The sequence below is a fragment of the Leopardus geoffroyi genome, chromosome B2, assembly GCF_018350155.1.
Source record: "Leopardus geoffroyi isolate Oge1 chromosome B2, O.geoffroyi_Oge1_pat1.0, whole genome shotgun sequence".
Lineage (NCBI taxonomy): Eukaryota > Metazoa > Chordata > Mammalia > Carnivora > Felidae > Leopardus > Leopardus geoffroyi.
This window is the reverse complement of record NC_059332.1, coordinates 100,610,824-100,681,566: the sequence shown is the minus strand read 5'-3', so window position 1 is coordinate 100,681,566 and position 70,743 is coordinate 100,610,824. Positions and strand designations below refer to the sequence as shown.

At 45.2% G+C, this 70,743-nt stretch overlaps 1 protein-coding gene across 4 annotated transcripts; it reads left to right on the top strand.

Moving 5' to 3' along the window:
• The first annotated feature begins 25,824 nt into the window (after window positions 1–25,824).
• Window positions 25,825–70,368, top strand: TRAF3IP2 (TRAF3 interacting protein 2). Of its 4 annotated transcripts, XM_045499303.1 has the most exons (10): window positions 25,825–26,538; window positions 30,085–30,213; window positions 38,502–39,332; window positions 49,270–49,447; window positions 55,597–55,775; window positions 57,834–57,922; window positions 62,130–62,198; window positions 63,313–63,429; window positions 66,831–66,905; window positions 69,799–70,368. In XM_045499303.1, exons 3-10 carry the CDS (start codon window positions 38,510–38,512, stop codon window positions 69,943–69,945), a joined length of 1,677 nt encoding a protein of 558 aa, XP_045355259.1. In that variant the 5' UTR covers window positions 25,825–26,538; window positions 30,085–30,213; window positions 38,502–38,509; the 3' UTR covers window positions 69,946–70,368. The 4 variants fall into 4 exon arrangements, with proteins under 4 accessions (XP_045355259.1, XP_045355258.1, XP_045355261.1 ...); XM_045499302.1 differs by lacking the exon at window positions 30,085–30,213; XM_045499305.1 differs by lacking the exons at window positions 25,825–26,538; window positions 30,085–30,213; window positions 38,502–39,332; ... (1 more) ...; window positions 55,597–55,775; window positions 57,834–57,922 and adding an exon at window positions 58,188–58,828.
• Window positions 70,369–70,743: the final 375 nt, after the last annotated feature.

Genomic DNA, 70,743 nt, shown 5'->3' with positions numbered 1-70,743 from the left:
CATCTGTAAAATAGGTAAAAAAATAGTAATTACCTCATATCAGAAGCTAATTCTGAGCGCCTGGGTGGCTCAGTCGGTTAAGCGGCCGACTTCGGCTCAGGTCATGATCTCACGGTCTGTGAGTTCGAGCCCCGCGTCAGGCTCTGTGCTGACAGCTCAGAGCCTGGAGCCCTTTATATTCTGTGTCTCCCTCTCTCTGACCCTCACCGGTTCATGCTCTCTCTCTGTCTCAAAAATAAACAAACGTTAAAAAATAAAAAAAAAAGAAGAAGAAGCTAATTCTGAACCGATTCACATAAAGCACTAAGACAGTGACACGGGGCACCCAGCTGGCTCAGTCTGTAAAGCACGTGACTCTTTTTTTTTTTTAATTTTTTAAATGTTTACTTATATTTGAGAGAGAGAGAGAGAGAGAGAGAGTGTGTGTGTGTGTGTGTGTGTGTGTGTGTGTACATGAGTGGGGGAGGGGCAGAGGGAGAGGGAGACACAGAATCCAAAGCAGACTCCAGGCTCTGAAGTTTCAGCACAGAGCCCGACGTGGGGCTTGAACTCATGAGCCATGAGCTGAAGTGGGTTGCTTAACCGACTGAGCCACCCAGTTTTTTTTTGTTTTTTTTTTTAACTATGAGGATAACATGACAAGGATTTTAAGTGTTTGTTTATTTTGAGAGAGAGAGAGAGAGCACATACGAGTTGGGGAGGGGCAGAGAGAGAGAGAGAATCCAAGCAGGCTCCATGCTGTCAGCAGAGAGCCCGACGAGGGGCTCGAACTCACGAACTGTGAGATCATGCCCTGAACAGAAGTCAAGGGTGGAAGAAACACTTAACGACTGAGCCACGCAGCACCCCCAGAGCACATGACTCTTTATCTTGGGGCTGTGAGTTCAAGCCCTACGTTGGGCGTAAAGATTACTTAAAAATAAAATCTTTGGAAAAAAAAAAAAAGAACAGTGACACAAAAAGCAGCCGACAGTACTGCTACTCTCAATATCATGAATCCGGATCAGATTAACTTCAAGGCCCCATTCGGCTGCTATAGGCATCTAAGAGTGAATGAAAGCCAAGAAGATTGGGTATATATGGCCCATGCCTCCCGTGACAGGGCTGAGATGGAAAACCGGGTCCCTTGACTCCCCACTGGGAATCTTCCCACCACCCCACACTGCCTGAAAAGAACAACCCGGGAAGTATTAATTCTGCGTTGGTTTTTACGTGCTCGGCCCTCTGCGTCCGCGAAAATGTTGCTGTGTTCACGAAGAACAATATGGCCTCAAGCATGGAGGTGGAGGAGGGGGGCACTTACATCTCCTTTTCTTCCCCTATAGATGCTTAGATTGATCCCTACCCCTCCGAATTGACTGCCATGGTCTCTTTTAACTGCATGTAGTAAGGCTGTTATTCCTATATCATGGTCGAGGACACTGGAAAACAGGGTGACTACGTGACTTGCCCAAGATCACGCAGCTAATAAGTGGGGGAAGCCAGGAACTGAGCGTACCCTGCCTGGTGCTGGAACCCACTGTCCTACTCTCTGCACTGCTGCCTCTTCTAGGGCTTAGAGGGCACCTGCCCTCAGTCTCATAGGTCTCCTACACCAAGCAAAACTCACAGCATGAAAAGCTGTGAGTTTGGATTCGGATGGATGCTGAGTGCCAGTGTTGCACCGGCTGGCCCTCCACAGCCCCGCGTTTTGTGTTCTGTTATGCTCCTAAGGCCTCCAGCTGATATAATTTGCAATCCAGTAACGGGGGTGAGCGGTGTTAAAGCACACAGCCTAGCTGCCTGTCACCGCAGGGAACTGTGCTCTTTCCAGACCCGAATTTATGTCCATCCTACATAAACTTTATACAGTGCCTTGCTGCTGTTAAGAGTGATTTACTCCACGAGGTATTGGATCGCAGGAGGCAGACCTTCAGGAGATTTGTGCTAACCCTGCTCGTGTCACATCAAGACCCCGCCCAAGAGTCAGAGCAATTCTCTGCAGGACCTTGAATCACAGAGGTCTGGGGTCAAGCTTCTCCCAGGCTGAGGTGGCGGAGGGGTCTCCTGTTTGGCTTTAAAGCCTGACAGCTGTAAATTGAAGGAGGCCACAGAAGTAGATCTCACTTGCTGTGGTGGATGGTAACACCTGTGCAATATCTTTTCGTCCTTGCCAGTACATACCCAAAAAGAGTCTGTGCATATTGAAAGGGAACAAAGGAAGAGGAAAAATGTATATGCGCATATTCACATATGTAATCATATATGTATATTTAACTATGGAAGACAATCCATGTTCTAAATATTTGTACAGAGCTACAAATCTGCCTCTGCTCTTCGGTGAATAATGGAGAGAAGAAAAGAGCCCAGACCCTGGGCCCCTTCTGGGAAAAGGCCCACATGGTGTGGACCAGGACTGGGGTTCCCTGGTGCAGCTGCCTTCTCACACCAGGACAAGGTCAACTGTGGGCCTCCTTGTCAAGCCTATTTGTAGCAACAAACCCCCAGAAGTGAGAAAAGAACGGGGCCCTGACGTCCGTTTTCAGGGAGTCTTTGATCTGTTCAGTAGGGAAATCTACTTGCCGTGCCTTGCCCTCCAGAGGGGATCATGGAAAAGTACTTGTGGACCTCGGGGCGCCTGTGTGACTCCGTTGCTTAAACGTCCAACTTCGGCTCAGGTCACGCTCTCACAGTTCGTGGGTCAAGCCCCACACTGGGTTCTCTGCTGTCAGTGGAGAGTCCCCTTCATTCTGTCTCCCTTGCTCTCTGCCCCTCTCCCACTCACATACACTCTCTCTCTCTCTCAAAAACAAATGGACATTAAAAACAATGTAAAAACAAAAAAAGAAAAGTATTTTGGGACCCTGATATCCTACACTTAAGAGACATAGAACTAAAAAGAACACAGAATCTAGGTTCTTTGTTTTGACAAGCTCAAAAAAAAGAAGAAGAAGAAGAAGAAGAAGAAAGGAATAATGGGTATCTCTCTGCTATTTCAGTTTAAGACAGGCTCCCCTGGATGTGGGGTCTTAATTTGCCTGGTATGTCAGTCAGGAAAATTAACGCTAGCTGCCGTAACAAAAGTCCCGAAAGTCTCAGAGACCTAACGCAGTATAGTCATGTTCTATGTTGATGTGAGTTGAGCCGCTCTCATGGGTACCTCTCCTGGGAGCCATGACTCAGGCTCTTTCTGTCTTATGACACCACCATCCCCTAAAGCTTCTCTGGAGCCTGCTGCTCAATCTGCCTTCACTCATCAGTGAAGGAAGAGTGAACAGGTATTCTAATGGGATATTTTAGGGGGCAGATCTGGAAGTAGCATTTATTACTTCTTCTCACATGCTACTTACCAGAACTTGTTGCAGGCCTCACCTACAAGCAAGGAGTCTGGGGAATGCTGTCTCACTCGCAAGGAGAAGTGAAGTCAGCGGGGATCTAGCCAGTTTTCGCCACAGGTAGGAATGGAGGTGAACTAAGAGTTTAAGGCCTGACAGCATCCCTGTCCACCTAGAAGCAACTCTTAAGAATCCCATTTAATGTGGATATACATTTATGTCAACTACATAGTGGAAGTTCTGGACGGGTAGAAAGATCTCCCGCTCCAACACACCTTCTCTAGCCTGCGTCTTCTGGAAATTTAACGCTAGAGAATCCCACCGGGGTCCACATTACCCTGATCGTTTCTTTCTCTTTTAAAATGTGTGCCAATTATCAATGTATGGCTTCTTACCTCCAAATCCATCCTTCATTGCCTGTTATTCAAACGTAGACATGCACCCTTTAACTTTAAATATTTTTCCTTTGCATCTGGCACGATGTTAAGCTTTGTCAATGAAGGATGCTGGAGAGGCACTGCAGAAGGAAGGGGTTTTCTGTGCTACTTCCCTTATGCTTGTTTGGCAGACTCCTGCAGTTTCCCAGGCCCCAGGAGCACCAGCAGCTTTTCCAGGCTTTTCCAGCCTGGCTCCTGTAATGCACAGCAGCCATCAGTACCCGGTGCTAGCAGCCCCCCTCCCACTTCCCCCACCTCAGGTAGTTTTGTAGCAGAGTACCTCCCGTAGATCTCTCCCTGTGATCATCTTCTCCTAATACCCTAGAAAGCAGATTTCCAGCAAGTTCGACCAGTACAGCCTCCCAGAGTCTTCTCTGTCATCCTGTGAGCCGCAGCTGTGACCTCTTCCATAAGGTCTGAATCTTGACTCTGGAGGCCTCTTGCTTGAGCCCTGACAGTGGTTGTTGCCCCTTATCTGCCATTCTTACCTTTTTTAGAGTTCTCTTTACTTCTGGCTAACTCTTTGTTACTTTAATACCCTGTTATAATTAATTATTCTTTGTATGAGACTTTCCCTATCTAAATTACTTTGTAGATTCTCTATTGGATCCAGAGTGATATAAAATGCAAGTGTCCTTAGGGTAGAATTCACAAAAAGTCAATGACACTTTAGTGTAAAATAGTTTTGTTTTCTTGGCACCTAGAGAGCAGTGGGTGCCTTGAAGCTAAGAGAGGGGACAGTAAGAAGAAAGACCCAGCAAGGGATGATAGAAAAATCCTAGTGACAAACTTTGCCTATTTGACAGTTTTGCCATGGGCTAGACAATAGCTGTTAAGTGTTAATCTTCATTTCAGTGCAAAACTTCTTTGGTTCCCCAAGGTCAGCCTAACAGCGCCAGAAATAGAATGAAAACGGTAGTTTTTCTGGTGAAGCGGCAAGAGGGCACTTTGATAAGCTTAGTACATTCTTCCCTTTGTTGTTTTGTTTCTTAATCACATACAAAAATGTGTTGCTATATAAAATATGAAGAGAAGAGCTCTGGACATTTTATTGCGTTGAACAGAGCTGGGCTACTCCCTGACTGTACATTAGTTCCTTCAGACAGGACATGATCACCTTCAGACTGCAAGGAAAATGTGAATCAAAACCATAAGGATTTTCAGACAATGAAATGACTCTGTTAAGGAGAGGCTAGTGTTGCCTTTCTCTAGGGATTGTTTAAAACAGGGAGGTACCTTGTATCTTTAGGATAGTGTAAGGTGGTCTTGAATAAAAACTGAAGTAGGGAACAGAGAACTACAAAACAAAGAGAAAACAATTAATGAAATGGCAATCAGTACCTATCAATAATTATTTTTATTTTTAGAAAGACATACTTTTTAATGTATTTATTTTTGAGACGGAGAAAGAGAGAGACAGTGAGAGACAGAGCACAAGTGGGGGAGGGACAGAGAGAGACGGAGACATGGAATCCGAAGCAGCTCTAGGCTCTGAGCTGTCAGCACAGAGCCCCATGCAGGGCTTGAACTTGTGAACTGTGAGATCAAGACCTGAGCTGAAGTCAGACACTTAACTGACAGAGCCACCCAGGCGCCCCTATCAATAATTACTTTAAATGTAAACGGATTAAATCCTCTATTCAAAAGATATAGGGTGGCTGAATGGATTAAAAAAACAAGACACATCTATATGCTGCCTATAAGAGACTCACTTCAGATCTGAAGACACACATAGATGGAAAGTGAGGGATGGAAAGAGCTATTGCATATAAATGGAAATGAAGAGAAAGCTGGAGTAGCAATACTCATATGGGACAAAACAGACTTTAAAACAAAGACTGAACAAAAGACAAAGGACATTAAATAATGATTAAGGGGCCAATCTAAGAAGATATAACGTTTGTAAATATTTATGCACCCAACATAGAAGCACCTACATATATAAAGCAAGTATTAACAGGCATAAAGGGAGAAATTGACAGGAATACAATTACAGTAGGGGATTTTAACACCCCACTTACATCAATGGATAGATCATCCAGGCAGAAAATCAATACGGAAATATTGGCCTTAAATGACACATTAGACCAGATGACTAAATAGAGAACATTTAATCAGAAAACTGCGGGATACATATTCTTTTCAAGTGTACATTCTCCAGTATAGCTGACATGTTCGACCACAAAACAAGTCTCAATAAATAATTGGAAAAATCCAAACACATGGAGACAACAACATCAACAACCAATGGGTCAATGAAGAAAGCAAAGAGGAAATATAAAAATGTCTGGACACAAATAAAGATGAAAATCCAACTTTCCAAAAATATGGGACACAGCAAAAGCAGTGTAAGAGGGAAGCTCATTGCAATACAAGTCTACCTCAAGAAACAAGAAGAATCCCAAATAAACAACTTACATCTAAAGAAACTAGAAAAATGAGAACAAAGTCCAAAGTTAGTAGAAGAAAGGAAACAATAAAGGTCAGAGTAGAAATAAATGAAATAGAGCTTTAAAGAGAGAGAGAGAGAGAGAGAGAAAAGATGACTACCACTAAAAGCTGGTTCTTTGAAAGGATAAGCAAAATTGATAAACCTCTAGCCAGATTCATCAATAACAAAAAAAGGCCCAAATAAAGAAAATCAGAAATGAAAGAGAAATTACACCACCACAGAAATACAAAGGATCATAGGAGACTACTGCAAACAATTATATACCAACAAATTGAAAAACCGAGAAGAAATGGATAAATTCCTAGAGAGACACAAAACTTTCCAAGACTGATGCAGAAAGCAACAGAAAATCAAGATAGACCAATTATAGGTAAAGGAATTAAATCAGCAATTTAAAAATCCCCCAAAAAACAAAATTCCCAAGCCAGACATCTTCACAGGTGAATGCTACCAAACATTTAAAGAAGAGTTATTTTCAAAAATTGAAGAGGAAAGAATACTTTGAAACTTCCAAACATTTTACAAGGCCAGCATTACAGTAATAACAATAAGGGCCATAATAAGGGCCATATATGACAAACCCATAGCTACCACACTGAAAAGCTGAAAGCTTTTAAGATCAAGAACAAGACAAAGATGCCTGTGCTGACTGCTTTTATTTGACATAACATTGCAAGTCCTAGCCACAGCAATTAGGCAAGAAGAAGAAATAAAAAACACCCAAATTGGAAAGGAGGAAGATAACTGTCACTATTTGTAGACAACATGATACTATATATAGAAAATCCTAAAGATTTCACCAAAAACTACTAGAACTAATAAATGAATTCAGTAAAGTCACAGGATGCAATATTAACAAACAGAAATCGGTTGCATTTCTATATTCTGATAACGATCTATCAGAAATTTTTTTTTAAATCACATTTACAACTGCATCAAAAAGAATAAAATACTTAGGAATTAATTTAACCAAGGAGATCAAAGACTTGTACACTGAAAACTATAAGACATTAATGAAAGAAATTGAAGACAACACAAATAATGGGAGGATACACCATGCTCATGGATTGGAAGAATTAATATTTTAAGATGCCCATACTACCCAAAGCAATCTACAGATTCAATGCACTCCCCATCAAAATACCAATGGTGGGCACCTGGCTGGCTCAGTCCATGGAGCAGGCAACTCTTGATCTCCAGGTCATGAGTTCAGGCCCCACACTGGACATAGAGCTTACTTAGAATTAATTAGTTAATTAATTAATTAAAATACATTCTTTAAAAAATACCAATGGCATTTTTTCATATAACTAGAACAAAAAAAGTCCCAAAATTTGTATGGAATCACAAAAGACCTCAAATAGCCAAAGCAAAGCAATCTTTTTTTTTTTTTTTTTAATTTTTTTTTTCAACGTTTATTCATTTTTGGGACAGAGAGAGACAGAGCATGAACGGGGGAGGGGCAGCGAGAGAGGGAGACACAGAATCGGAAACAGGGTCCAGGCTCTGAGCCATCAGCCCAGAGCCTGATGCGGGGCTCGAACCCACGGACCGCAAGATCGTGACCTGGCTGAAGTCGGACGCCTAACCGACTGCGCCACCCAGGCGCCCCAGCAATCTTTTTTTTAAAAATTTTTTTTTAACGTTTATTTATTTTTGAGACAGAGAGAGACAGAGCATGAACGGGGGAGGGTCAGAGAGAGAGGGAGACACAGAATCTGAAACAGGCTCCAGGCTCTGAGCAGTCAGCACAGAGCCCAACGCGGGGCTCGAACTCACGGACCGCGAGATCATGACCTGAGCCGAAGTCGGCCGCTTCACCGACTGAGCCACCCAGGCACCCCTAGCCAAAGCAATCTTGAGAAAGAAGGCTGGAGGTATTACACTCGCTGATTTCAAACTATACTACAAATCTATAGCAACAAAACAGTATAGTACTGGCATGAAAACAGACACATAGATGAATTAGAATAGAATGGAATAGAATAGAATAGAGAGCCCAGAAATAAATCCATGCATATATGGTTAAATAATCTATGACAGAGGAGGCAAGAATATACAATGGGGAAAAGGCAGTGTCTTTGATAGTGTTGGGAAAACTGGACAAGTACATGCAAAAGAATAAAACTGGACCACCATCTTATACCATATACAAAAATAAATTCAAAATGGATTAAAGACTTGAATGTAAGACTTGAAAACAGAAAACTAGAAGAAACCCTAGGCAATAAGCTCTTTAACACTTTTTTTCAGCAATATTTTTTTGGACCAGTCTCCTCAGGCAAGGGCAACAAAAGCTAAAGTAAATAAATGGGATTACCTCAAACTGAAAAGCTTTTGCACAGCAAAGGAAACCATCAACAAAATGAAAAGCCAACCTGCTGAATTGGAAAAGATATTTGCAAATCATACATACAATAAAGGGTTAATATCCAAAATATATAAAGAACTTACACAACTTAATATCAATAAAACAACCCAATTTTAAAATAGAGGATTCAAATAGACATTCAAAAAAAAAAAAAAAAAAAAAAAGACATACAGCTGGCCAGGCACATGAAAGATGCTCAACACCACTAATCATCAGGGAAATGCAAATCAAAACCACAATAATATATCACCTCACACCTGTCAGATAGGCTGTTATCAAAAAGACAAAAAGTAACAAGTACCAGTGAGTTTGTGGAAACATTGGAACCCTTGCCCACTGTTACAGGAACGTAAATCGGTGCAGCCACTGTGGAAAACAGCATGGAAGTTTCACAAAAAACTAAAAACAGAACTACCAAGTAATACACTAATTCCACTTCTGGGTATTTACCTAAAGAAAATGGAAACACAACTTGGAAAGATTATGCACCCCATGTTCATTGCAGCCTATTTACAGTAGCCAAGACATGGAAGCAACATAAGTGTCCACTGATAGATGAGTGGATAAAGAAGACGTGCTATGCACACACACACACACACACACACACACACACACGAATATCACTCAGCCATAAAAAAAAGAATAAAATCTTGCCATTTTTTTTATGTTTATTTATTTTTGACAGAGAGAGAGAGAGAGAGACAGAGCATGAGCGGGGGAGGGGCAGAGAGAGAGGGAAACACAGAATCCGAAACAGGCTCCAGGCTCTGAGCCATCAGCACAGAGCCCAACGCGGGGCTCGAACTCACAGACTGCTAGATCGTGACCTGAGCCGAAGTCGGACGCTCAACCGCATGAGCCACCCAGGCGCCCCAAAGTCTTGCCATTTGTAACAACATAAAGGAAACTAGAAGGTAGTATGTTCAGTGAAATAAGTCAGAAAGAGAAAGACAAATACCATATGATTTCATTTATATGTAAAATCTAAAACACAAAACAGAAACAGACTCATAGATACAAGAAACAAACTATTGGCTACCCGAGGGGGAAGGGTTGGGGTGAATAAAATAGGTAAAGAGGAGATTAAGAGGTATAACCTTCCAGTTATAAAATGAATAAGTCATGGAGATGTCATGTACGGCATAGGGAGTCTAGTCAATAATATTGTAATATAACTTTGTATGGTGACAGATGGTAACTAGACTTACCATGGGGATCATTTCAGAATGTATAAAATATGAAATCTCTAAGATCTACACCTGAAACTAACAAGATATTGTATGTAAATTATACTTCAAAAAAACTGGAGTAGGAATAAGACAACAAAGATCCCTTCTAACTTCAAAAAGTATTTTTTACCAAAGTAATATATCTACACAATTGAAAAAACAAATGGTAGAGAGGCCATCCTTAGCAAATCAACTGTCTTCTTTTCCTTCTCTCACTGTCCACAGATTCCTGCTTCTCAATTTTATTCATGTTGTGGGGTTATACCTTTTGCTTATTCCTTCATTATCATTTTAATGGATCCTTGGAAGGGAGCGTATAGAAACTCATGTGCCCGTCTTGAAAAATAAGCTTTCTTCTCAACATTGACTAATTTTTTTCCTTAGGCAAGAACATAAATAGCAGAATCCAGTGTTGTGAAAATTCTCTGCTTACTAAGTCAAAATGCATATACACGTGTGTCATTTAAACCTGTGATGGAAAACATACTTCTTCCATCTAGTCTAGTCCCTTGGACCTTCTAGATATTTCTGTCTCCTGGGTTCAGGATCTAGGCTTTTTGTCCTCATTCATCTGGTGCTCTTTGGACAAACATTACTTTGAACATCCACATCGTACTGAAAACTTCCAATATAGGTCAACCATTACAATCGCAGATTATAGTATTATTATCAGAATAAAAACAGCAATGTCACAAATATTGTATTAGCTACAGCCCCAAAGTGCTGTGCCCTAGGAAGGGAGACACAGGAGCAAAGCAGCTGGAACCAAAGTGACTGAAGTATGGGATCCTCACACCTTGTCCCTCCACGCCCCCAGGGATGGTTTTCCCTGTAGCTGGCTCCTCAGCTGGTCCCTCCTGCTGTATACCTACCATTTCTGCCCTTCCTGACAGAAAAATGGAGAGCTGGGCAGAGCACAGAAGAGAAAACTTAGGCTAAATTGATCTTTATCCCACACCACTGCTGGTGAACCCATCCATACCTCACTTCATCCCAATTTCTCTTCTCCGCAGCGGCCGCAACACCACAGACAGGACCAAGTAAACTAAAGCCCTGTTTTAATCAGACAGTAGCACTGCACTTAAGCTCCCACCATCTCATGGCCATTGGTCTATCTGCTTTGTTTATTAACAACTGCTTCACAGAGCACTCAGGAGACAATGCTCACAGAATGAAATGATAAGACATCTCCTCTGCAAGGAGGAAGAAGAAGAAGAAGACGGAGGAGGAGGAGGAGGAGAGGAAGAAGAAAAAAATGCCACCAGAGCTCCTTAGCACATAATACATTTTAGCAATCAGAGCCAGAACCCAAAAGCGTAATAAAGAAAAGCAAGTGAAAATGCCTATAATCGTCATTTTTTAAATGCCTTATTTCCTGCCAATCTTACATTCGTTTCTAGAAGAGCGCAAGTTGCCCACTCTGCCAGTGCCTTTGTCAGCTGCCAGCTGTTACCTCCCTGGAAAAAGGGTCAGAAGGCTGCTGGTAGCTAATAGCTAGCCAGAAGCTGCGAGTAAGAACCATCCCTCGTGGGTTTTAGCTGCTGGCTGATTGTCAGCTGAGAGCTACAAGTTCTGGTTTGATAAAAGCCAGCTATAGATTTCAAACCTTCTTTTTTTCTTTTTCCATTTGTGCTCTGAAATTGTCGTGCACTCCAAATGGAACTCTGGGAGCACGCGGGTCTTTGTTCTGCCTTGTTAGGCACCAGCAGTTAGAGTCCTCTCCAGACAGTCACTTGGCAGGGAGGGCCAGTGGGCTGGGGCGAAGGGAGGCAGGAGAGGGGTCTGGGGCTGGAGGAGCTGCGTGATGCCCGATGGCGCGTGTGCAGCCTGAGTGAGGATCGACCCAGCAGAGAGGGTTTCATGCTCTGAGAGACAAGCTCGGTACTCTAGTTGTTTATGTGATGGCTGGGGGGTGGGGTGGGATATGCTTGTAAGCTAGAGTCGGAATTTATTGAGTGAAGCCCCCTGAAATGAAAGGACTCGCCAGCTCAGTGCACCGGGCATGAAATCCAAATCTTAAACTGCCTCAAGGCTCCCAACTGTTCCCATAGGCCAGCAATGAGAATTACCTTCTCTGAGACATGGTGTGGAAATCAGAGCTCTGTAGATTTCAGGGGGTCGGGCAAGAAGAGGGGGGGTGGCAGAAATTCTGTACAATGGTGTGCTTTAAATTCAGATGCTTAGGGGCTGTCATGTGCCATGCATCAACGGTGAAAAATAAACACCCAGCAGAAGCTGGCTTTGAGTTAAGGCGAGCGCACAATAAATTTCAACTGGTTAAATGAATCGCTCGCTGCTTGTTGTGAATATTAATCCCAGGGAGGGAGCTGGCTTCAACCCAATCAAAAGACAGGTGAAAACTGAAAACAGCATAACATTTGGGATCTTTACAGGGAAGGCTTACCTGTGAGCCAAGCATGGATTCTGAGTCCCAGTGAGAAGGAGAATCTGCAAAACAGCCCCTCCTGCTTTATGGGCAGAGCTGAGCTGCACTAGTCAGCTTGCCCTGCCCTCGGCCCTCACCTGTCCCCTCTGGGGCTCTCCGGGGATGTGTATGGAGAAGAGTCTTGCCTGAGGGTGTGGAAGATGAAAGAGCCAAAACTCCTAATTTGGTTGGGTTTTTTTTTTTTTTTTTTTATTACTGTGGTAGAATATACATAACATAACATTTACCATTTTAATCATTTCCAGGAGTGCAATTCAGTGCCACTGAGTACATTCACACTGTCGTGCAACCATCTCCACTAACCATCCTCAGAATGTTTTCATGATCCCAAACAGGAAATCTGCACGTGTTAAACAACAGCCCCTCATTCTCCCCTTTTCCGGTAACCTTTCTTCTACCTTCTGCCTCTATGACTACGACCAGGCATCTCGTATAAGTGAAATCAAATAATATGTTTTCAATGTATATTATTTGTTTTTGAGAGAAACAGAGCACGAGTGGGGGAGGGGCAGAGACAGAGAGGGAGACACAGAATCTGAAACAGCCTCCAGGCTCTGAGCTGTCAGCACAGAGCCCGATGTGGGGCTCGAACTCGGGAAACCTGCGTGAGATCGTGACCTGAGCCGAAGTCAGACGCTCAACTGACTGAGCCACCCAGGCATCCCTGAAATCAAATAATATTTGTCCTCTTCTGTCTGCCTTATTTCACTTAGCATAATGTTCTCAAGGTCCGGCCATGTTGTGACATGTATCAGTACTTTGTTCCTTTTTGAGGCTGAATAATATCCCATTGTGTGCATATGCCACATTTGGTTTATCCATTCATCTGTTGATAGACATTTGGGTTGTCTCCACCCTTTGACTACCATGAACACATGCTGTGAACATGTGTGTACAGATCTTTGTTCAAGTCCTTGCTTTCAATTCTTTTGGGTATATGTTTCTTTGTGAGGAATCACCAAACTGTTTCCTAATTTGTTTTTAATATTCCTAGAACTTCTGATCTAACAGAGAGGGGGAAAAAAATCATTACAAAAAAATAAGATACTTTTCGCTCTGGGCATTTAGGGGATGGTATTGCTCTCAGGTGGCTGTTGAGGGAATGACCCTAATGGGACATGTTTGGCTGTAAAAAGTGAGATCCTTTTACGATGATCCAGAGGGAGAACGTCGCCACCAAGAAAAACAACTAGATGGTACAGCCTTGATAAAGTTACAAAAGTATTGTCTTCCCTGGGTGGTACTGAGACAGGGGTCTAGCGCCCTGAAAGGAGGGAGGGAAGAGGTCTCTAGAGAGGGGGAGTCACACCAAGGTCAGGGATCCTCAGGCAGAAGATGATCAGGGAGATATTTCAAGGCAAAGATGGCCAATGAAGCTAGAATACCTCACAGTCAATTTTAGATTGCTTGGTCTACCCTGAGCTGTCATTCCTCTCCATTGTCACTAAACCTTCAGCTAAAGTCTGTTCTGTGTAACAAAGTGGTGATAGTGGCCCTTTGATTAAATGGGGAGAATGGGAGGGACCAGGCAGGGGTGGGGGGGGGGGGTTCCTCAATGTGGGGGAGGTTGAACTGTAGCTGTATCCAATGGGAGCAGAAAATCAAGTTCCAGGTGGCCATGAGGCACTTCAGAAATCCTACAGGAGATGAGGTGGGGACAGCCACTTGGAGTAGGTATTGAAGAAAAAGGCAGTTGCAGACAAGGGGAAAACTTGGGACTTTCCAGGTAATCCTGAGAATCCCATGCCTCTGAGCAGGAAAACCAGAGCCACCCTAGGTAAAGCACCTGTGTCATACGTGGGCAAAAACGTCCTGCTTAGTGAACGTAGGGTCCAGGCCAGAAACCGAGACTCATCCTCTCTGTGACAAACTTTATCAAAATTCACAGCCTGTTAAACAGAACTCTGTAGATTTCAGAGAGCTGGGGACACTGGGGCAGCTTAGATTAGATCTCACTTCCCATCACTATGAGGAACATCTCCAAAGAGTCGCTCCAGGGACTGGCCTTGGAATATGACCTTGCTCAGACAGAACCCACTCTGCACTGTGACAGGACCTTGTAAAGTACCATCATCCTCAATAAGGACACCGTGGGTATCAGAACCTTGATTCTGAGACAGACAGGGTCACCCTGTCCAGAGATGCAACTCGGGTTTCTTGAATCAGACTTTAAGCTACAAAAGATTCGTTGACAGTGACTGAACCCACACTCTGCAGGAATGAGGTGTGGTTTTATTATTCTTGAGTTACACTTTTACATAACAAACTATGAGAGATTGGCTATTGTTTTAGTTCTGAGGCAAGTCCTGGCTCGCTCAGGGCCTGGGGATACCAGCCTGTGTGACTGAGGGATTAACCTCTGGCCTTCTGGGGCCTGGTCCCTCTTCTGCACATTCTGCCTGTCCTCATCCTGCATCATCTGGACAGTCACACCTGTCTCAGGACCCCCAGCACTAGGTCTCAGTCTTTGCCAATGTAACAGAAAAGGAAACCGAATGATACAAAACAAAACATAAATCACTGTACGTGTGTGTTTGAATTCTAGAGGTGTAGGATGGGCGGGGCGGGGCAGAAAGAAAATGGCCTCATTGTTTAGGAAAATGCGGGTTGGTTATAAAAGGTGAGGCTCCAAGCATAGTCTGGAAGGAGAACTGAAGTGACCCAGGTAACGAAATGGCAGGAATTGGGGGGTTTTCCCTAAACACCAAAGGAGACTGTTGCCCCATCACCCAGAATATGTTGAAAGGGGGCAGAACAGGCCCCCAAAATGGCTAAGTTTAAGGCTTATGGAGGAAGGTAACTCCAAGTGAGAAATTCTCCAGGGCAGGCAAAGCTAAGCGTCCTGGGAGTAGCAGCACCAGGCCTGGGCCCTCCGCTTTAGAGCCTTGCTTTACAAATTGTGACCCACAAATAGCAGCATTGGCAGCGCCCTAAGAGCTTGTTAGAAATGCAGAACCCCAGGCCTCGCCATAGACTTACTGAACCAGAAACTGCCACTTGAAAGATTCCCAGGCAATTTACCTGTACACTAAATGTTGATAAGAGGTGTTTTAGAGCATTGGTCTGCAACTTTGGCTGTACGTTGAAATTACCTAGAGAGCTTTTTTTTTTTTTTATGTTTATTCATTTTCGAGGGAGAGAGAGCAGGGGTGGGCAGAAAGAGAGAGGGACAGAGGATCCGAAGCGGGCTCTGTACTGACAGCAGCAGCGAGCCCGATGTGGGGCTCGAACTCACGAACCGCGAGATCATGACCTGAGCTGAAGTCTGAGGCTCAACCGACTGAACCACCCAGGCGCCCCTCCTGGAAGACTTTTTAAAGTTTTGACAGCCTACCATGAAAGCTTGCAGGTGATTCTGACATGTAGCAAAATCCGAGAACCACTGCTGTAGAGGGTTCTGCCCTGGCCTTTTTCTGGCTGTTGCCCTGTGCTTGCACGAGGTATCCATGGACCAGTGGTATACTGACAAACAGACTTTCCAGGAGAAAAGAAAAAACTGAGTTGTAGGGTTTGAAAGTTGACAGTTTGCCAGTTTTTATTGTCTACGTATTCCTACCACACCACAGCCGATTTTTGAGGCCACTGGTGTGATAGCACTGAGGACAGAGTTAAGAAGAGATGAGTCAACTCTCAAGCACCTACCCCAACCAGCACACCTGCTTGGGGCCGACGGGTGTGTCCACACCAAGCCTCAACCCTACTTTGGGACCGTGGAACTCCCTGATCTCATGAGTCCTGTTCTCCAAGGGGGTGGTACAGAGTTTCATTAGGCACCAGGGTGGCCACACATGAGGCCCCTCGGAGGAGCCGGCATTAGGAAGAACATGGGAGAGGGGTAAGAGCAGGGCTCTTGCCCCGTCCCTGGAGGTACAGGGGTGAGCCTGCAAACAGTCATGCCCCGTTATGAATTTACAGCTCTTCCCTCAGCTCTGCTGTGGTATGGCAACCCTCTGTTACCACCAAACACCCCCAGTCCTTAAGGGCGGGTTTAACACACCGGTTTTGGCTTGGGTGTGCTTTGGGGAATCAGGGAGAGAGACAGCACTCTTGCACTGAGTGAAGGACAGGGAGAGAAGCCAGCAGCTGCTGGCAAGGACTGGAAGGGATCAGCAATTTAAGTGGGAATGAGCAGGAGAATATAACTCAACCCTGACTGCCCAGGAAGCCTTGGAAATGTTGGGGAGGCGTGGGACTTCCCACGGGATGTGGGAGATGGACTTACTTTTATTTGTTAAAGGAAGGATGAGCTCTCAAGTCTGGAGGACTTATGGCAAAGAGCCCAGAGCCTGGAGTTGGACCGCATGGATTAAAATCCCAGCCCCACCACCCACTAGCCTTGTGGATTTGGGCAAGTGGCCTCAGCTTCCTTCCGTTTCCTACTCCATATTTGCCTCATGAACCGGGGGCGCCCTGGAGGGCAGGGACTTGGCCAGATTTGGGGCAGGAACGGCTCAAGGAGGGCAAAGGGTCTGGTGGCAATAATACTGGGAGGCTAGAAGGTGTGTGACACAATGGTCAGCAGCCCTCTCTGTGCAAGGAGTGTCTTGGGACGATGGCATTTTGAAAGGAGAGCACCCGGAACCCACGAAGGGAATCGATTAGTGAAAAGAGGTTGCAGACAAACATCACCTCTTTCCCAGGTGTTAGTAGCAACAGCCTTCTGCCTCTCACCCAAATTCTTCAGGTAATACTTCTTTTATTATTTATTTTTTAAAGACCGTGGTTGTTTTTTTTTTTTTAATTTTTTTTTCCAACGTTTATTTATTTTTGGGACAGAGAGAGACAGAGCATGAACGGGGGAGGGGCAGAGAGAGAGGGAGACACAGAATCGGAAACAGGCTCCAGGCTCTGAGCCATCAGCCCAGAGCCCGACGCGGGGCTCGAACTCACGGACCGCGAGATCGTGACCTGGCTGAAGTCGGACGCTTAACCGACTGCGCCACCCAGGCGCCCCAGAGATCGTGTTTTTAAGTAATTTCCACAGCCAATGTGGGGCTCAGACTTCCAAACCCGAGATCAAGAGTTGCATGCTTTACCAGCTGAGCCAGCCAGGTGCCTCAGGAATACTTCTCTTAAAAGATTCAAAGTGTGAAGGCTTGAGAGCCACCAGTTGCTGGAAATTAAGCTTTTTCAAAGGGCCTAAGATTTCTCCAGAATTGCTGACATTTCCACCACGTGTATGTGCACGTGTGTGTGTGTGTGTGTGACACACACACAGAGAGTAAGAGAGCGAGAGAGAGCGAAAGGTGATCTTATGGATTGTCAGGGTCTCGTGGTTCTAGCTACCTTGTCAGTCTCAGGTGCCAGTTAGAGGCAAGATCCCCTTTGCTTGTCTGTTTCCAACTTAGAACTAGCCCCTATTCAGGGAGTCTCAGTGTGCAACTTTCTCCCATAGATTAGCTTACCTCCCCACAGAAGACGTGCTCTCCATCCAGGGTCCTAGCCCTATTCAAGAGGCCCCAAGAGAGAAAGAGCTGATTCTGGTCCAAGGCCAATCTCAGTCCTCAAATCCTTTCCACGGCTGAACTCTTCTTGAGATTACTAATAATGGAAATGGCCACAATTCTCAAAGAAAATCTGTCCCCCCCCCACCTGAGGCTGTTGAGGGGGATGGGAGTTGAGATACAATTTTAGTGGGAAAATCCCAATAAGGCAAATCAAAGTCAAAGTCATATAATATTTCATACCTAGAATATAGGTTCTGGTGTTATCAGGGACCCAGACTACTTCCATCTTGTTGCTCTACCATTCTTGGAGTGGTACTGTCAACCACACACAGTCCCCAACAGCTTGCCCCGCCCCCCCCCCCCCCCCCCCCCCACTGAATCCATGGTCTAGCCAATGATAAGGGGAAAGAAGAGGAAAGAAGTGTCACTCAAAGGGCATGACACTTCTGGTACCTCATTGATCAGAACTTAGTCCACATGGCCATACCTACCTGCAGGGAAGGCTAGTAATGTAGGTTTTTTTCTGGGTAGCCATTTGCCCAACTAAAGATTCTAGTTACTGCGGCAGAAGAAGGGACTGGATATTGGGATTCACTCTCAGCCACTGCTACGAACATCAACAACCCAGTTGGGTTGGACCGAAATTGGGTCCATTTTCTTAAGAGAGTCTCCGAGAGAAGGGGGAGAACAAGTCAGCTTGCCCTTCCAGGAAAGCCAAGGTGAGCGTTAAAAGGGAACTTGCTTGTCAGGCATTGTCTTCATCTTCAGGTAAGAGCAAGGTGCTCAGTGAGGAAAGACTCTTTCCACAGGGAACAGGAAAGTCCAACATGGGCCTGAGGCCCCGCCCCACTACTATGAAGACACAGGGTTTCCTCTACCTCTAGACCCTATCTTGAAGAGAAAGAGGGAGAAATGCCAAAAGACTGAATACTTGCCAAAGAGAGACAGAACGGAGATTGAATTACTCTGACTGGAAGTATAAAGTTTTTCCCTGACTCTTTAGTGGAATGGGAGCTCATGAGAACAGACTAAATCACAGGACAAAAAGGTTGTAGGGTTTGGGTTTCTTTTGTGTTTTGGCTTAATCTAAAAATGAAATCAACCTCCCTCTCTCTCCCTCTCTGTCTCACACACACACACACACACACATAAAATTTCGTGACTTTATTGTCTTGAAGATGCAATTCTATTTTTTTAATTTTTTTTAAATATTTATTTATTTTTGAGACAGAGAGAGACAGAGCATGAACAGGGGAGGGGCAGAGGGAGAGGGAGACACAGAATCTGAAACAGGCTCCAGGCTCTGAGCTGTCAGCACAGAGCCCGACGCGGGGCTCGAAATCACGGACCTCGAGATCATGACCTGAGGTGAAGTCGGCCGCTTAACCGACTGAGCCACCCAGGCGCCCTTGAAGATGCAATTCTAAAAACATCTTTCTTATAGATAGTATCCCTACTCCTGTTTACGCTTACTTCCACATGCATCCTGCCAAGTAGGCAAAGCTGAAAGGGAAGACCTTTTAAATGAAAAGAATCCTTAGTTTTCTTCTCTGCCGGGAAGGCCTGAGCGTCAAGGCAGCAAGCTTGGAGAGCGAAGACAATTCTGCTTTCAGGCGGCCTGAGAGGTGATGTAGTCGGTCGGTCCCCAGAACAGAGCGGGGCAGACAAAACCCCTCACCAGGTATGTGGTTCGGCCTTTGGTTTTTCTTCAACTGGATCCTCACATGTGGTTGCATTCTCTGATCTGTAGTCAATTCTCTGACAGACAATACGCTCTTATTCAATTGTTAGCATAAAAGTACCTCTTACCACTACATATGACTATTTATATTATGTGCTATGTTGTTTTTCCCCTTACGGTATTGACTGATAACTGATCCTAATGGAGTTATGCATTTATTTAATAGCTAATATTTATTATCACAATAGCAGCTGATATTTATTGAGCACAGTGCCAGACCCTCTACACAGATCATTTAATCTAATCTTCATGATAACCTCCCCCCCCCCACACCCCCCGGGGCTGCAGGGCACAGTTGTGCCATTTGTGTCTGGCTGGGGAGGCAGTGGGGCAAAAACCTACCCTGGTCCTCACTCACCAAGGTCTGTGCTGAGGGAGAGGTTTCATCCCCTTGGATGAGAAATGTTTTCTCCACACAAAGACAGCCACCAGAACTGCTATATTTGAAGCCTCGATCACCTGTGAAAGAGTTGCCTTACTGTTCCCATTACACAGATTAAGAAACTAAGGTACACAGAAGTCAAGAAACTTCCCTAAGGTCACACAACTGGCAGGCCATGGAGTGGGGACCCAGACCAGAAGCCTGAATCAGAGGCCAGGCTCTTAACCTGGATGCTATTGGTGTGAGGACTTCTCCCTGGAAATTTCCAGTCAGGCCATGAGTACCCGGGAGACAGGCTTTTGCGTCCACATGATTTGTGTTAGGTTCGGTACAACACACTACGTTCACGTGTGCATTGAGTGCATTCTGGACACAAAAGGAATGATTGCTCAGATTCTTCGGACGGAGATCTCCAGCTGCTTTACCTGGCTGCATTAGACCAGAATTTCACAATCTAACAAGAAGAGAAGAGGCATCGAGAACTGTCAGGGAAATGATGCCCCGAGAAAAATCAACCCTCTGTCTTCTCTTTTCAAGGCTGTGCACAATTCTGGTACCAAATAAGACTAGAGTCTGGAAGTCAGGCAAGCAAGTTTGCCCAAAGGGGAGGGTTTAACATGAATCGTCTGCCTCCCTCCCTTGTATTCACCTCTCACATCTTTGTGGAGCCTTGAAAGATCAGTCTGTCCATAAAATATATCTCCCTTCTAACTTTGTGCCTAAAGTTTCCACTTAATGTGTTTCTTTGGGTTGTGGCTGCCCTGCCTGCCACCACCGCACTCCAGATCCTCCCTGCTTGCTCCCTGATGCTTGAAATTCCTTTAATACGGAACAAAGGCTTTCATTTCATAGAGGGTGATGAGGCTTAAAATGCAAGCACCCCTCAGAGAGGTAGCACACTGATTTAAATTCACGCCATGTAACTTAGGTATAAATGAGTGATCAGGTTTTTTTCCTGAGAGCACCTTTTGATGAGGGAAAGGCAGAAGAGAGAATAAGGACAGTTAGGGGGAGCCGAAAGGTAGTCCAGAGAAAGAAAAGGGCACAGAGGGGAGATGAGTCTGTTTGTGTGGCACCAGGAAGCTGCTTAATTTCTCTGCACCTTAATTTCCTCACCTGTAAAAGGAGGCTAAAAAAACCCATTGTGCAGGACTGCTTGAGGAATTTTTTACTTTATCTTATATTTTAGTGTGGTGAAATACACAGAAGATAAAATTTGCCATTGTAGCCATTTTTAAGTGTGCAATGCAGTGACAGTTAGTACATGCACATTTTTGTGCAGCCATCACCACCATCCGTCTTCTAGAACTCTTTTCAGCTTGCAACACTGGAAGTCTGTACCCACTGAACGATGACTTCCCCATTCCCCCTCTGCCCGGCCCCTAACTACCACCTTTCTAATTTCTGTCCCTATGAATCTGACCGTTCTAGGTGGCTTATAGTAAGTGGAGTTGTATAGTATTTGTCCTTTTATGACTGGCTTATGTCAGTTAGCATAATGTCTTCCGGGTACACCCATGTTGTAGCGCATGTCAGGATTTCTTTCCTTTTTAAGGTTGACTAGTAGTCCATTGTATGGATATACCACGCTTTGTTTATCCACTCGTCCACTGATGGACACTGTGTCGTTTCCACCTTTTGACTATCGTGACTAATGTTGTTAGGAACATGGATGCGCAAATATCTCTTCAGGACCCTGTTTTCAATTCTTTTGACACCCAGAAGAATTGCTAGATCACGTGGTAATGGTATTTTTTAATTTTTTGAGGAACCACCCTACTGTTTTCCACAGTGGCTGCACCATTTTACATTCCCCCCAACGGTGCATGAGGTTCCAATTTCTCCACATTCTCACCAACACTTAATTTCTTTCCTCTTCCTCCTGCCCCTCCCGCTCCTCCTCCTCCTCTTTCTTCTCCTTCTTCTTCTTGTAAACATCCTCATTATTAAATGTAAACTCACACAAAGCTGCCCACGGACATGACCAACAGCCAGACAATTGAGTACGTCAAGCTAGAGAATACTTGGAGAATAACATAGTTGTTTTTTTTTTTTTAATTTTTTTTTTCAACGTTTATCCATTTTTGGGACAGAGAGAGACAGAGCATGAACGGGGGAGGGGCAGAGAGAGAGGGAGACACAGAATCGGAAACAGGCTCCAGGCTCTGAGCCATCAGCCCAGAGCCCGACGCGGGGCTCGAACTCACGGACCGCGAGATCGTGACCTGGCTGAAGTCGGGCGCTTAACCGACTGCGCCACCCAGGCGCCCCGAGAATAACATAGTTTATCATAGATGTTCTTGAAGGGGCACAGGGATCCCTCCCGCTCTCTCCCTGCCACACTGCTCCACAGAAACCTCCTCACTGCCAAACTGCTGTGTCTTCACTTCCTCTGTTGGGCTCAAGCTACTTTCTCACCGTCCCTTTCCAAACATTCCTCTCTCATATGACTTGCTCTGCTGCGTTCAGCCTCCATAGAAAGCAGAATCTGGTCTCTATCTGCTTTTCTCTCTTTGAGAGCAGCTGTCTGGAATTCCGGTGAACACATTTCTCTACTTCATTATACAGATAATGAAAATCACTGGGCACAATGTAGCTACTCAACAAATGGCAGCTAATCGGGGCGCCTGGGTGTCTGCAGTTACTGTGGTGGTATTATTATCGCAGTGGTAGTAACGGGACCCCAGCGTGATAGGACTTACTCGTATTTTTAGCAAGAGAAGCTGCCAACAACCTTGGGTTCCAGTGGACCATGAGGAGAATCACCTCGGGGTAGATAATCTTTGGCTTTGGAGTGCCTCCTTTTAAGTATACAACTGGAAGGTGAACAGGCACCCATCTTTCTGGGACATGGTAGGACAGGACCTTTTGTAGCTTGACCGAAGCTGCTGTCCCCAGTAGCCCCTGGTAGTGGAACGAGATGCTTAAATCTGCCTCTTGGAAAGAAAGAAGCTTGAGAGCAAAACCCTTCCCTTGTGAGAGTCAGTGTGACCACGACCTCTTTGCCCGGTTCTGGATGGATCTGCTGACAGAACAGGAAACGGTTCCGGAGGGGAACTCAGCAAGAAGGAAGGAGCTCCGGACTGGTAGGGCAGTCTCAAGGAGCTCAGTGGAGGGGGCGGGGGGGCGTGGAAGAGCTAGTGATGGATGGATTCTGGCATCTGCCTGGGTCTGGCAGTCCCTCCGGGCTAGAAGCAGCCCGCCCAAGCAGTGGAGAAGCAGCAGCCAGATGACTCTGCAGCTTTGTTTTGCTGGCCGGTTGATTTGGAGCTGCCCTGTTTCTTCAGTTTTTGCTTCTGACAGACACACGAGAACATGCTGAGAATCCTTCGGTTTGCATGCCTAGCACCTCGTGCGTGTCTGAATGAGGCAAATGCTCACCAAAGGTTGGGGGACCGGAATACGCAGGGGAACAGGACTAGACCCTGGGAGCCTGGGCGTTTCTGGGCGTTTCTGCTCCTGCTGCCATCGGTCTTAACGGCCATGCCACAGACTTGTCAGCCAGCAGAGTGTGAGTGCCAGGGACCCTCCGAACGAGGGCCGTCCTCAGGGAAATTCGCTCTGCCCTTCCAGCACTCGAAATCATACCATTTAAAAATGGAAAATCAAGGCTTGTCCAAGGAATGAATCTTTTCCTTTTCCCCTTCTTCTCGTGGATTAATACCATAGAATGGAGGGGCGCCTGGGTGGCTCAGTCGGTTGCGCGTCTGACTTCAGCTCAGGTCACCATCTCACGGTCCGTGAGTTCAAGCCCTGGGTCGAGCTCTGGGCTGATGGCTCAGAGCCTGGAGCCTGCTTCCGATTCTGTGTCTCCCCCTCTCTCTGCCCCTCCCCCGTTCATCCTCTGTCTCTGTCTCAAAAATAAATAAACATTAAAAAAAAAATTTTTTTAAATACCGTAGAATGGAGAGTTTCTGAACATCAGATCCAAATGGCTTTGTTTTGTTTTGTTTACAGAGGAGGAGAGAGCCAGCCGACTTTCATCTAATTATGTGTTTTGCAAGAATACTGAGCAACGCTAGAAGCTGGCAAACACAAATCCTCCCCTCCTAGACATTTAACGGGAGGGTGAGAGCTGACCCGTATTTTGGCTCCTCTGCCTAGCACATACACAGCAGCCAGCGCTGTGGACACACGTGGCCTCACGTAACTGGCAATCGCAGCTCCACCCTTTTATTGTCTACACCCTTTTTCCTTCTTGAGTGCTGTCGAGAGTTGTGCGAAGGAAGCAAGTTACCCGTGTTCACCCAAGCATGTAGGAAGGACAGACCACAACACGGCAAGAAGGGGCAAGAAATAACATCCACCTGGAGTGGGAGAGTTCCAGAATTCTTTTCCACAGACTAGCTGTGTGAACATGGAGAAGTTACTCAGTGTCTCTGAGCCTCGGATTCCTCAAAGGTAAAGCGGGAATGACAGTCGATGCCTCTCTCAGGACTGTTGGAGGATTAAATGTGCTGATAGGCGGTGAATGGTGGGTTCTCAGTGAAGCGCCCCTCTCCTGTGATGGCAGCTAAAAGGGTGTCTGTGCTAGAGTGAGAACACCAGTGGGGACCCCTGGGGGCCAGAGGTGCTCATTTTCCAGACTCCCTGACACCTCCCCTGCATCCACATTTCACTGTAACCGCCTCCAGCACATTTAGACAGGAGTTTCTCCCGTTCTAAACAGTTTACGTTCCCATGCTGCTTTGCAGTAGGGGCCTCCGTGAAGGCTCCCGGGTAGGAACCGTTAACCTATTCCAGCAAGTGGCTGACTTTCTGTTCAGGATAAATGGAGACGGGAGGAAGGCCCGGCTGACAGCAATTCAAAGCAGCACTACAGCACTTGGTTATCTTCCTACAGGGCCCTTAGGCCTCATGGCTGGGGAAACAGTCGGTGCGAGCCATGGAAAAAAAGATTCTCCCTGTTCTTCCCGATGAGTTGTATTCCAAAGGTAGTACTTGACAGAAGCATCTTCCAGGCTTTTTCCCAATCCATGTAAGGGACCTAAGAGAAATGAAAACTATTTTTCACCCTGCCCCCTTCTTTGCTCTCCTTCTTATTTCCTCCCCTTGGCATTCTTTTCTTCTCTGTCCTCCTCTCCTAACACAGATAGCTTTTTCAAAGTATCCTGGTACCAGCTGCTGCACAGAGAATACTATTTTTCTCTAAACTAAAAAAAAAAAAAAAAAAAAAAAAAAAAATTATTATTATAGTAATTTTGAGGCAGAAAGTCCAAGGCTAAGGTAGCAAGTACAATTTTTTTTTTGAAAAATATGTTTGTGGAAAAAAAGAATCAAACAGCCCATATGTGTAAATAGTATATGAGTCCTCCGTTCTCACTCATTGCCCTCAATCTCATTCCTGGGGGGCTGAAAACCACTCAACAGTTTGGATGCGTTCTTCCAGACATTTATGATTTATTCATCTGACGCATATAGAATGGTTGCTCACTATGTTCCGGGCAGGTGTCAGGGCCAACCAGCAGTGAACAAGCATGAATCTATATATGAATGTACACGTGTTTATCTGCCATATATATTGACAAAGATGAGATCATGTTAATAAATAATATAGTCACTTTTGCATGTTAGAATGTAGAAATAGATACATACATATTTATTATTTTTCACAGCTGCATAGTATTCCATCACAAGGATATACCAAAATATATGCAACCTGTTGTACGTTATTTTAAAAACAAGTCGTGTTTCCTTTGCTTGCAGAGTATAGAGCAACCCACTTCATGTGACCTACTTGAGCAGAACCTGGCAGTGTGGATGGGGATGCTCTGGGACCTGTCCCCTGCACAAGGGTGGAAAGATGGCTGGCAGCGGGTGCTGACCCTTGGGCCTCTTCAATGGGCAGGCAAGGCCAGCACCAGGAGCACAGTGTGCCTGCCCAGGCACCTGGCTGTGGTGCCCAGTCGGCCAGTGGCGGAACTGAGTTCACACCCACATCCCTCCGACTCCAGAGCTCTAGTGGCCACAGCTCCCATCATGTGCTTCCTTTGACAATAAATTCTCCAGTCTATGGATTAAACAAGGAGAAGGAAGGAGAGGAAATAAACTTGAGGTCATGAAAAACGCAGCCAAAGGAGGACAGTGCATGCATACTTGTGCTCGTGTGCACGCACGTGTGTGCGCGCGCGCACGCACGCTCACATGGGGATAGGCAGTGAGTCCTGCCCCCACATGAGCAAGGGCAGCAAATGCTGACATTTAAACAGAGATAGTAAGAAGCTCTTGACTCACACTCCACCCCGCTATCTGCCCCTAATCTCCTCTTTTGGAGCAGCTAATGAATAACCAATCTTAACACCCAAATCCAATCCCCCCTCCAGACACCTTGTCTAGGGCTAGGGCGCTGCAGTAGCACCGAGGTCCAGGGCAGTGCGGACATTCCTCCGCAGTTACTTAGCTGGGTGGTGGAAACAAAAATGCACCCCAATTGGTCATTCAGTGGCCTTTTCTAGTGAATGAAGGAGGTTTCTGTTTTAAGAAATAAAGTGACTTCTCAGCTGTTGATTCACTGCCCACAGGGAGATTTTCTCGGCAGAGGCTTCCTAGCCTCCGTAGAAATTTGCATACAACTTCCACTTCCTGCTTCAGAGCTTGTTCGACCGCTTACCTGGGCCTGGAGAGGGAGGAGGGAGGCGGGAGCGACCCAAGGTGGAGTGTGAGAAGGAGAGAGCACGACCACCCCGTCGGCCGGTCCGTCTGTCCGTGGTGGTGCTAAGGTAAGTCGTTCAGAGCTGTCGCCTGCCTGGCCTTACTTTTTAGCTGCTGACCCATTTTCCAAAAGCAGTTTTCGCCTTCGCTGAAATGTTCTGCCTTACTTTCCCCCCACCCTCCACTCCCCACCTTTGTAACCTGTTCGTGTAGAGACCGGCTGGGGCTGAGAAAATGACACCTAAGTATCTGGCTGCCAGAAAGTGCTGGTGGTTTAGTATTTCAGACAGGCGAGAGGAGATTAACTCTCTGAGGGGTGGAAAGCGCACACACGGGTGTTTTCTCGGAGCTGTCTGGGAACCATTTGTTTGAGTACTTCGTGTCCCACAAGTTTCGGTTAAGAATCCAGCCTCACTTCTCCAAGGAGGGAGCCAGGGATGGCAAAAATTAAGTCATTGGCTTCCAGCCCCGGGACACGTCAGTGGCAAAGATGGAAGGAAAACTCCCAGTTTTCTCGATCCTTGTTTCATGCAGGGAAAAGATCAACCCCATATTCGTGGGCCAGGAAGTTCAGCTCAGCTCTGCGCTGGCTCCCGGCTGCCTTCCCAGCGCTCTCCCACAGCCCCCCCACCCCTCCGGAGCAACCCAGACGTTTGCTGGCACAGAAAACAAGGAGAGAAATGCTATTATTCGATCTTAGAAGCTCATCAAGTTTCATGTGACTTTCAAGTTCAAGATGGTCTCTTAGAATAGGGCAATTTTAATGGGGGGCGGGGGGAGAGACCGAATAAATAATAAAAAAGAAGGACAAGAAAGTCCGTTTCAAGTCCTCACTCCATTCCTTGCTGGCTTTGTGGCTTAAGCAATCACTTTGGTTTCCCTAGGACTGGATTTCTTCATCAATAAAATGTGTGTGGGGGGTGAACTAACATGATTTTGTCTAAATTCCCTTCTCACAAAATAAAGCTAGGAAAATGGGAGTCCCCAGAGGGCTAGCCGTAATGGGTGATCTTGGAAGACTTACTTTGTTTACTGACTATTCAAACATATGAATTTTACCTCCTGCTACTAGATGGTTAGTTCCTTGAGGAAAAGGACTTTGTTTCTTAATCCTTTTCTACCCCTTAGCACAAGTAGACTGTCAAACACCTCATAGGTGCTCAAGCTTTTATCACATAAGCTGCTTTGACTTCTGTTTCACTCACCTGTTCTCAAAGCACAAGGTAAAAGCCTCAGTCAGGGCCAAAGGCTGGGGGAAGCTGGGCAGCCACGTGGCTCTGCGGGAGGCTGCCGGGAATTTAGGCGTTTTTATTGGCTCTAGTTACATAAAACGGGGTTTCTTAAATTAGTTCATGTCCCATTTGGGTTACTCAGGAAGAACTGTCCTATGCACTTGCCCACAGATTCATGGCAGGCCAGAGAACTGGCAGACCAGCCTGGCTCCAGAAGGTTGCATTACTGACTTAGCTGGAGCTGAAAACCACTCCTGGGCTAGACCAATAATCGCTGCATGTGGGGCCTTTAATGGGAGGTGAAAGGAAGCTATGAAGTACATCCTAATAGCATGTAAGGGTGATGGCTATGATTGGACACATTAGATGGCAGACACAGGATCCTTAACCTTTTCCAAACCACTACTTTATTATTATTGTTGTTGTTGTTGTTATTATTATTATTTCTCTGGGCAATTATTTTTTGTCACTACCGTTCCAACAGGCCCTGGCTGATGGGGATGGGCTGACTCAGTGCTTTCAGTATTGCTAAACTGATTCTGTGGAAAGGCCCTGGTGTAGTCATTGTCACGTTCTTAGATGGCCCTCTCTATGCCCCCCGGGATGAGAGGGCAGGAATTTCAAGATGTTTCACCTGTGATGAATTACTGATTCTAATTTCGAAGGGTGAAGCACCATTATCTGAAATGAGGCTAACTGTTCTCAGCCGCCAGCCCTGCTTTTACCCAGAAAGACCACCCGTAGCCATTCTTAATCTGGAGTTACAGCTCCAAGTCATTTTTTTTTTAATTTTTTTTTTTAACGTTTATTTTTGAGACAGAGCATGAACAGGGGAGGGGCAGAGAGAGAGGGAGACACAGAATCGGAAGCAGGCTCCAGGCTCTGAGCCATCAGCCCAGAGCCCGACGCAGGGCTCGAACTCGCAGACCGCGAGATCGTGACCCGGGCTGAAGTCGGACGCTTAACCGACTGAGCCACCCAGGCGCCCCTCCAAGTCATTTTTTGATGGCAGTCATGAAACAGTGTGGTGCCTCTGCTCACTGTGTGTGGTGGGCTGACTAGGGAGTGCAGTCAGGGCAGTGAACCAGCATGGATGAACCATCATCCTAACTCAGGGATACTGACTCTTGGAGGGTGCAAAGACAGAAAGTGTTGAAGCTTGTTTCTCTCAGGGTTAAGGAGTTAGTGACTTTCAAACGCTCTGAAAATACAAGGTAGTTCAATTTGCAGGCATTCTTTAACAGGCATTCAGAAAGATAGATTATGTGGGTAGTTTGTCTAAATGAAATCTGTTCTACCCTGCACAGAATCGAAATCTCAGAAATACCCTGAATCCAACCATTTTTCTGCAGCAGGAAGTTTTAGATTAGCCCATAACAATATGTAACAATTGCAGGCAACTGTTTGGGGGAGGGGGCAAGGGCACAGATGAGGCACATTAAACTTTATATTCCTTTCAGATCCAATGAAATGACCCCTGATGTTTGACCACATTTCCTTATCAAAACAATCCTGCCGGCCTTTCGTGAGAAAGCATCTGAGGATTGGAATCAAGAAGCTCTCCCCTTGGGCCTCTCCCGTTTCTTCTAAGTGCGTTGTCACCAAGATATTTTTAGTTCATGAAACCCCAGCTGTCCTTTCTCCCCCCGACATTCTTTGCGTCTCTTCACCAGCAGGCCTCTACTAGCCCACATGTACTTCGATGCCTGGCCGCTCGTGTCGCTCTGTGCGTGCGTGCGTGCATGCATCTAGACCTTCCCGGAGGCCACAAGTTGTACCCTGGCCGAGGAGGTGGGGGGGCCTTTCATGTACCGGCTGAACCGGAGAGTTGTGCCACTTTGGGTTGGCTCCCTGACCAGGCAGCCGAGGTGGAGCGATTTGGGAGTGATGGAACTGACTGCCGCCCCCAGCCTGCGTGTCCCCATTCCTTCCACCCTGAACACCGAGGCTGGCTGGGATCTTGGCAGGTCCCTCAGCGATGAGGAAAACTTGGCTCTTTTCTGCCTCATTGTTTTCCCGCCCTGGGATCCCAGTGTTTTTCCTTCTTCCCCTCCCAGGGTCATTAGGTCTCCCTGCCATCTCCCATCTGCCTTCCTCCTCGGTGCTGTCGTCCAGGCTCTTCCTGGCTCACCAGCTTACCTACAACACTCTCGCCTTTCACTGTATTCATTCTTTTTCTTCCCTTCCAACTGCCCTTTCTCGTATTCAGTAATACATAAAAATCACAAATAAGTCTCTCTCCTACACTAACAAAAGGCAAATTGTTTTAAATGTCCTTCAAGTTATCCCCTCTTTCCTTGTGTCTCTCCTCTTCCATTCCCCTTTCTTATGTCCTATCCCTTCAGCTTCCTCTCCTGATTTTTCCCTTCGTCTTCACTCTAGGGCTTGGACTGAAATTAAGAATCACAGATATGTGCTGAGAGAAACCTTATCCGGAGCAAAACAAACAAAAACCTGGGCTGGTTTGAGGTTGCTCTCCAAATGTTTATCACCAACTAACAACATAGCCGGGTCAGTCCATTCCCACTAGTCCATGGTCTCCTTGCTCAGCGGCTCAGAACAGTTCCAGAGTGAACTTCAAATCAGGTCAGGTCATGCCGTGCTGCCTTGAGCCTGATGTGAGTTGTACCGTGCAGGGGATGAACAAGGGCCAGTAAATGTTCCCTTGTCTCCAGGGCTCACCACTGCTTCCAATCCTCTGGCAAACCAAATGGAAGAACTTCTCTGTCTGGGAAACTCTGCAAGTAAACTTGGAAGTATTTATTCACTGGAATTTGAACCGGAGCCAAACAGTTCACTCAAAACCAGCCTCCACTGAGCAAACTGACATTGTGAAAGTTTGCATGCATTTGGGCAGTAAACAAAGAGCATTAATGAGTTTAAAGATTTTTTTTTTTAATAACATGGCTTTTAGACTTTTAATTTATAAAAAAAAAAAATTACTCTCTGCAGAATGAAGTAAGACCTTGAGAATCTGTAATTGAAAGTATCGGATCCAAATTGGATCTGAGGATCTTTCTAGCTGTAAATGTATATATTTATTACGTCCACCTGAAATATTCATGGTGTGTGCCTCTAGGACTCTTCAAGACTATTGTTGACCCAAAGAATTCTTTAAAAAAAAAAAAAAAAAATCCACGTGGTTGGTGAACAGCAAGCCTTGATTATTTAGGAGCTGGTAATGTGGTTTATTAATTACTCAGGCTGCTCACTCCTGCCCTTCCTCTGTTTCTCGCTGTCTATTTGTCTTCTTCCAGGGACATAACACCTTCATTAAATCCCATCCGTCCTTGCCTCAGAGGCGTCCCCTGGAAGATATCCCCTCTCTAGATGCATCGCCATTTATCATCACCCTTTGTTTGTGCTCTGTCAACCAGTTTTCAATTTATTTTGAATTCAGTTTATGATTAAAATTTAATGAGATCCAATCAAGTGCTTTTCTCAAATCAAGATGCCTCTGCAGTCCTCATCCATGTCCTCTATTGTACTGGAATGAAGGAAAGCCACCACAGGTTTCCCGCCCGGTAATCCTTTATAAAACACAGGTGGCCCGTATCCACGCCTCCTTAGCTTCAAGGTGAAGAGTCTGAAACATATTCATTCCAGAAGCTTCCGGGGGTTACTCAGCTGCTCCAATCCCCTCCCCCGCCCTTCAAAGTCAGGGTTCTTAACCACGAAACGGATTGTTAAGTGCACGGGTTCTGGTGCTGAGCTGCTTGGATTTGAATCCTATTTGTGCTGGTTACTGGACATATGACCTTGGGAAAGTCACTTAACCTCCCTGTGTCTCAGTTTCCCCATCTGTAAAATGAGGTTGACAATCATCCCTACCGAATAAGGTAGCTGTGAGGATGAAATAAGTTAATACATGTAAAGCACTTGGAACAATATTTGACACATAGTAAACATTCAACAAATATTAGCAGTTACTCCTAATAAAGGGGAAGGTTTCTTTGTATTTTATCAGTGTAATCTGTATCAGCCATTGGTAAACTATAACCCTCGGGCCAAATGTGGCCCATAGTCTGTTTTTGCTACAGCATACTGCTAAAAATGGCTTTTGTATTTTTAAAGTGTTGCTTAAAAACAAATTTTTTAAATAAGCAAGAGTATGAGACAGAGACCATCTGTGGTCCATAAAGCGTGAACTCTTTACTCTCTGGACTTTTACGGAAAAAGTTTGCTCCTGATCTATGTGGTTTAATGGAAAGGTCTCCGAGATCTATAGGCTAGATTCAGCTGTGACTTTGGAAGAGCTACTTAATGTATCTCTAACCCTCTGTGAAATAGGAATGGGAAAGTTATAGGACATACCCTGTCTGGCCCAGCTCTTTTTAAGACAAGAGGCCATGCGTATCGAATGTGCCACAAATATATATATTGGTTAAGAAGATATGGTCTTCATTCATTAGGCTCATATAATAATACTAGCATTCAGGTATAAAACCAGTGAACATAGTCTAGAAGAAAGTTCTAAAGCCAAATCAGTTGTAACAATAATAAACCAGGTTTTGTTTTTTGAGAGCTTGATATAGGCCGGGTTCTGCAGTCAGCATTTTATTTACATCTTCTTTTATCTTCACAACATCCCTGTAAGACAAATGGTCTTCCCCCCATTTTACATATTAGAAAAATGAGGCCCGGGGAAGTAAAGTAATTTTCTCAAGGTCTCACATCTAATCATGCAGCTGGCAAAGAAAGAATTAAAACGCGGGGAGTTTGAATGTAGAGCCTGTGCATTTAAATACTACATCCTAGAAATATGGGTTGATTCAGAGTAAGTCCATCTGGAAAGCAGAAGCCACAGTTCACTGCGAACGTGGACATGAAGTCTCTTCACGTGTGCCCTGAGAGAACTTGTTTTGCACTCAGGCCAGGGCGGTATGTAATGGACATGCAGAAAGGAAGGTTGGGATGAGGGAAGGAAAAGAAGCTTTTTTATGAACTGTGAGATCAGAAAAATCGTGTTTTGAAGACTTAATAGGCTCTGTTTCAAGAAACTAAGAATTTAAGGCAGGATGTGCTGGAGAAGAAAAAAGTTGCCGGGAACAGATACCAGCAAAGAGTTGGAGGCAGCTCCAGGGGATTGACTAAGAGCTGTGTGCAGGAAAAGGGAGGAGGGGGTGGGAAATTCTGTGAATGGGACACCAGGGAGCATTGTCACATGGGATGTTGGAACCGCTGCCATCTGGATAAGAGCTTATCTGCAAAATCAGGCTACTCAAGGTAGAGTGGATATGCTAAGAGAAAGGTTTCAGGCCAGAGGAGGCAGAAAGGAAGCCAAAGACGAGACTTGGACAGAGAAAAACCGCCGGATTTGAAGAAAGTTGCGGTCAGAATCAAGGGCTAGAAGCACAGCTCACTGTCCAAAGGGCAATGAGATTCAAGAGAAGGGAAGTTAGCGTCTTTTGGGTCAACTCAGTGAATCAGAACCAGACTCCCGTGCATGACTGCTTCAGCCTAGCTGTGTGTACTCCAGACTAGCCCTCTGTTCCTGGCTGGTGCCCACCCATTCCTGCCCCCGGGCGGGGGGGGGGGGGTGGGCAAATGTTTTCACCCTCAGCGGAATGGTCTTTTGTCTTTTCAGAGACACGCCTCCCCTTCCTTCACGTTGGTTCTTAATCTTTGTGAACAGCAGGACCACTCGGAAGCTTTTCCTTTTCTCCTATCTTTTAAGTAGATATATAAGGTATAAAATGCTCCGGAAAGCAAGCGTCCCTCCTGTTCCCGTTCCCCAGCCATCCAGTTCCCTTTCCAGAGGCGACCGTTGTTCCAAATTTCTGACGAGATGGCATGTGCATACACAACCTCAGATCGTACAAAGGGTAGCATGCTCTCCGCACACTGTTCTCCTCTTTACTTTTCCTAACTTCACAAATAAATCTTGGACATCGTTCCACATCAGTCCCCAGAGCACTTCCTCTGTCTTTTTAAAAAAGACACAGAGCAGTCGTTGTTTGGCCAGACCACAGTTTTTAAAAATTAGAGCCTTTCCGGGGCGCCTGGGTGGCTCAGTCGGTTAGGCGGCCGACTTCGGCTCAGGTCATGATCTCGCGGTCCGTGAGTTTGAGCCCCGCGTCGGGCTCTGTGCTGACGGCTCAGAGCCTGGAGCCTGTTTCAGATTCTGTGTCTTCCTCTCTGTCTGACCCTCCCCCATTCATGCTCTGTCTCTCTCTGTCTCAAAAATAAATAAACGTTAAAAAAAATTAAAAAAAAAAATTAGAACCTTTCTGCACATGTGGGTTGTTTCTAGTCTTTGCTATTACAAACAAGGCTGCATCGCCTATCTTCAGAGCCTCTTCATTTCGCAGGGTACACCCTTATCCCTGTGGAGGAAATTCTTAGAAGTGAAATTACTAGGTCAAAGAGCATAAACGTTTAAAATTCTGATAGTTCCTGCCAAATGGCACAGATCACAGAGTACAAGAGAATCTGCGTACCTGTGGGACTTAAACAAAGATACACGGGAGCCCTGATCTCACCTCAGAATCTCTAGGTGTGGGGCTTGAGCACCTGCGTTCTGAGCCTCAAAAAGAGATTCTGAGCCAGAAGACTCCCTTGAGTTGAGTTCTCTCACCCTCTAGCCTGTCCCTTTCCCCAGGAATTTGCCCCGAGGCCAGGTAGACTTGACCATTATCCTCCCGGCTGACCGGTCCCAGCTTCCCCCAGGCTTGCTGAGTGGGACAGGATGTCCACGAGCATCTGTCCGCGGCACTGCCATTCAGGCTTGCAGGGTCCTGGCTGGCAGCTCTTCTGTCCCTCTGGGGAGTCAGAGCCTTCTCCTCTACAACAGTGGTAGGACACAGAAGTTTTTCCATTTCACTCCAAGTGCCACCCCCTGTTGGGGACTGGAGCACAGGCCACGTAACCATGTGGATATCATGTGAGAAGCCCTGGAATAAAACAGGGAAAGATGGAAATATTAGCCGTGGGAGATATCGAATGAGTATTTTTAATGTGTAGCATTTTTACAATATTGACATTAAAGACCAAAAACGAAACGGCCGTTTCCCACTAATCTGCCCATGACCCTCTGATGCGGCATTTGCGTGTAGTTGTTCTTAGTGACACCATTTGTGTATCAGGGTTTGTTTTGCCAGTTCTGGCAGGGATCTAGGGCTGGGAGGGACCCACGTGGTAGCTGGGAGGCATGCCCACCCTCCACTGTTCCGGGCAAAGCCTGATGATGCATGACCAGACCAGCTCCCTATCTGGAACAGAATACCAGATGTTCCCTTTAGATGGTAGAAACACCTGTATTCTGCAAGCAAGGTTCACGGTCAACCCTGCCCACGGATGGGACCTCGTAGGCATGGCCCAGACTCACCTTGGGGCCTGACACTTAGTGAGCCCTTAATAAATATTTGAGAAGAAGCAAGGATGTAAGGGGGAAGGGTCCCCAAGTGGGGTAACTTTAAGAACTGTGAGTACTTGGTCCACCCAATATTCCTTGCTACCCACCGTGGTGCCTGATATTCTCACTGTCAGTGATCCTTCCAGCCACACAGATCTGTACTCTTTCCAAAAACAGGCATTCATCACTTATTCAGTCCACAAATATTTGTGTGCCAGGTACAGCTCTAGATGGTGAGAAGATAGCCATGAGCCCAACAGTCAAAAATCACATCCTCATGAAGTTTAAATTCTGGGGGAGGAAAGAAACAATAAACAATTAAGGAATGTATTAGATATTTGCAGTTATAACACACATTTTGTAGTATGTAAGATGTGATAACTACTGGAAAGGATGGTGAAGCAGGGAAGAGACAGGGAGTGAGGAGGGCAAGTAAACACTTGAGAAGGAGACCTGAAGGAGAAAGGAAGCAAGCCCTGCAGACATGTAGAGAAAGAGTGTTCAGAGAAGACAGAACAGCAAGTGCAAAGGCCCTGAGATAGGGCTTTTGATTTCCTCTATTTTCTCTCTTGTTCTGGATCACAGGCAACATGAGGGCAGGAATAATGCTTTTTAAGGCTTTAGAAATACTTTTGATTACCATTCACTGTATACCCTTTTGTACTCTTGAACTTTGTATCACTTGCAAGTACTACTTGTTATTAAAAAAAGGGTTTCTTTCATTCAGCCCATGCCTCAGAAGGAGGTTATAGAGCACAGAGTTGGACACATAGTAGGTTCAGTAATTATTTGCTCTTTGAATATTTGATAGTGACACGTTTAAAACACCAAGGGTTGTTTTGCCTTTTATGGTTTACTAATCCCATAGCTTTCCCCAGAGGCCATTTATTGCCGGCTGATCCTTACTACCATCCAAGGGGTAGTTTTAGTTTAATTTCAGAGCAGTTTTAATTGTAGAATTCCCACCATAAGATAGACCTCAGATTTCCAGTTATGTGAGATGGCCACGCTTGTCACCTTTTTTTATTAGCTTCTTTCAAGCCCCTGGAAGGTTTGGAATTTGCAATTTTTAGGGAAATACTTGTAATACATTTTTTTTTTAATTTATTGTTTGGAGGAGTTGGGGAGGGACAGAGGGAAAGGTAAAGGCGGGAGAGAATCTCAAGCAGGCTCTATGCCCAGTGTGGAGCCAACACAGGGCTCGATCCCCCAACCCTGGAATCGTGACCTGAGCTGAAATCAAGAATAGGATGCTTAACTGACTGAGCCATCTAGCCACACACACCCCCCCCCCCCCATTAAGGTATTCATTCACATTTAAAAATCCAGGGAGAGGGGTGCCTGGGTGGCTCAGTCAGTTAAGTGTCTGACTTGGGCTCAGGTGGTGATCTCGCAGTTCATGAGTTTGAACCCCACATCGGGCTCTATGCTGACAGCTCAGAGTCTGGAGCCTGCTTCAGATTCTGTGTTTCTCTCTCTGCCCCTCCCCCACTCATGATCTGTCTCTCTCTGTTTCTCTGTCTCTCACTCAAAAAATAAATAAACGTTAAAACAATTTTTTTCTAAACCCAGGGAGAATGTAAACTGTGGCACCTGAATCACATAACAAGAAATCGTTGACAGAGTGCAGGCCTTTTGCTAGCTCCCTCACTCGGGGCACCTCCTTGCCCTTCCACTCAGCTGTGGGCCCACAGATGCTTGCAGGAGGTTACACAACACTCAGCCACCCCCTCAGAAAATACCTTTGTTTCCTGACCAGCCGAAGAGCATGTTGTGTGGCATATCCAATTTCACAGCTGTAGAAAAAATGTAAGAAAGAGAGGAAAACAATGGTGAGCACTCAAAAATAATAAATAGCTGAGATATTTGTGTTTGGGGTAGGTTCCTGTTCGTTTTTACAAGGTCTAATCGAGGTAGGTGATGAGGTCTCTTTTCTGCAGAGGCCAGAGGCCAGGGGCACGCACCGCCCAGCCGGCTGCCAAGAAGGGGGGGGGGGGGTCAGCCAGCCGGGAGAAGGGGAAATGAGGCAGGGAGGGAGAGAGGGCCAGCCAGGAATTAGACACTAAAAGAGTTTTCTTCCGGGCCAGAAAACAGCACAAAGGTTGTTTGCAGCAGATGGGTACGTTTGTTACCAAGCGAGGCTAAGGAGAAGTGTTGGAGTTCACCTGGCAGGGGGTGGGGAGGCAAAGAGAAGTTTCTGCCTACAGGCACTGAAGATAAATTTGGTAGGAAATTGCCGGCCCCACCTCTGCTCAGAGGGGAGTACCTTAAAACGGGTGCTGTCAGGTTCCCATTGGGACGGATACAGGGCTCAAGAGAAGGGGAGTTCATATTCTTCAAAACTTGGCTTAGAGGGACAATTGACGTACATCACGATCTGGGGCACAGCACGCCCTCAGTAAATGTATATGGCTGAAATTCTCCAGGAACCCCAAATAGGCATTTAAAAATCCACCAGCAGAGCACCACCTGTATCCTCTGTATGATATTTGAGGTATACTGTGTACAAGGCCTTCACGGAACAGACCTCTGGGATGTCTTTTTTTCGTGATCTCCCTACCACTACACCTGCTCTGGAACTTTCTGCAGGCCCTCAGTCACTCCCGTACTCTTTTTTTCCTGCCTGCCTCCTGCCTTCCGCTGGAGCTTGGGTGTCCTGGGACGTCATCTCAAGCAAACTAATGATAAGGGGAGGCTAATTTTCTCTTTTATTCCATCATGTTGATTACGGGTTCTATTTTTACAGGTAAAACCAATATTACTCGGACTGTAGGCTAAAGGCTAGTTTAGCCAGCCTTGCTAGTTCAGCCAGTTCATCACAAACCAGACGGCCACGGCTACCTTGACTGTAAGCATAGTGCCAGAGGGAATTAAGTCCAGAAAACAATCTATAGTTGTTAAGTGGGAAATGTCACTATGACCTTTTCTCCGTGCTTTTTAACTCACACTTTCTTTTTTTGTTGTTTTTTTTAATGCTTTTTTTTTTTTGATTAAAAATGAAGCAACATTTTTAAAGTTTATAAGGTGGACACTGTCTCCCCACTGCATCCTCAGAGGCATCCTCAAAGGCAGACCAATCAAGGTCTTGTATATCCTTCACACACACACACACACACACACACACACGCAGCAGCCCACATTATAATTTCCCTCCTCCATACTTAGCTGTTGATATTCATCTGTCTTCCCATTGTGCTGTCTACTGCATGATGGTCCCGTCACATTCTTTGAATTGCCTTCCATGTAAAAGTATCTTAATAAATACTAGAGCCTTTGCCTAGAGAATGAGTGAACAACTTTATGTGACTGGGGCTTTGAAACACGTTGGTGTCACACTGCTATTAACTGAAACCACATCTTGAACGAGGTCTCTTAAGGCCATAAAGTAGGGGCTCCAAGAGATGATCTGTCTTCTAAGGCTGTGGCATGTTTTCTCTTGTTCCAGAAACTAGGATGAACCGAAGCATTCCTGTGGAGGTTGATGAATCAGAACCATACCCAAGTCACTTACTGAAACCAATCCCAGGCTGTTCCCGGGAAGAGGCATCCGAACCACCTGCTCCAAATCTAAGGAACATGGCACCCAACGGCTTGTCTGCACCCCAAGCCCCTCACTGTTCCTCAGGAGACTTTTCTCAGGCTCATCCACCACTGAAACTTTCCAATCACCTGCGGCCCGTGTCCCAGCATGTCACCTGCCTGCGCACTAAAATCCTGGAGGAGAGCGAAGACAGTTTCTGGAGGAGACACCCGGACCCGGGCAAAGATTTTCCCTCGGGTTCCTCTGCAGCCTGCCAGCACGAGCCTGAGTCTGTGGTTGGAGCCCTCCCCCTGGAGCATCAGTTTTCATTTATGGAAAAACGGAATCAATGGCTAGAATCTCAGCTTTCAGCAGCTTCTCCTGACACTGGCCATGACTCAGAGAAATCAGACCAAAGTTTACCTAATGCCTCGGCAGACGCCTCGGGCAGTAACCAAGAGACGGTGCAACAGCCCCGGCCCCACAGGAACCGAGCAGCCCCAGATCTGCCTACAATAGACACGGGGTATGATTCCCAGCCCCAGGATGTCCTGGGCATCAGGCAGCTGGAAAGGCCCCTGCCCCTCACCTCTGTGTGTTACCCCCAGGACCTCCCCAGACCTCTCAGGTCCAGGGAGTTCCCTCAGTTTGAACCTCGGAGGTACCCAGCGTGTGTACAGATGCTGCCTCCCAGCCCTCATGCTCAGTGGAATTGTCATTACCATTGTCCTGGAGGTCCCCATCACCAGGTGCCATGTAAGTGAACTTCACCTCCTGTGGACATTCCGGGCTGGGTAACTAAGTCAACAAGGCCTTGTGTCCATGCCTCACGTCTCTAGACCAGCACAGATAGGTCAGAATGCAGGGAAGGCATTCTGCTTCCCAGAATAGGGGCTTTCCAGAAGAATGCTTCATCTTAGCCCAAAGCCTGTCCCACTTGGAACCTCCTTCTCTGTAAAACTTTAAGGAGAAAATGGATCCTTTTGTCTCAGTTTAATTGAAACCTGCCTACAGGCAGGGAGATGACCCAAATGACTTCTAGAGTATATTTTTGTTGTCTTCATTTTTGGGCATCCGGGTTCTTCCCAGCTGCTTCTCCATCTTAGTTTTGGCAAAGAAAGAGGCCTTCAGTCAAAAATGCCGGAATGTTATTGAAACTCTGGATTCATGCCATCACATGAAGACCGAGTTGCTCTTATGATGCTGTTACTTAAACCCCATTGGGGACTTGAGCCACCCACCTCTACTCTAACCCTGGCCACCCCCAAGGACCGCAGTCCCCCGAAACCTGTCTAACTTCTTTACACCTCCAAGCATTTGCCCTTGTTCTTCTCTATCCAGGATGTTCGTCCCCTTCATGCACATTTGACCCAGTTCTATACCTCTTTTTTCAAACAGCTTTACAGATCTAATCAACATGCTGTAAAGTTCACCCTTTACCCACTTAGGTGTACAATTCAATGAATTGTAGTATATTCACAGAGTTATACAACCATCACCTTGTAAGACTTAGCTCCAGGGTCCCTCTGGAAAACTCCCCAGATCAATCCTTTCTTCGGGCTCTCCGTTTCCTTGTGCTCTGCCTGTCAGAACACCTAATATCAGTATGCATCTACCCATGGACTCGTCTACCTCTCCCTCCAGCACAACAGCAAAGGTATATCTTTAATCCATAATTTTCCAGCATTTAGCATAGTGGCCAGCATACGCTAGACTCTGAGGAAATTATTTCTGAATGAGCGGATGAGTGAGTAATGTGTATCAGTGCAGTAAGTGTCTCTGGAAGTGATAAAGTCTTAGCCTGAGATAAAAGGTTCATTACAATTCTTGATGTTAAGTCTCCGTTTAAGGCTACTGGGAAGTCACAGGGCTGTGAGATATATTTTTCTTAGCAAATAAACGTGGTACAAAAAGCAGTTGAAATGGTCAGACTCTTTGGTCTGATGCCTAGCTTTGAAATAAATTATAGAAATAATCAAAAATGCTGGGGCACCTGGGTAGCTCAGTTGGTTAAGTATCTGACTTCGGCTCAGGTCATGATCTTGTGGTTCGTGGGTTTGAGCCCCGTGTCAGGCTCTGCGCTGTGTGGAGCCCGCTTGAGATTCTCTCTCTCTGTCCCTCCCCCCACTCGTGCTCTCTCTCTCTCTCAAAATAAATAAACTTAAAAAAAAAAAAGAATCAAAAATCCTATAACCAATCACAATTTATATATTTATACAAGCACACTTCGTATAAAGCCCCCTAAAGTGAATAGAGCAACACAGTAATTCATTAATTCATATTTTTTTTAAAAAAGGAGGGACAGAAACTCTTGCCCTGATGTACAAAAGCTTGCCTTCTGGAGGGGGAGGTAGGCAAGCCCATGAGTAGATGCCGTACTGACATTAGGTGTTCTGACAGAGCAGAAGCAAACAGCCTGACGAGGTGCTGATCTGGGGAGATTTCCAGAGGGACACTTGAGCTAAATCTTAAAGGAGCTTAGAAGACGGTTGGAAGAAAAAGTAGGAATAAATGTGAGGTTAAGAGTGATGCCAGGAGCTGTGGAGGCAGCAAGCTCAGGGAGAAAGAGGCTCTGAGGCCTAAAGCTGAGACCTTGAGTTTGGGAGGCTGGGAAGTCACTGACTGGGGTTGTAGACACCTTGGCCTGCTCTCTGGGCCCAGTAATAGGATGGGTGTGGTGGCCGAATTCCTTACATGTGAATCACTGAGGCCTGGACCTTGGCAGGGTCAGGGGTACATTTATTTCTCAATGATTTCCAGGATAAAAGGGAATAATTCTGGGAGGATAATACCATAAACTACTTTTTAACATCCTACTCTGTGCATTGAAAGATGATTTTTCTGATCAAAAAAAAAATCAGAATCAGAATTTTGCTCTCAAAATTGAAATATGCCTAAAAGTTCAATTCATACTTCTTTTTTTTTTTTTTTTTTTTTTTTTTTTTTTTTTTAAAGTTTTTTTTTTTATTTTTATTTTTGGGACAGAGAGAGACAGAGCATGAACGGGGGAGGGGCAGAGAGAGAGGGAGACACAGAATCGGAAACAGGCTCCAGGCTCTGAGCCATCAGCCCAGAGCCCGACGCGGGGCTCGAACTCACGGACCGCGAGATCGTGACCTGGCTGAAGTCGGACGCTTAACCGACTGCGCCACCCAGGTGCCCCTAAAAGTTCAATTCATACTTCTGTCACCTAAATATAATTCCTTATTGGGGTTTTGACATATAAAATATATGTCAAATATATATCTCCTCCTTTCCCCCCTCCTCCTTTCTGCCCCCCTCTCCTCCTCCCTCCCTCCGCCCCTCCCCCTGCATATGCACGTGTGTGTGCGCGCGCGCGCTCTCTCTCTCTCTCTCTCTCTCTCTCTCTCAAAAAAAAAAAAAAAAAGTGCTGCATGTATTTTATCAGATGGATCTGCCAAATGGTTTTTAAGCTATTCTCCATTGTTGGACATTGTTACTAGTTTCCAGTTTCTGATCCAATAAGCAATGCTAGGACAAACATCATGTATAGGAGTTTTTTCTGCATTTCTGATGAATTCCTAAGATTAATGTGTAGAAGTGTGAATACTTAGTAAGGGCTTTGTGATACTAAGTCCCAGGCAGTTGCCTTTCCCCACTAACAGGAGAAAGCCTGGTTATGACAGACAAAGAAAGCATTAACTCCTTATGATTCGAGGATCCCAGAAAGATCTTCCCACGTGGAAATATTTTTTGTGCTGAAGTCTGAAATGACCCCACCAGCCATCCAGTCTTTGGAGGTGAGTGCAAATTGCCCCCTCCGGGCAGACTCTTTTAAAATGCAAACATCTCTGACTGGGGAATCTTTTTGTCTCTAATACCTTCTGATGAGATTTCTCTCATCAACTGCCTTGCCCTGGCTCTGTATACCATTTCCTTCCACCGAAGCGGTGAGAAGGGGACCACTGGGGGTCCTGGGGGGAGGAGAGGTGATGAAAGGCAGAGGGGAGAACTTGGACAGGAGAAGGGAATAATTCAGAGAAGACATACAGTCAGTAAGCATATGTAACATTACTAAATTTAAGAAAAATGTATATATGCAAAATTTTTTAAGATACCATTTTCCTAATTAGATGTGCAAAAAGATAAAAACGTCAGACAACATCCAGTGTTAGTGGGGTTATGGGGCAATGAACACCCCCGTCTACTCTTGGCAGGAGTATAAATTGGTACAATCTTCTGGAAGGCAATCTCCCTATTTATCAAAATTTTAAATGTGCTTCCTTGGCCCCGCAGATGCAGTTACAGGATCTATCCCAGGGAAACGCTAAACAAGCATATGAAAACACATGAACAGGGATGCTTAGTAAAGCACTGTTGTATTACAGTGAAAAGGAAAACAACTCAAATGCCGCTCAGTAAGGGGACAGATAAGTAATTTGAGATTTATTTATACAACGGACTACTAGACCTCTGTTACACAGAATAAAATACACATTCTGACTTTATATAAAAAAGATCAAGCAGAAAAGCAAGATGCAGTGTTTATCCCATATGTGTTATTTTTAAAAGCTATATATGTTTAAACACCGTACATTGAAAAGTCTGGAACAATTGCCCCAATTGTTATCAGTGATCATGGCTTGGGGTAGTCAGGGTGGGGCGGGAGAGTGCAGACAGGGAATTAAGAAGAGACAGAGAGACTGTCCTTCTAACTTTATATACTTTTCTTAAATTTGTTATAGCAAGCAGGTATTATGTTTATAATTGAAAAATAAGTAAAAGTGAAAAAGAAGAAAGAAAACCCCCCAGGAAATGAAAGTATATAGCACACTAATTTACCATGCCTTTCTTTGCCCTGGCCCCGGCTCCCAAAAGCATCTAATCACAAGGAATAGGGTCAGGATTGGGCTGGCTTTGTCAGGGAAGACTTGTGCTTATGGTTTTCTTCAGAGCACTGCAAGCCCAGAATATTTATGAGGCCCCCAGCACCAATGGCTCCCATGAAGGCCGCTCTGAAGATTAAATGAGATAATATACTGAAGGCACTAGGAAAGTAAGCCCTCAACAACTAGCAGCTCTTAGTTATCATTGTTATTACTCACATGGATCCAGCAGCCCAGTCCTGGAGAGCGCCCCTCCCTTTCCACACTCCTCTCACCGGCACAGATTTTAAGTATTCAGAGCAGGTGTACAAATGCTTAGTTTCATGTCAGGACTATAACGGCACTTAATTGCCAACAAAACCACTTCAAAAGAGCTGTTCACCTAAGGGATGCTCGTGCAGTTGAAACGTGGTTCTACTTGGCTTTAGAAGAGCATTACTTCCTCATCCGTTAATGAAAACATAAATAAATAATGATCACCATGCAAATGGCATACCCTAGCCTTTGCAAGTTAAAGCAGAAATGGTTACCGGTCACCCCTTTCATGTAAAAAAAACCCAACCAAACAAAAAACAAGTTCAAAGCAGTAGAATAGGCTTAATGTTTTCTCCCCTACCCCCACCAGACCTCCCAGAGAAGTTGGCCTCTTATTGTCTCAGGATCCCTCCGCTGAAGGTCACCAGAATGGAGATCATGGCTGTGCAATCAAATAAAGCCCATGATGCAAATAACTTGGGGAAAAAAAAGAACGTATTAAATCTAAACAGCCTTTATTTTACTATAAAATTTTTTGCTTTCTCTACCAAGAATACCGAATAAAATAAAACTGTGGGCACAGGCCTACTATTGCTGACAGGAACCCGAAAAAGTGATTATTCGTATGCTAGAGTGCATACACAATTAAAAGTAAGGAAAAGAATAACCCAGATGGAAGAAATGATAAAGGACCTGCCTTTCAGGAACCGCAGCTGCTTACAGCTGTGGGTGTTCCCGTAACAGTTTATGTTGGCCATTTTGTTTCCTGGCCAAACTGATTGCATTATATCATCATGCTTTTTGACAACTTGAAAATCAGATTTTATTTCCTCTCTCAAACTCTTGCAATACCATTCTTAATAAGGAAGAAAAATGTTGAACGTCTTGACTGATCAGTGGAAAACCTCGTTTAGGATTTGGTTTACAAATTCCAAGTGGTAAAAGCCCTAGTGACATGAAAACTGTGTGCATCCAGGCCAAGAGGGTTTTCAGACTGACAAATAACATACTGTCCCGGGCACCCATTTATGAGTGTGCAAGGTTTGTATTTTTGTTCTGTGATGAACACTGCCTCGGAACTGAGGAGTTACCCTGCTCACAAATCATCTGTCTGTCACATCATCCCCCATCTCCTGCAGAATAAATTCTTGTGATGGGATTTTAGGCACTGAGGACACATCAGTGGGGGAGATATTTTGGGGCGGTAATTCTTAAGTCTACCAAGTAGGTGGCTGCCGACTCGCACGCCTCCCCTTCTCACATACTAACGAGTGTGGGTTTGTGTTTCAAAACAGACACCCACAGACACACAGATTTTCTCTCTTTCTCCATCTTTTTTGAGCTGCTCAAAGAAACTGTATCCTGTTTTTCTCTGTTCGCTGCATGGCTAGCAGTGGAGGTTCAACAGATATTTGTTGAATGAATAAAAAGAAGTCTGTTCCCTGCCTCCTGAGGAAAGGAGTAATCCCTAATCATGAGTGGGGCTTTTGTGATATCGAGCCATGGAAAGGCCATCTTTAACGGTCCTATGGAAGAGAGGAGGGGAGGAAAGGAGGGGCGTCAATGGGACTTGGAAACAGAACTTGTCCCTTCATTTATCAATTTATTCAACAAATATTTGCCCATCCTATGCCAGGCACTGGGTGTGCAGTGATATAACAGATGTGATCCTGTCTTCATGGACCTCATAGTCTACTAGAGAGCCAGATAAGTAGAAATCAGCAAACAAAACAAAGTATAAGTGCTATGAAGGAAATAACTGGGTGTTAGGCATTAATAGGATGACGAGAGGAGACCTGTTTGAGAGGACACCTATGAGCTGAAATCTGAAAGATGAGAAAGTGAAGGAAGCAAGGAACTGGGTGCAATGAAGGCACCAAAAGCAAGCCAACGGGGCTGCAGCAAGGTGAGCTCTGCCAGAAGGGGAAGGATCCAAGGACCATGGTAGGGGAATCAGATTTTATTCTCAAACTTCTTTAAGAAAACAGAAAATTGAACTCTGTATTCCCAGCTAAGGAGCTTAGTACGGTACTTGGCAGGTAGCGAGTGTTCAAAAAGTGTCGGCCGTGATCATATGGAGAATACCCAACTAAATGAGCAAGGCTCGGTCAGAATAGTGGAACAGAATGAATAAAACGTGAGCGATGAAGAGATATTCATTTACCTGATAAATGAATACTTTTCATTTAGCCACTTGTCCACACAACCAAATTTCACTTACAAAAGGGAAGGCTTGTTTTTGGCTGACCCTCTAGTGTTCAATATTTCTTTGTTTTAAACAATCAAAGGACAGCAGAGAGGACTCTCCTTGTCAATTTTAAAAACAGGTAACGTGGATCATTTTCATCTGGTCACATAAACCGGTGCAAGTTTTTATCTCAGGTGGCCATTTCAGAAATGAAAGTTACAGCTAATCAAACCCTAGCCCACATGCCTTAGTGATTTTAATGACACGATTTGTTGCTATGAGACAAAAACATGTTGTGCGGGAAATAATCTGTTAGAAATCATATGACCTTGATTCAAAGGCTTTTGATTAACAGCACTAACATCCGCTCTCTGGAAAAGAAACAAACCCTATGATTAGAGCCTGGTAGTCCTTCTAAAGCAAATAAAACATTATTAGCTGCTTATTAACAGATATGGGAAGCAAAAATGGCTGCAAATATTAAAAACTTTCAAGGCCACTGGCAAAGTCTTTCTCCTTCCTACTTCCAGGAGAGACACTAGAAAAACACAATGGACTGCACATAAGTAGACAGTCTAGTGGCTTCTCTTTTTCTGTGTGTGAACTGTTGAATCTTCATTCATCCATTTTTTTTTTGAGCATCCCCATGTGCCAGCACTGTGCTTGGAGACCTGGTGGCCAACAGACTCAGTCTGTGTTTTCACAGAGCTTAAATGCTAGTAGGGAAGGCAGACAAAAAGTTGACAAGAGTCATGACTACTCAAACATATGATAAACACCATGAAGAAAATAAAATGGGGTGGGGGGGGGTAGGATAAGGCAACTGGGGGAGGGGGTGGGCCTCTTTGAACAGGTGGTATCTGAGTGAGCCTGGAATGACAAGAAGTTGGTCTGTAAAGACATAGTGCAATAATATGCTAGGCAGAGAGGATGACTATCTCATGGTCCCGGAGATGGGGACAAGCTTGGGTGTTCAAGATAAAAGATGACCAGGGTAGCTGGGGCTTGGTGAGCTTGTGAGAGCATACTAGGGGCCAAGGTCAAGCCCAGGAATCCAATCACAAAGGAGGATTTTAAGTGCAAGGGGAGATCAGAGGGTTGCCGCTGCAGCTGCTTTTGTAAATGGTCCACTGATGCAAGACTCCTCTAGAAGCAGGGCTGGTCCCTGCCTGGTGTTCTGATGGCAGTGGCCCTTTCTCCCCTTTCTAGCTCCGGAAAAGGAGCAGCAGTAGCAACCTGGCCATCTGGACCCCATTGAAACATCTGCCTGCTCCGAGAAGGCTGTAAAAGCAAAATCTGTGTGGTATATCGTGTCCTGTGGTCCTGTGTCCCCACTCTTGAAGGTACTCTCCAAGTCCTGGTCTCCTTCATCAGCCAGGGGGCTGGGATAGATCCAGCAACCTACTCTTTCATCCCTCCTCCCCTTCCTTAAGCCCCTAAATAGCAAGACCAGGCCAGAGCAATTGCAGGGCAAGCATCAGGGTCAGGGCCAGGAGTCAACCTGGGTCGGAGAGGTGACAGGAAGGGCCTGGCTGGCATCCCGTGTCAAAGCAGACAGTAGGTTGAACCCAGGAAACCTGACCATGTTTGAGAGACTGGCTTGCATGCGTTTCCAGGGTCACCCAGCCAAGTTTCCTGAGTCAGACAGTGGAGACGTGGAGGCAGTGAACGTGCACATTACTTGTTTTCTGTCTCTATCTGAGGCTGTCGTTCCCTTGAATGCTCCCCTAAAAACGTCAATGGCTGCTGACCACCAAACTAAGAAGAAAATTCTCTGCTATATCCTCACCCCCCCATTTTCTGGTTCCAACCTACCTTATCGGTGACTTTCTCACTTGCTGGCTTTATTTTGCTTTACATTTCTTCATGTATCCTACCTCACAGCAAGCAAGCTTTTATTATCACTATTATTATTATTAATTATTACTATTATCAGAAAAAGAATAAGGATCAAAAAATGTTTTGAAAAACAAGGTTCCTTCCTATTCTAACTGGCTATGCCTGCTAGATCATCCAACCTCTTGGGCAGAGGTGGCAGTGCTTAGATCACTAGGCAGTTACTGGATAGTTTATTTTGCTGCGTTATCCACTTGGATCTCTCCGATCCCTCTGTAGGCTAGACCCACCCTTAAGATGCACCCCCACACTTACTGCTTAGATTCCCCACTCTTTTTTTAAAATTTCTTTTTATTTATTTTTGAGAGAGAGAGAGAGAGAGAGTGCGCATGCAAATAGGGGAGGAACAGAGAGAGAGGGAGACATAGAATCTAAAGCGAGCTCCAGGCTCCAAGCTATCAGCACAGAGGCTAATGCGGGGGGGCTCAAACTCACGAACCGCAAGATCATGACCTGAGCCGAAGTTGGACACGTAACCAACCGACCCACCCAGGCGCTCCATAGATTTCCCACTCTTGAGCCCCTCTGGGCTCAGAGTTCCCTCAGAGGCTTCCTCTCATCATTACTGCTTTCTCCCCATCCTTCCTCTGGCCTTGAATTCTCTTCCTTCACCGGGTCAGGCAGGATGCCCTCCTTCCCTTGGAACCCTGCTGCTCCTGGGGCTGGCTGGGACCAACTTTCTCTTGGGTTACACATGCACATAAGTCACCACCAGCCCTGGCTGTGTCCTGAGGTCTGCCCTTTTCTATAAATTTTTTTCCTAATGTTTATTTATTTTTGAGAGAGAGACAGAGACAGAGAAAGGATCTGAAGCGGGCTCCAGGCTCTGCACTGACAGCAGTGAGCCCGATGTGGGGTTCAAACCCATGAATCATGAGATCATGACCTCAGCCAAAGTCAGACACTCAACCGACTGAGCCACCAGGCCTGCCCTTATCTAACTGCCATGGTCCCAAGCACATGTAGGCTTCAAAAAGAGAAGAATAAAGGTCAGGAGTTATTGCCAACTGGTTAGCTACTTCCCAGAGGTATGAGCCAAGTTTTCATTCATTTACTTCTTCCTTAAGAGGGAATGGTATATGTGTGTGTGTGAGTGTGTGTGTGTTGTGTCCACTTGGGGGAATTCTCTATCTTTCATGGAGGTCATTTCTCCTAGTCTTGTGTTCTGGAAATCTGGGAAATTATGGTAGGAATGGTGGTGTGAGCCGATCCTCATGGTTAGATTATCCTAAATATCTTATTAAAATAGGGGCCTGGGGGGAGCTTCGTGCTTTCCAATTAGAACACCACACTGATGATTTCACAGATGTTTTTATTAAGGGGAAAAAAATGACTGACCGAAAACTATCAAATAAAAAATAGTACGGAAACATGGCGGACATTACAGAGGTGGTAGCTGACATCTGGAACCCTCAGTATTGAGACAAAAATTGGCTGTGAGCTTATACTTTCACACGAAGGAGTTAGAATCGTTCTGCCCTGTTCACTTTGCTGTCTTCACCTGCAGGCGGCCTCGACCACCCTCAAGCAGCCTACCATCAAGTGTTCCAGCCACGCGGGCAGCCCCTCCCGGGAGCCAGCGGGCGAGGCCCACACCCTGTGCAGAAGGTCATCCTGAACTACCCCAGCCCCTGGGACCAAGACGAGAGGCCGGCACAAAGAGACCACTCCCCAGGGCTCCCAAGGTATCAGTATGACAGGGCCAACTTTCAGACATTTTTTTTTTTAATGTTTATGTATTTATTTTGAGAGAGAGGGCGAGAAAGGGGCAGAGAGAGAGAGGGAGAGAGAGAATCCCAGGCAGGCTCTGGGTTGTCAGCACAGACCCCGAAGCGGGACTCGATCTCACAACCCTGGAATCATGACCTGAACCGAAATCAAGAGTCAGGGCCTCAACCAACTGAGCCACCCAGGCACCCCCAGACATTGTTTAACGTGAAAAAGAAAAAGAATGACACCAGTGCAATCAAGATGTATCAAAAGTCTCTGTTGGTTTGTTGCCCAGGTTAGTGACCAAGCCACACAGGGGAATAGACTCTTTGAGTCAGGAGGAGATGGAAGCTGGTTGACAAGAATCTCTTTCCAACACATAAAGCCGCTGGTGACAACGAAAGTCAACATTCTTTCGAAGGAATGGCCCTTAAAATGCCAAGTGACATCCCCTCCTTCTATGGTCAAATCACCTGGCCTTTTAGCCCAGAAATAGATTTTTCTTTTTACTACGACTGACTTCTACCAATAGGATATTTGGCTTTTTTACCCTAGTTTCTACACCTGTTTAAACCCAAGTCTTACTTGGAAATTTTAAATTCGATTAGCTCCGAAGAGAAATTTTTAAAAACAAAATTTTTGTTTTTGTTTTTTTATATTAGCATCCACACACATGGAACACCATTATTAGGTCTTTCCTATACTTCTTCCAGAAAACGACTTCTGGTATTTCTTGACTTCAGTTGTCTAAGTTTTAGTCATTTCTCTTTATTGTTCTCCTTTGACTCTTCTTCAAGTTTTCCTCTTCTCTCTCTTTGTTCTTGTTTAAGTTTATTTATTTATTTTGAGAGACAGCACAAGCCAGGGAGGGGCAGAGAAAAGGGAGAGAGAGAATCCTAAGCAGGGTTAGGATTCTGTGCTAATAGCACAGAGCCCAACGTAGGGCTTGATCTCACAAACTGTGAGACCATGACCTGAGCCAAAATCGAGAGATGGACAAACAACTGAGCCACCCAGGCACCCCCCTCTTAATTAACAGATCTAAAATACGGAGGAAGAATTTGTAAAAAGGGAGCTTCTTAATTTAAGACAAAATTGAAAAGAGTAGATGAAATGTTTGCTCTTGCTCAAGCACAATTTTTATAGACCATTCAGAGTAAAATTATATTCTCTTTTGAGAAAAGAATGAGACACAAAGGTCATTGTAAAGCAGATTTTTCAGAAATGCAGAAGTTGGTAATTAGTTCAGCAACTTTATTAAAAGGAAAAAAGCCCACTCCATTTACAATGGTAGATAAGGTGCATGCCTGTACCTTTATTCAAAAGCCCATATGTTCTCAGATTTTCTTTCTAGACAGAGCCCTTATTATTCAAAAACAAAATTGCATGGAGTTTGAGGTGCCTGGCTGGCTCAGTCAGTGGAGCATTTGGCTCTTGATCTCAGGGTTGTTAGTTGGAAGCCTAGGTTGGGTGTAGAGATTACTTAAATACATATATACATACATACATAAACAAACTTTAAAACATTGCATGGAGTTTAAATAATGAAATTAACTAAAATGTGACTGTACAACCAGATAAGCATGCTTGCAGAAGAAATATCTGAAATTCCAAGAAAACAGACAAAATTTAAGCAACTTTATGACACATGTCCACTGGCATTGGATAGGAGAGGCAATAGTAATTTTTTTTTAAAAAAAACATTGATTTTGAAATATTTTTAGATTTACAGAAGAATTGCAAAGCTAGTACAGAGTAATTGCTTTTGTAACATCAATTTGAGCCTGCTATGGTCTCCTTGGATTTATTTTATCATTTTAGGATAATGAAAAATAAATTCAGGTAATGAAGCTAATTCTCTTACTGATAAATTTGAAAGGGACCCTTGACACAGAAACTTTCCTCTGTCATTCAATCCATGATATTGTTTTTATATGGAGGTTTTTTAATATGATCAAAGCTTTGCGGCACCTCTTTCTTTGGAGACCATGTCTGCCTTGCACATACTACTTAATCTTCCCAACAATAGGCTAAGTGTCTGACTTCGGCTCAGGTCATGACCTCAGGGTTCATGAGTTCGGGCCCCGTGTCAGGCTCTGCAGACAGCTCAGAGCCTGGAGCCTGCTTTGGATTCTGTGTCTCCCTCTCTCTCTCTGTCCCTCCCCTGCTCAAGCTCTCTCTCTGTCTCTCTCTCTTTCTCTCAAAAATAAATAAACATTAAAAAATTTTACAAAAATATTATCAAAGCTTTAACATGTCTTTATCAAATGAGCAATTGTCTTCTGTAACAACCAAGCAGCTTTCGATATAAAGGGAATTCATGCAAAAAGGATGTGGAGCTGGATCTTCATTAGATAAAAGGATATTTTATGGAGATTTTTTTCTATACATTAATAAAAATATAAAATAAAAATAAGTTCCTCAAACATTCACACTTTAGAAATATAGTAAGTATTCTTGGGGCGCCTGGGTGGTTCAGTTGGTTTGGTGGCCGACTTCAGCTCGGGTTGTGGTCTCACGGCTCGTGGGTTCAAGCCCCGTGATGGTCTCTGTGCTGACAGCTCAGAGCCTGGATCCTGCTTTGGATTCTGTGTCTCCTTCTCACTCTGCTCCTCCCCCACTCACACTGTGTCTTTCTCTCAAAAATAAAATAAAACATTTAAAAAAAAAAAAAGGAAAAATATAGTATACTTGAGATTCTGTGTAATTTTATTTTAAATCCTGTTGCATAGGAATTTCAAACTTTGTAATACTCTTTTGGGTAAAAATATGAGCATATGCAACAATCTACAAAAACCGGGCATATACACATGGATTTTGTCATCAAAACCGTTTTTAAAATTCAGAATATAAAGGGGCACCTGTGTGGCTCAGTCTGTTAAGCAGCCAACTCTTGATATTGGCTAAGGTCATGACCTCACAGTTCATGGGATCGAGCCCCATGTAGGGCTATATGCTGACATTGTGCAGCCTGCTTGCGATACTCTCTCTCCCCCTTTCTCTCCTCTCCCCTGCTCGTGCTCTGTCTCTCAAAATAAATAAATAAACTTAAAAAATATTAGAATATAAAACAATCTCAAGCACACAACAAACAACAAACATCCACGTTCCCACTCCCTAGATTTTTTTGAATGAGAACATACTGCCATACATAGTCCAGAGCCTTTTTAAAGAAATAAAACATTACAGATGCAGGTGTAGTCCCCCTATTGGTCAGGATTCAGTTATAGAAAATAGCTATTTTCAGCAGAAAGGATTTAATGCAGGGAATCGGGTGCTTACAGAATCGCTGGAGGTTGGAAGGGCAAGCTTCAGGCCAGGCTTCCAGGAATGACCCCAGAGCAACACCAAAGAACAGGATGCCAAAAAAGCTGCTTCCTCTGTCACAGTGGGAGAGGCAGAAGATCAGAAAGCCATCAGAGAACCCTCCATTCAAGGCCATGTCACCATAGTACAGTCCAGGATCAGGAAGCCGCCAGCGCTGCAATTATTGGGTCCATTCTGTGCCTGCTGGATCTGCACTGGCCAACAATGGATGCCTCTCCCCTCACCTTGACATGGGAGCTGGTAATGGGACACTGGGGTGCTTCCCCAGGAACTCAGCACCGACGGTAGCACTAATCAACAGAAACCATAGAAGTGGCAGAAGCATATTTCCTCTGGCTTTCCAGATCTCACATGAGTGCATCTGTGTGTTCCTCTCAGTACAATGTTCATGGGAATACTGGTGACCAAAACAAAAATAATAGTAATAATAATATGTAACAATGTGGTAGAAACTTCATTAAAAGCTCCTCAAAATCAGATTTTCATCCATATATTAACAACATAAATACTTAAACCTACATGGCCTTTTCTACCTTTTGATACATAATGAAATGTTCTCTACCATGAGTTAAAAATCCTGTCTTTTTATCTGAATGCCTATAACACCAACCTTGTATGTCAACCATTATATTCCTTTTTTCTTTGGAGACCACGTCTGCCTTGCACATACTACTTATCTTCCCAATTAGACAGTCCTTGCATGGAGAAATCGAATCTTCTCTCTGTTTCTTTTTCTTTTTTTTTTTTTCCTGTTGATATTCTTTTATTTTTTTACTTTTATTTTTTTTAATTTACATCCAAATTAGTTAGCATATAGTGCAACAATGATTTCAGGAGTAGATTCCTTAATGCCCCTTACCCATTTAGCTCATCCCCTCCTCCCCACAACCCCTCCAGTAACCCTCTGTTTGTTCTCCATATTTAAGAGTCTCTTCTGTTTTGTACCCCTCCCTGTTTTTATATTATTTTTATTTCCCTTCCCTTATGTTCATCTTTTTTGTGTCTTAAAGTCCTCATATGAGTGAAGTCATATGATATTTGTCTTTCTCTGACTGACTTATTTCACTTAGCATAATACCCTCCAGTTCCATCCACATAGTTGTAAATGGCAAGATTTCATTCTTTTTGATTGCCGTGTAATACTCCATTGTGTATGTATATATATACATGTGTATATATATATATTATATATATATATAGTATATGTATATGTATACTATATATAGTATATGTATATATAGTATATACATATACTATATAGCATATACATATACTATATATACATATACATATACATATATATACCACATCTTCTTTATCCATTCATCCATCGATGAACATTTGGGCTTTTTCCATACTTTGGCTATGGTTGATAGCGCTGCTGTAAACATTGGGGTGCATATGTCCCTTCGAAACAGCACACCTGTATCCCTTGGATAAATACCTAGTAGTGCAATTGCTGGGTCATAGGGTAGTTCTATTTCTAATTTTTTGAGGAAGCTCCATCCTGTTATCCAGAGTGGCTGCACCAGTTTGCATTCCCACCAACAAAGCAAAAGAGATCCTCTTTCTCTGCATCCTCGCCAACATCTGTTGTTGCCTGAGTTGTTAATGTTAGCCATTCTGACAGGTGTGAGGTGGTATCTCATTGTGGTTTTGATTTGTATTTCCCTGATGATGAGTGATGTGGAGCATTTTTTCATGTATTGGTCGGCCATCTGGATGTCTTCTTCAGAGAAGTGTCTATTCATGTCTTTTGCCCATTTCTTCACTGGATTATTTGTTTTTTGGATGTTGAGTTTGATAAGTTCTTTGTAGATTTTAGATACTAACCCTTTATCCGATATGTCATTTGCAAATATCTTCTCCCATTCTGTCAGTTGCCTTTTAGTTTTGCTGATTGTTTCCTTCACTGTGCAGAAGCTGTTTATTTTGATGAGGTCCCAATAGTTCACTTTTGCTTTTGTTTCCCTTACCTCTGGAGACGTGTTGAGTAAGAAGTTGCTGTGGCCAAGATCAAAGAGGTTTTTGCCTGCTTTCTCCTTGAGGATGTTGATGGCTTCCTGTCTTACATTGAGGTCTTTCATCCATTTTGAGTGTATTTTTGTGTCTGGTGTAAGAAAGTGGTCCATGTTCATTCTTCTGCATGTCGCTGTCCACTTTTCCCAGCACCACTTGCTGAAGGGACTGTCTTTATTCCATTGGATATTCTTTCCTGCTTTGTCAAAGATTAGTTCCCATACGTTTGTGGGTCCATTTCTGGGTTCTCTATTCTATTCCATTGATCTGAGTGTCTGTTCTTGTGCCAGTACCATACTGTCTTGATGATTACAGCTTTGTAGTGAAGCTTGAAGTCCGGGATTGTGATGCCTCCTGCTTTGGCTTTCTTTTTCAGGATTGCTTTGGCTATTTGGGGTCTTTTCTGGTTCCATACAAATTTTAGGGTTGTTTGTTCTAGCTCTGTGAAGAATGCTGGTGTTATTTTGATAGGGATTGCATTGAATATGTAGATTGCTTTGGGTAGTATCGACATTTTAACAATATTTGTTCTTCCTACACAGGTCTTGCTCCCTCTTTCGACCCCTAGCACAGGTCCTTACAAATGGCAGCCCGCCGAATTACTTATTGACTGAAATTCAATGGAGCAACCCTCATCCCTCTGGCTCAGGAAAGAAATGGAGGGAGAGGAGAGAGATAGCTCACTGGTATATTCCCATAGTTCTTAAAGGCTTTCTGTCTTGCTAGGTTTGCCTTTGTAAAAAAATGAAAATTTTACCATAAATGTATTCTTTTCCAGGGACCAACTATATCATCAGCCACCTAATCGAGCGGGAGTTCCTGAGGAGTCCTTGGAGTGTCCTGCAGAGTTGAGACCACCAGCTCCCCAGGCTCCATCCCCAGCTGCTGTCCCCAGACCCCCTAGTAACCTTCCAGCCAGAGGAACTCTGAAAACAAGCAATTTGCCAGAAGAATTACGTAAGTTGTTTGCAATGTTGTTTTTCCTTCTTTTTTGTCAGGTCTTCTACTTAGAGAGTACTTGATGATTTTTCATCCCTGACCTTGGGTATTCCTCATACACAGAGTGAAATAAATTTCACTTCCTTACTTTTTGCTTTAAAAAGTAACCAGCATTTTATATGAATCGTTTTTAGTGATGCTGACACTACCAGCAAAACTCACAAAATGCTTACCATTAGATTTTCTTAAACGTATACTCCAACAACAAATAACTCCAACGTTTCTCTCTTCTAAATGATGCTCTTGAGTGGACTTGTCCCTGGGTAAATTGATTGGATGTCCATGTGGTATTGGCCAGGGACCTAGTGTTTCACCATAAATTAGCAACAGCCATCAGGAACGAGGTCATTTCCTGTAGGAATGAGCAATCTTGTTTGGAAAAAGCGGTCTCACATTCTCCATACTGTTTTACAACCAATGCAAACCAAGCCTTTTATTTAAAGAAACATTCGACTAAGTGTCAGGTGATGATTCTTTTTCCAGATTTTGCAGCCAGAACCAGAAATGTTGAAATATCACCAAAATGTTCTCATATTAAGGTCAGTCAGGACAGTAAGTTCCAGAAATCTTATGAAAACAGCGACTACTTGTGAAATTGTTATATTCTGTTGTGCTTGCTAGAGAAGTTCAGGTAATTCTAATAAGCCCTTTACAAACCTGGGTGCCTCTTTGAACCAAACTTGAAAATTAAGCCTTCTGCATTTGCTAACTCCTATCGGGGGAATCTGTGCTCATTAGTCATTTAGGGCTCTGGAAGATTTCTATGGCAAGGATCCATTGTTGTTTATCATCCAAAAAAAATTTTTGAATCTTTTCAAAATCTTATACATTTTAATCTTGAGCACTTCTGGAGAATGGATGCTGTCCTGCATAGGATATAACCCTCATGTCAATCTATAGATCATATTTATCTTACCATAATCTATAAAGGAGTCTGGAAATTCTTACCCAGGAATTGGTTGAATATTAGGTGTTAAGAATACATTGAGGGCCATCGATATGTCAGGCTGCTTAAATGAGTCAGTATGAGCATTGTACACGCTTCTATTTGCGATATTTGTTTCAAAAGTCCAGAGCCCAAGCATAGATGAATACATACAAACTCATATTTTCTCCCCAACTTTCCTTTCTTCTCCACCTCCTGCCCCAGGGACTTCCTGATATTGAGCTTGTCTCTTCCAGACTAAAAGCCAGCACACAGAGATTATTCATCTGTCACATTAACATGCTACCCAGAAATTTCCCCAAGATTTTAGCCTGAGAAAACATTGGCATGCCATCCTGACTGGGTCAAGTCTGTGGGCACAATGCCATCTGTTGCTCCAGGCTGACCCAGGGAGGAGCCAGAGAATAAGTGACACTGGATGCCCAGAGGTGGAATCTGTCCTTCAAGCTGCTGAAGTTCCTACTAACATTCCCGATCCATGCTTTGGTGTACCCTCATTTCCTGGCGTTTCTCCCAGCAGTGAGTGGTAAGGGGAAGGAGGTGGTAGGGAACCACCTGCTCCCTCTCCCCCCACTTGCTTTTGTTGAGCAAGAGCCCGGGGAGCAGAGAGCATCATGAGATCAAAAGAGGACACTGCTGGGTGGCCCCTTAGCAAGGTTCAGCTTCTTGGCCTGCTGTGAGAGTATTCCTCAGGCACAGTGCCAAGTGTCTCTAAGAAACCAGAAGGTGGCCTGATCTTAAGGCCCCTCAGGTTCTGGGTGATAGATGTTGTTAATGCATCGTGTGATTTTTCAGCAGACCTCCTTGGCTTGGCTCAGGCCGCCAGCACTGTTCTTCCCATGCACACTGGGCAGTCTGCAGCGCCTCGGACAGACCCCTGCCGCCCCTTGGGGCCTAGTGATGCACACAGCTGCAGGCATAAGCCTAACCCCAGATAAAGTTTCAGACCAACCCCAGATAAAGTTTCACTTTATAAGTCTAAAAAGACAAGAAACATTGCATACAATTTACAAGTGTTCAGAATAGAATGATTTGACTAGTTTCTAATAAATGTGAAAACTCTCTCTTAGGGAAAGTCTTTATCACTTATTCTATGGACACAGCCACGGAGGTGGTGAAATTCGTGAACTTTTTGTTGGTAAATGGCTTCCAAACTGCAGTAAGTATTTTCTCCAAAGAGAAGACTTGTGAGTACAATGAGGGGCAGCCGGGAGGGGGGGCTCAGTCAGTTAAGCATCCAGCTTAGGCTCAGGACATGATCTCATGGTTCGTGAGTTCGAGCGTCGTGTCAGGCTCTGTGCAGACAGCTCAGAGCCTGGAGCCCGCTTCAGATTCTGTGTCTCCCTCTCTCTCTGCCCCTCCTCCACTCATGCGTGTGCATGCGCTTGCGCTCTCAGAAATAAATAAACTTAAAAAAATAATAAAGCAAGTACAATGAGAAGCAAAACAAAATAGCTGTTGAAGTTTTAAACTGTATTATCTGAGTTACGTGATTAGGAGCTAAACGCTTATAGATGTAGGTAATTATTTTCTAGATTTTAAACTCTCCAGAGTCTCCAGCAGTTACTTCTTGTGTGCTTATGGAGGGACCCTGAGAACCTCTGAACAGCCGGAACGGTGGTAGTCGGCGCTGACCACAGACGCAGCTTGGCCCCCAACCCAAAGGAAATGCCAGGCTCTTAATGCACTTTCTACCTTTGCCCTTTTTTTTTTTTTTTTTTTTTTTTACCAAGCAAGCCTGCTTTGGTTACGTTTCCTGTGATGCAGGAGGCCTCAGGCTTAACCAGGCCACCTGCTTATTGTACAAGGCCCTTCTGTCGGGCACTAGGCTGTAAGGTCTGAGGTCAAGGCCCACTGTGCACAGCTGCCTTCCACATCTTGATGCAGCAGCAGCCCCTCTGGGCAGGGAATACATGGCCTGATTCTCAGCTGGTCTCGTCTAGTTCTAGAGGAGGTAGACAACCCAGCCCTGCAGTTCACTGTGACCTTGGCCCAAGAAATCTCAGGAAGCACACACTCCTCAAGTTTCCCTGCAGTGCCTTCCAACAGCACAGCTTAAAGTCATGTAAGTTCTTCTGTAGGATAAACAAAATACCACAGGAGGCGACTCAAAGGACTGGCTTTCCTAAAACACTGAGCTCACTTCTCTTCCTTCCCAGAGGCCCCCTTTGGGTATTGAGTGATAGTAAATTCTAGAGAGTGCTGAAAAATTAAGGAAAATATCTATGAATAGGAATGTGGAAGGATAAAAAGAATACTTAGCAAGTAAATGTCAATTTTAAACATTACTTAGCGTTATTTAACAGTTTTTATTGAATTTCTCTTTATTCTATAATTTTTTTTAATAGGAGCATCTACAAGGTTAAAAATGGATACAATTTATACATTCCAACTTAAGTGACTGTATAGAAGCCAACATTTCAATTTCTCATTTCTAGAGAAAGAAAGCACTGCGGCAACCAGGATGTAAAATCAAATTACAGGTCCTAAGGCCAACATTTGCAGAAAAGATCTTACTTTTGGTCATTTCCAAAAAAGCATACTGATTGCCCTTGGAGAAGAGGACAGGTTTTTATGGACTTAAGAGTCAGGGACGCCTTAGACGGAATTTAAATCTGTCCTTAATTTGTATCACCATGAAGCCTTGTATTAGAATCACAGAGCCCCATCCTGGACAGCTAAGTTACTATATTGATACATCAAGAGTCCCTTAGTGGAGAAAAACACTTAATGGGTAATTTAAGGAAAGTTTAATGAAAGGACTATTTTCCTTTTTTTTTTTTTTTTTTTTTAAATGTTTATTTATTTTTGAGACAGAGAGAGATACAGCATGAGCAGGGAAGGGGCAGAGAGAGAGGGAGACACAGAATGTGAAGCAGGCTCCAGGCTCCGAGCTGTCAGCACAGAGCCCGACACGGGGCTCAAACTCACGAACTGTGAGATCATGATCTGAGCCGAAGTCGGACGCTTAACCGACGGAGCCACCCAGGTGCCCCGAAAGGACTATTTTCAAAGTTCTAGGTAAATTTTAAGAAATCCTCAGGGAACAGAGCATATCCTGGGCCTACAGCAACAGTAGGAAGTTGCCACCACCCCTAAGTCTAAAGAGGCAAGGGAACAGTGGCTATGGCAACCTGAAGAGGGAGGCCGTATGGGTTGCTAGGGCTGCCATGAAGTACCACATGCTTAAGCAAAAGAAATTTATTTCTTCATAGTTCTGGAGTCTGGATGTCCAAGATAAAGGTGTCGGCAACATTGGTTTCATTACGGGCCTCTTCCTTGGTTTGCAGGTGGCCGTCTTCTTCCTGTGTCTTCACCGGTCTTCCCTCTGTGTGTCCTAATCTCTTCTAAGGACACCAGTCCTATTAGATCAGAGCCCACCCACACGACCCCATTTTACCTTAATCACCTCTCTCAAGGCTCTATCTCCAAATATAGTCACATTGAGTCAGTGGAGGTTAAGACTTCAACATGTGAGTTTTGGGGGAAACAATGTGGCCTTTAACAGCGGCTGTGTGGAAAAGTTGGCCTGACAGATGCTGTGGACTTTGGTAGAGACCTGGAGAGACAAATGAGAGATATCAAGCACATTGTGCCTCCCAGAAAGTCCACCTCAGTAGCAGGGAATAATTTAGGTGCTCAGTTAACAATAAAAATTACCATTCATTGAGTACTTACTTCAAGCCTGGCATTATGATATACCTTTTTCATAACCAATTGTTTTAATCCTCATAACCATCCTTGGAAGTAGGTTTAGTAACCACATATTACAAATAAGGATAATAAGACTTAGAGAGTTTCCATAATGTTTTAAAGTTATGCAAGCAGGAAGTGCAGAAGCCAACAGTAGAACCAAGAGTAGAGCCAAGCTGTCCGTTCCTTCTCAACCCCAACATTATATTGCTTCTGTCTCATATAATAGAAATTAATTCCTGATACAGTCACAGAGAGCTACAAGCTTTCTCGAGATCACCTCATGTGGTCATTGGCTATCAGACATTTTAAAGCAGGAATCATCCAAACCAAAAGGAAAGCCATTCTATTTTTAATGTGCCATCGGTAAAGAAACATATTCTGAACTTGTATTATATACTGTATGTGTTTGACAGTTTGGTGTTCTCGAGGCACTTTCTCGTTCCACAGGAAGATCAGAACTAGGTTGAAGAGATAAGGCAGACATAAATGAGTCATACAGTGAACGAAAGGATGTTATAATGACGTGTTAAGTGTCTAACACCACTGGTCACAGCGGGGCTGAGTCGGGTGAGGTGAGGAGGAGGAAGTCAGCGAGTGGGGAGGAGTCACAGAGCAGGGAGGCTTGGGCTATGCTATTGGGGTGCGGGGGAGTAAAGTAGACAGGGCACATGAAACGAGGTAAGGCTGGGTCACGGATGGCATGGAGAGCTTACTGAACAGCTAGGACTTAAATGGCAGAGTGACATTTAGGACAACTGATCTGAGAACAGTGTGGCCGAACCAAATAACTCCTCCTCAAGGACACTCTCCCGAGTCACCCATTCTTGTATATAATCCCTCTTCCAAACAAGAGTACCTTGTACACATGTACATTACTCTCTGGCTGCAGGGCAAAGCCTGAGCCCCAGAAAGGCCTTCTTATTTGGTCTTCTGAAAAAACAGAAAGTAACTGGTTTTTCTCCCCTTCAAATACTCCTTCAAAGACTTGATATTTAATATCTATCTTTTCAAGGCCCAGGAGGTTCTGCTTCTTGACTTTCATCATAAACCTTTTCCCACCATCTCAGTAATTGTTTTTGTGACTGTTCCTTGGATTTGCTCCAAGTTTCATACAATCCTTCTTAAACGTATAGATCGAAACTGGACATAATACCATAATAATGACCTGGCTAATGCAAGTGAAGCACCAGAACTATATCTCAGTACTTACACACCACACATCCATTAAAATGCTCCAGAATCATATCGTGTTTGCCTTTCATATTACAGATATATATATATATATATATATATATATACACACACACACACACACACACATATATATATAGATATAATTTTTTTTTTTTTTTTGCTGGCTTATATCCAATTTGGTAGTCTACTATATCTCTCAGATTTTTAAAACATAATTATTGTGTAGCCAAAGATACATTTTGATGTGTACCACTATATCCTAATTACGGGTATTAAATACTTAAATGCCTACTAATGTTGAAATAGGGAACACTTTAAGAAAATTGTATTTTGGCTTTTAGACTTATATGCTGCTCTCTGCAAAAAGTGCTCATAATTTTTTCAGTCTTAAATGCATATAGTCGCGTGTTTTCTCTTGCTCTGCAACTAGAGAAAGCTTCTCATTAAGAGCCACCTCCCATGTCTTTTTCTTGTAGATTGACATATTTGAGGATAGAATCCGAGGCATTGATATCATCAAGTGGATGGAACGCTACCTTAGAGATGTAAGTACATTCCAAAATTCTGAGCTCGTTGGCTGGTGGGAAAGACAATGTGCTTATGGGGCTATTTTATGAAAGGAGCAATTGGCAAACCCACCAAGTCCAAAGCCGAGAAAGTCCCAACAAAGCCTCCCTTGTTGGCAGCCGCGCAAAGACCTGGAAAGGAAGGATGGGGTCACCCTTCTGGACATGCACAGGCAGGAAATAACGGTCAAACCAGACACAGGTGGTTGATAACAATCAGAGCAAACAATTTTTTGACCAGAATAGGAAAGGAGGAAATGAAGGCAGGGAGTGGGGAGGGAGTGACAGAATTCAATTTAATCTGAGGCCACCCCAAGTGTTTTGCAGGATTGGGCTCCAGAGCTTTCCCGGGAGGCTCCCTGTGCAGCAACCATCCCCCCTCCCCAATCCAGGCACCCACTCGGAGCCCTGTGATTTGTTTTCCACTGACAGAATCTATACTGACCACTGGGACACTTTGTGCTTTAACAAGATAGAAATTGATTGCTGCCAGTGTGTCCGTGTCGGCTGCTTCAGCTGCTTCTTTTGGAGAGAGCGGTGGGGGAGAGTCTCAGCAGGCTGGGGTTTTGTGGCTTTTCCTTTTGTCTGCAGCCTGATGTTTGCTTTGTGTTGAAGGGGCTGCTCCTCCTGGCTGTGCTGACTCGTAAGTGCTCGTGGCACGCAGGGCAGTCAAGAGTGCAGTAACTGACAGCTTACACCCAGCTGCCGGAGGGAGGGGGCTTTTCATCGGTGATGTTCCGGAGCCTTTTTGCCACGATGCACAGTCACTTAGCGATTCCGGCTTTCATTAGACGTTTATTAGTGATGGTTGTGGACAATGGTGGGCAAAACCGCCTCCATTTAGGAGAGCTCCTCACAGAGCCATTTGCTCTGCATTTCAAGGGAGCCGGGAGGGAGACGGAGGGGAGAAGGGGAGACAGGAGCCTGTTGGAGTGGAGGCCAGTGCCTTTCACCCTGGGCAGAGAATGAGCCAGGCCCTGCACTCTGGAGCATGTCACGACGCTTACAGTCCTGCTGGCCAGTTTCCAGCCTGCCTTCACCAAATGGACCACACTTTACACTTCCATAAACATGCTTTCTCTCTCATTAACAGAAGACAGTGATGATAATTGTAGCAATCAGCCCCAAATACAAACAGGATGTGGAAGGTGCTGAATCACAGCTGGACGAGGATGAGCATGGCTTACATACTAAGTACATTCATCGAATGGTGAGTGGTGGGGGGACCGCAGCACCTCGCCGCCCCTCGGAGAGGGGCTCTTTCTTCTGCGAAGGCCTGTCCTTCACTAGAAACCAACTGAAGGCGGCATGATGATGGGTGAAGAAGCCCAGGCAGCAGTGGGGGGTGTTGGTTCTGGCTCTGTCTTAAGTGACCACGTCTCTGGGACTCCGTTCCTATCAGGAGCAAGGGGAGATTCACATGTGCTCTGGAACGTCCAAGGCTCTGGAAAACAGTGCTCTGCTGACTTGGTTGTTTACCAACAAATGTGAAGTCCCAAGAGGGCAGGGGACAGGGCTGTGCGGAGAGCGGGCTCCTGCATCTGTGCCCTATTCTGACCCCTGCCTCACCAGAGAAGCAGAGTAGCATAGTGAAAAGGACCCGTGCTGTTGTGTCAGATAGACCCGGTTCAAATTCTGCTTCCTCATGTATAGTTGTGTGACTGTGGGCCAACTGCTTAAGCTTCTCTGTGCCTCCATGTCCCTAATCATAAAATGGGTCACTAATACTTACAGTGTTGTAAAGATCGAATGAAATCGTTCGTGACGAACATATCGATGCTCACATCAAGGGAAGGGACTGTTCTTAGCTCATGATAGATGAGCAACCATCCACGGCCACACCTAAACTATGGGACCTGGTCAAACTAAAACCAGTGGGAAAAATTTGTAGGAAGTTAGGCGTGCTCAGCATCTGGCAAAACATTCTGACCGAAAATACCACCCAGCTTTGGAATTGGCTGTTTTGTGAGCTAGCAATCTCCCTGCTTTCCAGGATTACAGAGGTGCTGTGGAGATGGTCCCTGCTTGACTAGGGCGCTGGACTAGACTTGTGACTTTCAAAATGTCCTGCGGGTCAAAATGTCCCCGATGGACTCTCGCAGGTGCTGGGGGTCAGGGCGGCTCTGGGCCTCCAACCCCAACTCAGCCACAGCTGGTTTGCTTTTCTCGGGCTTGTTTACCAAGGATTTTGAGATTTGAAAAGGCTTGAAATCCACTGGACTAGAACTTGTAAGCTCCATTTCAACGGTAACATTCCACAGGCACCTGGAATGCGCAGAAAGGATCACTGACTAAGACAGGAAGATGAGGCAAGACACCGAAGTGGCCCCGACAGAATAAGTAAGCAGCACAAGGCAGGACACAGGCAGGCAAGGGACATGCAGCTTTACCTCAGCGGAAGCTGACTTAAGTCCAGGTCTGTCCTGGGATCAGGAGCACAGGAAAAAGGCAGAGTGGGTGGGGGTTCCCCATCTGTCTCCTCTTCTACCGAGTGCCGACCACTTGTGCGAGTTCAGAACCAACCCAAGGCAAGGTGGTGAGGTCAGAGAGGAAGGCCAGGGAATCAGGAGCGCAGTCTCCCCCCTGTTCATCCTCTCCCAGTCTGACAGCCCCCCGGGGGTTGGACAGGGCCCAGAAAAGGGTCACGGCTGGCTGCGGGTGCTGCCATCCCTTGGCTGTCTGCTGCATGTCTGGCTGGCCCCAAAGCACTCAATGTCCTGTCTGCATCTCTAGGAACCTGCCAGTCCTGGGAGCTGACAGCTGGTGTGTGGGAAGGGCTCCAGGTCCCTGCCAGTTCCTGAGGAAACCTGTCAAGGTCTGCTGGTGTGTGGCCATGCCAGGCAGTAAAACGCAGCTCAACCTCAGAGTTTGTCTGACTGTGCCCAGCCATGAACCAGATTGTCTCCAAACTCAGTGTCTGGGGACATGGATGTCTTGGGCCCTTCCTTATCACTGAAGGAGTTGAAGAGGCCTGATACAGAAGTGCCTTCCTGCCCAGCTGGCTGACCTCCAGGTCCCCTCCAGGCAGCAGAAACCTCTAGGACAGAGGGAGTGAAAAGGTACCCAGGAGTAACCGCATTATAGAGCCAGTGACTTCACGTAAAGCCGGTATCTGGAAATACGAGAGAAAACTATATAATCCGCTGCTGCTGTCTGGCCCGCCGGCAGGCTGGGTAGCCTAGCAGACAAGCAAAATTTTAGAGACAGGGTCCTGGAAGTCAGAGGTGAAATCCAGTTCTTTACTTTTAGCTTCTAAACCCTGTGCCCTTCCTTTCACGTGTTTGTCCTGATGATTGGTGCTTTCAGTTGCACTGTACGTGGGTCATTTTAAAATACGCTTTCGGTCCCCTGGATTTTAAAAGACAGCGGTTCTGAGAAAACACCGTGTGGGGCATTTGTGTGGTGTGTGTATGCGCGTGTGTGAGTGCGCACGCGTGAGACTGTGTTTGTGGGTTTCTATGGTGACTTCAATAACCAACTGTCACCACTGTCACTTCTCTGTCCTGTTTGTATTCCCCTGCACAATGAAGATTTCTCAGTTTTAAAAATCAATTGGAAGATGAAATACTTGGGGACACATAATTCCTCATCTCCTTGTCATCAGATGACTGACTGAGAGCTTTGTGCTGGTCACAGGATTGGGAAGACTCCCAACTCCGCTCATCTTGAAAATTCTGGTTTTGATACAGTTCTTGGCAGCTGAGTCTTTTGGGGCCACAGCAGTGTCAGAGCAAACTGGAACCGTGTGGGGAACCTACATGTTCTGTGGCAGGCAGAGCTCCTCACGGTTGACCCGCCCCCCCCCCCCCCCCCCCAGCCTCATCTCCCATCCCCTCCCTAGCCCATCCTGTGCTCTAGCCACAAAGCATTGTTGGCTGGCCCCAACCCCACTAAAATTCTTTCACACCTCCAAAGGTTTGCTCTTGCTGTTTCGTCTGCTGGGAGTGTCCTTCCCCTCTCCCCCACTTCCTCTGCCTGATCAAATTATTCTTGTCTTCCAGTATCTAAGTGACACGTCCCCTGTAACTCTTCAAATCACTGATGCAGAATGGATGGCCCCCATTTTGGCCTTCCACAGCAATTTGTTTAAACTTTTCACACTGCACCGTGGTTGGCAATTTACCCTTCTTCCTCCGCACCAATCTGCTGACTTTCGGAGGATAGGGATTGTATCAGTAGTGTTCCGGTAAACTGGTTCTCAAAAAAAAAAAAAAAAAAAAAATCCTGATTTGTAGCATTTCCCCATTTCCATGGTATAAATACTCTCATTAGGGCCCATTTCAAGCTACCAGTGTAAAATCACTGAACAAGGAATTAGGAATGGATGCATACAACTGGCTTTTGTGAGCCGATAGGAGCCAGCTCAGCACACCCTGGAGGGTATCCTAATCCTTGAAACCCAAGGTCGAGCACTGAGTGTGATGTTTAACAGGCCTTCAACAAATGATTCGTGTGTATGGCATGCATGTGTCATGGGGGGCACCTGAAAGGCGAAGTGTGTGGCACTCGAAATCAGAATAAAAACGCTGTGTGGGCCTTGCATGATTGTGGGTGCCATTAACTCCTCCTCCTCATTCCTGAAATCAAACCTTCACATTCCTTCTGTTCCAGATGCAGATTGAGTTCATAAAACAAGGAAGCATGAATTTCAGATTCATCCCTGTGCTCTTCCCAAACGCTAAGAAGGTAAACAAAGAAATAAGCACACAAACAAACAAACCTTAACAATTCGAGCTTTGCTTTGTCTGCTATCTGGGATTTTAAGTGGAAAAGCTTGTGAACTCTTTATCAGTCGTTAGCGATAACAGTGTTACCAGAAAGATCCACAGGTCGTAGCGCGCTCAGCTCAGCTGCATGGATCAGGAAGGTTTTAAGACGTTATCTGATAGACCATCGCTGCCCTAATTGTTCAAACAGCCATTACACACAAAGAAGTAGTTTGTGTTTTAACTCAAGAGAGAAAAAGAGGCTGTTCATCTGATACTTCTTATCTCTTGTACATAAAAGTCAAGATATGTACATTTTTTGCTGACTAGCCACAGAAGTCTTTTGGTGCACATAGCTCAGCTCTCAAACCTGTAGATGAAAGGAATTCAATCTACACAGTTGCCAAAGTGAGCTTTGCTGTGGTTCCTATGTGGGTTTTTGCCCCAGAAGAGCATGCCAGCAGGTTAGGGGAGGGAGGACCGAAACCATCTGAAGCCACGTTCCAGGCTTGGCAAAGGGAAGACAGAGGCGTGGTGGATGTCTTGAGAGTTGGAGCACAGCACCCTGAGCCCAGGCCCAGCTGCACCCTGGAGGATCCCTAAATGTCAGGACTGCCTTGAGACTCAGGTGCTGAAGGAGGGAGAGTCCAGCTGATACGAATGGGATGCCTCCAGTTACAAAGCTCACACCCTGTGCGATGGTATGCATGTCCATCCCTTGCCCAGGCTCTCAAAGCCCCGCTGCAGCATCTCCTGACTGGTCTCTCTAGCCATCGTCTACACCGCCGTCAAAGAGGAACATCCAAAATGTAGATCTCTCCTGTCTCGCTCCAGCTTAGAAATCGTGTGGCGGATTCCGACCAACCACAGGATCATATCCACCTTTCTTAGCGTGACAGATGAGGCCCCTGAGAAGAGGGCTGTGCCCACATGCTCAGTCTCGTCTCCCGACCGTGTGCACAGTGACTATGCTCGGGTCGCACTGGGCTATTTCAGCATGCCCTCACACCTGCCGTGTTTTTTCATGTTTCTGTGCCTGCGCACTTTCTGTTCCCCCTGCTTACAATGCCCTTCCCTGACTTGTCCGTGTAGTCAACTCTTGCCTATCCTTATATCACCCAATCTGTCTAGCCTCTCCTGACTTCTCATCCCCTTTGCCAGTACTCTTGAGCTCTCTCAGTCGTAGTGCCTTGAGTCAATGTGGTTGGGGGTGGATGCACTGTTGGGAATATGGTGATGGAAAAGGAGACCGACTTTTAGTTGGTTTTATTAATGTTTGTTTTTTTTTTTTCAGCGTTTATTTATTTTTGGGACAGAGAGAGATAGAGCATGAACGGGGGAGGGGCAGAGAGAGAGGGAGACACAGAATCGGAAACAGGCTCCAGGCTCTGAGCCATCAGCCCAGAGCCTGACGCGGGGCTCGAACTCACGGACCGCGAGATCGTGACCTGGCTGAAGTCGGACGCTTAACCGACTGCGCCACCCAGGCGCCCCGGTTTTATTAATGTTTTTAAAACTTCGTCAGATAGTCCCTTGTGGCCTGTGCTCCCACCTCCTGCCCCCTTGGTACACTATTGCCTAGAAAATAGTTTCTTTACATCTTCATTTACATTCCAACATTAGACTGTGAACTCCTCAAGACAGTAACTGTGTCTTTTCCTTTGGGTGTCATCAACACCTAGCACCATGCCTGACATGTAGCATGTGCTGCTTCTGGGTGTATCCGGCAGTCCCCAAAGGGATCCCATCTCCTCAGAGAAAAGCCTACAAGGCCCCATGGGACACGGGCCCCCCTACTTCCAGACCTCCTCTCCTACTCTATTTCACTCACTCCTCTCTGGCCACACTGGCCTGTTGCTCCTTGAACAGGCCAGGCACGCCCCCGTCACAGGGCCTCTGCACTGTCTGGACCCAGACATCCACAAAGCTGGCCCCTTCTGCTCTTTTAGGTCTTTGCTCATTTTCTCTGTGAGACCTTTCCTATACACTCTGTTTAAAAAAAAATTTTTTTTTTAATGTTTATTTATTTTTGAGAGAGAGAGAGAGAGACAGAGCATAAGCAGGGGAGGGACAGAGACACAGAATCTGAAGCAGGCTCCAGGCTCTGAGCTGTCAGCACAGAGCCTGATGCGGGGCTCAAACCCACGAACTGTGAGGTCATGCCCTGAGCCGAAGTCGGATGCTCAACTGACTGAGCCACTCGGGCACCCCTCCTGCAAGCTCTGTTTAAAGCTGCAACCTTTCAGCCCTGCCCCAGCACTCCCTAGTCCCTTTCTCTGTTTCATTTTTCTCCGAGGCATGTATCACCATCAAACACACTATACGTTTTCCTGATTCGTCGTCTTGTCTGTCCACGCCACAGCAGACAGAATGTCCACTCCACGAGGGCGGTCAGAAAGCGCACCCTCACGATCCCCGGCTCACGCTTTGTGCTTTTTGCCTGCTAACAGATCTGCTGGGCTCCTGCTGCTGCAGGCCAGATCTGTAGCTGAAACGAATTAGATTAAGCCCCTAGCCTTGGCATTCTTCTGAAGCCACGAAGGAATTCCCATCACTCTGCGTGACCTCTGTCCTACCCCTTTTATGTGAGGGTGGTGAAAAGCACGTTGAAATGCAAAGGGCAGGTAGCCTGGGAGGCTGACAGAAAACGCCGCGCACATGTGGTTTCCATAATGAGATATTCAGCTTGTACGCGGAGCCAGGAGAGGCTCACATGCTAGCCCTTTCCAAAAGCAAAACAGCACAACTCCCAGGATAGTTCGGCAGGGAACGCCCATGCAGGGAAAGCCGTGGATGTTTGGGAACGGAGCCGGGGATCTGGAATCCAGGTTTTTCTCTAATGGCCTTTACTCCTGTCATTCTCTCTCCCATAGGAGCATGTGCCCACCTGGCTTCAGAACACTCACATCTACAGCTGGCCCAAGAATAAAAAAAACATCCTGCTGCGGCTGCTCAGAGAGGAAGAGTACATAGCCCCTCCCCGGGGGCCTCTGCCCACCCTTCAGGTGGTACCCTTGTGACCCCCACCATCCCCAGAGCCCCAGGGCCATGCTGTGTGTGTGCACTTACAAGCACTCTTCTAGCAGAGGCTGTTCGTTTGCAGGCCCTCTCAGAGGGCTCCCCCCAACCCCAGAAAACCTGTTCTGCAGAGCATTCTTCCTCCAGAGACCTCTACAGAGCCCTCCTTTCAGACAGAGGCCATGTTGCTCTGCCTTCCCTACTGCTAACACCCATGGCATGTTGCTCCTGTCTGATGTGTCCATTCTGGGCCTCTCACTGCTTAGCGAGTAGATCATATAAATGATGTTGCGATAAATGTAAACGGACCACAAACGCTCTCCCACAAATCGCTTCGGGCTATTTTTATGAGTTAGCCAGATGTTCTTGTGTCCTCAGACCAACCTGATTCGTGTACAGATAATAAAATGTTTACTCTTTTGTAAGACTGTATTTTACTTATCTCAAAGGAGATAGATGTGTATTAATTCCTGATGAGATGGGCAGTTGCTTCCAGGGATGTTAGTAAAGCTGCTTAGATATAATATTAGATACATGTAACAGACTAGTCTGTATTAAAGGATTAGAGCCAGATAGTTGAACAATCCCTTTTCACATAATCTTGAAAGCTTTATTGTTGCAGTAGAACTTTTTAACAAAACCACTTGTGCAACCACCGTGATATGTGTATATCTAAGAATATCCTCTATGGTCAGGAGTGGCCGTGGATGTAGAAGTTTGGCTGGAATGGTGGTTTGTGTTCTAGTCTTGCTTCTATCACTAACTAGCCATGTGACCTTAGGCAAGTCCTTTCACTTTTC

Bases quoted from the DNA above. Each gene is read 5' to 3' on its own strand.
- TRAF3IP2 (XM_045499302.1), top strand. From the start codon at position 38,510: ATGAACCGAAGCATTCCTGTGGAGGTTGATGAATCAGAACCATACCCA. The intron at 62,199-63,312 runs GTAAGTACATTC...TCTCATTAACAG, and splicing joins TGGAACGCTACCTTAGAGAT to AAGACAGTGATGATAATTGT. The intron at 63,430-66,830 runs GTGAGTGGTGGG...CTTCTGTTCCAG, and splicing joins CTAAGTACATTCATCGAATG to ATGCAGATTGAGTTCATAAA.